We start from the raw sequence: 72,089 nt of genomic DNA, 5'->3' as shown, positions 1-72,089 counted from the left end.
GTTTAAGAAAACAGGGTTTCTATGCAAGTTTTCAGTTTTGATTTTCTTTTGAATACAATGGGTATATCTTAAATCCGTACCCCAATACTTCTGGATCACACGTCTAAAATTCCAACAGAATTTCCTGAATTCTGTAACCTTGATCCTTAGATCAGAATCAAGGGTCTTAACTTGATTTTAGATTCGGTGGGTGATTTGAGTGAATTTTCCTGAGTTGGCCACATCGTCTTTTCTTGAAATGGACGAAGAAGTTATGTCTTGGTCATAGTTTGATTCAGAGTTTGAGTCTAGAAAGGTTCTCCGTGAACTATCTTTATCGAAAGGGTAATATTTCAATTAGTACTTTACTGAGTTTCATTCATTGAGTATTTTGCTTAATTGAATTCAAAACTAACACGAATTCCTATGAGGAATAAATTGATCATTTATCTAAAATTCGGACTTCAATAGTTTTTCTGAATTTTCTCAGTACCATCCTAGAGAATATGAAACGGTGGAATTTTCTTTCAGAGAGTATTTACTTATTCATTTACCAATATTCATGGGATTTAAACAAGAATTAAAGAAAACTTTTGTTTTGATATAAAAATTCTGTATGCATCTATTTATGCATAATATCAAAAAGTAATACATTTATAATACAAAAAAATTCTTTTATGCATCATTTTATGCATAAAAATCAATATTGGTAAAAGTAACACTTTTACTATAAAAAAATTCTTTTATGCATAAAAATCAATATTGATGAAAGTAACACTTTTACTATTAAAAAAAATCTTTTATGCATAAAAATCAATATTGGTGAAAGTAACACTTTTACAATAAAAAAATTCTTTTATGCATCATTTTAAGCATAAAAATCAATTTAGATGAAAGTAACACTTTTAGAATTAAAACAATTCTTTTATGCATCTATTTATGCATAAAAATCAATATTGGTGAAAGTAACACTTTTACAATTAAAAAAAATCTTTTATGCACCATTTTATGCATAAAAATCAATATTGGTGAAAGTAACACTTTTACAATAAAAAAATTCTTTTATGCATACAAATCAATATTGGTGAAAGTAACACTTTTACAACAATAAAAAAAATTCTTTTATGCATCATTTTATGCATAAAAATCAATATTGATGAAAGTAACACTTTTACAATAAAAAATTTCTTTTATGCATAAAAATCAATATTGATGAAAGTAACACTTTTACAATTAAAAAAAAATTCTTTTATGCATAAAAATCAATATTGGTGAACATAACACTTTTACAATAAAAAAATTATTTTATGCATAAAAATCAATATTGGTGAAATTAACACTTTTACAATAAAAAAATTCTTTTATGCATCATTTTATGCATAAAAATCAATTTAGATGAAAGTCACACTTTTAGAATTAAAAAAATTCTTTTATGCATCTATTTATGCATAAAAATCAATATTGGTGAAAGTAACACTTTTAGAATAATTTTTTTTTCTCCAATATGCATCTTTCTATGCATAGAATTTAAATCTAATGAAAATCACACTTTTAATATAAAAAATATCCAATATGCATCTTTCTATGTATAGAAAGATCCAATATGCATCTTTCTATGCATAGAATTTAAATCTAATGAAAATCACTTTTTTATAATAAAAAGAAATTATCCAATATGCATCTTTCTTTGCATAGAATTTAATTTTAATGGAAATAACACTTTCATAATAAAAATATTTCTACTATGCATTTTTCTATGTATAGAATAAAAATAACACTTTTAGAATACACAAACGATGGGGATTACTCTTTTTGAATAATAAAAGATAATACTTATTTCATAAAATTTAAGAAAAATTTACCATAACCTTATTTGTATGGCTGACCATTTTTTAATTTTTCCTATCCTCAAGTTACTTAAAAATTATCCCAAATGGTTTAAAGCATTCTAAACTAATCAAATTCCACCTTTAAAAGAGAAACAATATGAAAAGTTTAATTCCAACAATTTGATTACTTATCTAGGATAAAGAAAGACTGAATTTAAGAATGAAGAGAGGGAGAAAGCCTTTCCAACAAGGCATAACATCATTTTTCATATTAAACAAAACAAGAATTAGAAAACCATTAAAAAGGAATAAAGAAAAAGTAGGATTTCTAGCTTACATGAATTTTTGTGAGCTTTCCTTTGGCTTGATGGTTTGAGGGATCTACTCTTGTTTGCAACAAGAGTGGCCACCAATTCTTTAGAAGAGGAAAAGGTCAAAAACTAATGAATTATTAATAAATTCACTGTTTTTGGCTCTCGGGTAGAGTAGAGTAACAGTGCATAAAACACTATTAAGCTTCTACAAAGGGGGAGGCTTCTATTTATAGGAAAAAGTGAGCTTCTAACCAAGCAAACTGATTCTAGAATCTTCCAGATCAGTTTGGTCAATTTTTGACCATTTTTGGGTCAGTTTAGCTTACTTTTTGGAACAAGACTTGAATTAGGAGAGAGGAGAGATGAAATATCTCAATATTTGAGAATTTAAAGCTCCACCATACATGTGAAATAGGCGCCTCCTTCATGAGGGGGAATCCCCACTCTGAGGTGTCAAAAATTCATTTTTTTAGTATTTCCTTTGGTCCTTAGTCCACTCTTTATCTTATGTGAGTATTTACTCATTTTTGGGGGGATTTTCTTTATTTCTTCCATTTATCTCCTCCCTACATTTGGATGATTCTGATTGGCCCCTCGGAACCTTAATTTAAAAACTTTAGAAAATTTGGACTCGTAGGATAAGGCCTTTTGAACAGATTATAATTGATTTCTAATGCACCTTCTGAAAATCTTTTTGAACTTCTGTTTCGGGGGAATTTATTTTAATAAGAAGAGATATTCAACTCTACATGGAAAGAACACTTGTGCTATTTGAGAAAAGTGCTAGAGAGATGCCATCTCTATAGGATTTCTCTTAACCCTCTGAAGTGCCGGTATGGAGTAATCCTACGACATATTATCTCTTAACATGGTATCTCCACTAATGATAGCAAGGTGAAACTCATTCTTGAGTTGTCAGCCCCTACCAACTTCAAAGGAGTCTAGCGATTCATGGGGCATGTCGACGGTTATTACCAACGTTTCATCTTAATATATGCTGATATAGCTTGTCTCTTCTTTTACGGACTCCTAGTGATTTTTGAATGGAAAGAGGAGTGCCAACAAGCATATGATACCCTAAAAAAAGCATTGGCAAGCCCTCCCATTTTGAGATCACCTAATCGGGGAATCATATTCCATGTCCACATAGACACCTCTGCCTTTGCAATTACTTGTGTGCTAGCTCAACCCAAAGAACACAATAGGGATTTCCCTATTGGCTTCGTGAGTTGCCAATTAAATGAGGCTGAGCAAAATTATACCACCATGGAAAGAGAAGTTTCCCATGTCTATACTATTAAATTTGTTTGTCATTACCTTTTGGTGACCAAATTTGTTTTCTTTGTTGACCATCAAGATCTTCTTTATCTCTAGTGAATAAACCTTGCACCACGGGTAGGTTCACTATGTGGCTTCTAATTTTACTCGAATTTGACTTTACCATCATGGTATGTAAAGGCTCCCAGCATGTATTGGCTGCGCGCATCCCTAATGGAGAGCCACCAGTGGGTGTTGATGATGTGCCAGGCGCCCCCTGGTCCAACTATGCTTAAATCCTGAATGGGGAGAGGAAGTTGCACACTTCCTATATAATGGCCTACCCACCAAAGCACCGATCAATAAGGATTAGGCAAGACACCTCATCAAGAAAGTTGCCCCCTTGCTGGGTAACTCTATAAATAAGAAAAGGATAGAATCATGAGATGCGGTGTCCCCATGAGGATGAATACGTCTCTACTTTGGAGCAAGCCCACTTTGGAATCGCAAGCGAAAACTTTGTAGCCTATGGTGGCTAACTTTGTTTGGAGACATCGTCAAATGCGTTAAACGATGCGATGAGTGCCAACAAATAGTGATTCCACACAATAAGGATATGATGCCCCTTTACCCTATCATGTCCCTTTACCACATAATAAGGATATGATGCCCCTTTACCCTATCATGTCCTTACAACCATTTGAAAAATAGGTCATCGATTTTGTGGGACCTAGTAGTCCAATTTCCCAACACACCCAAGTGCGATACATCATAGCGGCCACATACTACTGCACAAAATGGGTTGAAGCTAAATCCATAAGAAAAGCCGATATGCAAGGTCCATAGCTAGATTCCTTTATGATCACTCGCTTTGGGTGTCCCCTTGACAATGGCACCCACTTCATCAACAACGAAGTAATATAATTCTTGCTACAAGAATTTATGGTCATGCACCGTAAATCTTCACTTTATTACTCCCAAGCCAATGGCCAAGTGGAAAGACGAACAAGACGCTATATGCTATCTTGACCAAGACTGTAGAGGTGAGTGACAATGATTGGGAACAGAAGTTACCGGTTGGCACTCTGCGCTTATCACACCACGTGCAAAGGGCCTATTAACATGACACCTTCAGCTTAACATATGGAATTGAAGCGATTATGCCTGTGGATTTTTTGGTTCCAAGCTTAAGGGTCACCGTATAGGATGTTAAATTTGCAGCAATGTGATGAGCTATGGTGGATCAAATGCTAGAATCAACATCATTAGAAAAGAGATTAGAAGATAATTAAGATGTGATTAGTGAGTAATTAACTTATAGCTTAATGTAGGCATGGATAATAAAAAACCAGCAAGTTCTCATTAGACCAATGCCTCAATTTATAGAGTTTACATCCATGCATCTAATCTCACTGATCTCTCCTTGATTCACTCCACCTCTTTTGCCTCCACCTCTTCCCAAAATACCTCCACACCTCCTAAATCTTCTCATGCTACACTTTATTCTCTCCCAGTAGATACTTCTCACCTTTTCACAGCTTCTCTCACATTTACAGATTCTCTTTTACTACAGCCTCTTGCTAAGGGCTTGTTCCCGCACACACCCTATTCACTTGTATATTTCAACACCTCCCCTCAAGTGAATACTCCTAGCACACCTGGACCCTATACCAAGTTTCTATCTTACTTGGTAGTTCGCGACCAGTGCCTCAAATCCCTAAACTCATTGTCCTTGACACACACTCTCTCTCTCTATGTGTCCAAGGCTACTACAGGTGCCCGTGACCTTGACTAAAGTGCTCACACATACATCTACCACACATGGCCTACATCATTGTTGGTGGCTCAGAGGTGGTTTTACTCTGTTGGGGCAGGTTACATTGGGGTGTGGGGTTTCTCTCTCTCTCTCTCTCTCTCTCTCTCTCTCTCAGAAAAGATAATCTGACTCCACTTCCTTAGGAGCCTCCATGAAGTTTGCCGACGTTGTTCCTTCTCCACTAGGTTTGCTTGCCATGTGTCCTGGCTTTCTGTGGCAAGTGATGGTCCTTCATCATACTCTGCCTCTTCCTTGTCCTCGAGAGAATCCTCCTCAAGTGAAAAATGCTTTTTCTTCTCCAGCTATTGAGTATATCCATTTCTTCTCTTTGACTCTGGTCTCTTGCTCTAGTAGAGCTCCTTCTATCTCGTGCAACTTCAATTCAGGTACATTCTTTAAAGTTGCTACAATGTTTTTATATTCACCTTTGTCCACACTCTTCAGAAGCACTGCTAGTGCCTCATGATCTTTTACTACCTTTTTGCCAATAGCTGCCAGTTATTGCTTAATGCTTTTATATTTGTTCAAGTGTGTGATTAAAGGTTCACTTTCTTTCATATCCAGTTTGTATAATTGCATTAACAGATTTATCTTTGAATTTTTTGCTTGAGTGCCAAATAATTTATTGAGTTCATCCCATGCATCTTTTGCCCATTTATCCCTGTGATGTGATGAATGATTTTATCATTTAAACTGAGTGCGATAAGTCCTAATGCTTTCTCATTCCTACTCTTCCACTCATTTTCCCCTCTCACCTCTGGGCATTCATCTCTTCCCTCAACTAGCCCCCACACAGATTTTTCCTCATGAGCAAATACATGGTTTTTGTCTGCCATGTATAAAACTTCTTCCCATTAAATTTGACTATTTCTTGTGCCGTACTCATGATGTGAAGGGGGTCTTACCTCTTGATCCAATTTCAAGATTCAAGGGCAATGTATACCCTTTTACAACTCAATCTGGTGTTTAGGTGATGATTACAACAAATTTATCACAACAAATTTATCAGCATAAATTCACTAGAAATTACATTAAACCAAGGGTAACAAATCTATACTGAATGGTTGGAGTATCAAACCATCTTCGAATTGCAATATGAAGTTATAGGGATATGTATTAGATACCCAATGGTTAATTTGAACCCTCAATTGTACTAAAATATAGTGATAAGTACTAATTAATCACTGATTAGCAAATTAATCCTCTATTTTGTGTGGAAAAAACAGAGTATGCGAGGAGTCCAGATCTGGGGCCTTAGAGTCCAAATGAGCTCAAATCCTTTCAACGCCATCAATAGCAATGAGTCTAGTAGAGGATTAAGCCAAGAAATACAAGATTTGACCAAACATTGAATACTTAATCTCTATTTTACCAAAGTCACCTACAGATTTGATGAAGAGCTTGGATCTCACTATAGACTTGATGAAATCAAAAACTGTCTTCACCAGCTTGTAGAGCACCCTTGAAAACCTCTAGGGCCAAGAGGAATTAGAGCCATTGTATCTGGTGCAGACAAGATCTCAGATTTTCTTCAGAAAAGTGGTGCCTGCAAAATCGCAAAAAACAGCAGCTCTGCAGGGCGGTTTGACATTTTGTTTAGATGGGCTGAAGCACAATGGGTATGGCCATGCTTAGCTAAAAGGGTTTGGGCCAATTTTATGTGTGAAGGGAGAGAGAGCTCCTCCACCAGTTGGGGGTACAGAGGCTAATTGAAAAAGAGGTAAAAAAAACTTGATTATCTACTAATCTTGATTAGCTAGGTGATTAGCAAGATAATGGGCTCATTAATTTGATGGATTCTAGGCTAGGCTCTGATGCCATGTTAAATTTGCAGCAATGTGATGAGCTATGGTGGATCAAATGCTAGAATCAACATCATTAAAAAAGAGATTAGATAATAATTAAGACGTGATTAGTGAGCAATTAACTGATAGCTTAATGTAGGCATGGATAATCAAAAACCAGCAAATTCTCATTAGGCCAATGTCTCAATTTATAGAGTTTACATCCAAGCATCTAATCCCACTGATCTCTCCTTGATTCACTCCACCACTTTTGCTTGATTCTCTCCACCTCTTCCCAGAATATCTCCACACCTCCTAAATCTTCTCATACTACCCTTTATTCTCTCCCAGTAGATACTTCTCACCTTTTCACAGCTTCTCTCACATTTACAAATTCTCTTTTATAGCCTCTTGCTAAGGGCTTTTCCCGCACACACCCTAGTCACTTGTATATTTCAACATAGGAAGGCTCACTTGGCAATGTCCTGAGTGATCAGCTCTTTGAGCTTGAGAAACTTGATGAAACACATCTAAGGGCTGTGTATGGCATGATTATCGAAAAACAATGGTGCAAGTAATGGTTTTATGACCAGCTAAGGAAATAAACGAGGGGGATATGGTCCTTCTCTAAAGCACTAAAAATCACAAGAAAAAACTTAAATACAGAGGACTAGGGCCTTTCCTATTGCTCAAAATAATGCCACAAGGCATTGTGTGCATTGAAACTCTCGATGGTTTCAAGATGGATAGTTATTTCAATGGTAGCAAATTACGATGCTACTATGGACTCCTCACACAATAAACCTCAAAAAAGTAGGAGAAACATAAACACAGTGAGATGAAAAAAAATAGCATAATGAGAAGCCAAGGAACGACAAGCAAAAATGAGAGGCCAACAAATTATAGTAAACATGGCCCAGGTAGTTGACCTTGAGGGGAAGAGGACTGGAAAGTGAAACCTGCCCACTTGTTAGGAATGACTACTCTGACAAGTTTTACACAAAACCCATCACTTGTTAATCGTTATCAGCTACTGTACCTCCCAAGAGAGAACTCTACCCATTCACAATCGGAAGAAGCAATAGACAACAACCATCATTGGGTACTTACCAATGCTTCGAGCTCACGTCCCTTGAGGTTCCCCAGCTCCACTCCTCCAATATCCACCTCCCACATTATCACCGCAGAGTCTCTCACACCATAATGCAAGGCGATCTACCTCTCACTCTTCCACACACACATGCATAGAAAAGTAACATGCACTAGAGTACACTCTCTCTCTCTCTCTCTCTCTCTCTGTCTCACTCATAAGACAAAGCAAGAGCTCTCATAGCACAAAGGGGGATTGTGTCCTTTCATTATGAGAAATTTCCTTTTATACATATGGCCCTTATTCACACTTGGGCACCCAAAAATTACTAAAACTAAGGCCTTGGGTGGCTAGTATCTCATAATGTATAACTTTTATAGTGCCTTTACATAACACTTATTAATGTCCTCAAATCGAGGAGAATCTTTGTTAATGCAATATGGGATTAACATCCCCTCCTACTACCTGATGTAGGTTCTGTCCTCAAAACATGTTACCGAGGTAGAAAGACCTAGGTAACATGTTACCGAGGTCGAAAGACCTGGTCGCCGAACTCATGTCTGTAAAAGTTGTAGTATGATTAAAGATTTTTCAGGGTTCTTCGGAATGTGGAGTGTGAAGTCCAGAACTCGTTGTCGACTATGGCTTCAAATGTGACATGCATATATCCTGGAAGACACCTGAGGTGATGATAATAGAGCATCATGCCTCTCATTGGGGCCTTGGTTCATGTCAAAGAAAAGTTATTCTACTACAAAGCCATCGTACCTTTCCTTCGGTTGATCTATAAGCACCACGATCAACTTTAGAAATCTGACAGTATATCAGGATTTGGAATATGGTGTCATGCTCATATCCAAGTGAGCATTTACTATCTTTGGTTGGTGATATCTTGGAAGGTAGATGGAAAAAATTGCAGGAAGTTGTAGCAGACATGAGAATCTTTGCGCTTTGCCTCGTGGAATTGGAGTGGAGTTAACCTTCACTTGATTGGCATATAGAGCGGATCCAGTCTTTGGGGATAGCACTGGTACTGGTGGCTATATTCTAGAATTGTTAGGTACTCTTTTCGCCATTCTGGTTGGATACCAAAATCTTCTAGTCGGGGGTTGGTATCATCTATTGTGATAGTTGTATATTCGCCCCTGGTATGGAATGGGTGTGTCTTGTGCCACTTGCGAAAACAATAGCTTATCATGAAAGTTACCATCCTTATTTATAGCAAGTCTGCCAAGTGTGGGTTTGCCAGTTTCATGTGTCGAGCCATGTTCTTCCACAATGTACCTTCTCCCCCCATTGGTAACAGCTCCTCCAGATTGGGAATTGGTGCACGGAGAGGATAGGACACATAAGGTTGCCATCTTGGTTCCATTGCAAAACAAGCGTCTAGAAAGATTCTTCGAGTTGGTTCAAATGGTGTGATTTGCATCAGCACCTTGAACATTAGCTTTGGCTTCAATAGGGGGTTGCTTGCCCTGATAAATCCTTTTACTTTGCATATGACAAGGACTCAAGGATATTGATGTTAGTGAAAGGTTTAATGTCATCTTGTGTTGAATGGGATGTATCTCATGAAACGGTCGTGGTGGAGATGGATTGGTTGCCGTCATCTCTTCAGGGGCAAGAGTGTTAGTGGGAAAATTGAGAGAGATAGAATGTAGGTGAGAGAAAATACAGTTTGCCTGAATCTTATTAGGAGGAGTCACACTCAGAAAGGGGTTTAGTAATTTTCTTTGCAATAGAAGAGAACAATGGATATGTAGTTGGAATGGATTTGCCCGGTGTTTCTTCCTGACCTTCACTTGAACTTGGGGGTGAGTGGTTGGGCTTGATAATTTTCATGAATTCTTGGAGTTCAGTGAGATTGTATCTGGTAATGTTAGGATATTCGATATGTTCTTTATCAAAGTTATAAACCACACTAGTTCATCATAGACTCCAAATGTTTATGGATATTGCAGTAAAGTTTAATAATATCAAACGGATGATAAAGAGTGGACTCTGAAAGATTTAGATGGTGTGTATTATAAGCTTCTAACCATTCGTGGCTAATGATCCTCTGATAGCTACACGCAACCACTTCGTAGTTGGCCAGTGTTGTGGGTATATCATTTGGCATAAATAGGTCAAGTTTATCAACACTGTTATCCAAGATGTCAAATTGTTGTAGCACCCGACACCAACTACGGAGGTTAACCACGATGGAATGTAATGGATAGAAAAAGATATCAGCTGGATCATCAGTTATTAGTACTAAATCCCCCCGAAAGATACCCATAATAATAGTGGGATCGGCATCTCTTTCTATATTTTGGCGAGTGAGTGTTAAGTCTCCTAAACTAAGGTGTTCTATTAGGTTAATCTCATATTGAAGAAGAGAGAGGATTAGTGTAGATAAAAACAAAGTTAGTGTTTGAGGAGGGGGCCGAGGAGTTACTGGCAATGAACCTATCTCCGAGGCTCGTTCGATGAGTAGTTGTTTGCAATTCATCGGTTGGCTTCATTCTCATAGTCCTTTTCTTGATGTGGCCAGCTGGCATTCCACTTCTTGAATCCTTGAGTCTTTGGTTAACAAAGGTCAGAGATGGTAGCCTCATGTACCATTCTAGCATCATCCATCTTCTGGTCTTCTTTTGCCCTTCTTGTAGATGATTCCAATGCATTAGCATCTTCAATCTTCTTTAGTTTCTCATCTGCTAATATCTGGCTTCTTCTCAGCTACTGCTGCTGCTGATTGACATGGTTAAGCACTTGCTGGTGGTGGTCAGCATCTGATCCAATTCTAAAGATCTTGCACAGTGATTACCTCATTTAAAGCTTTAATCTTCTTTGCATGGGCTTTGTTTAATTGTTCCCTTTCAGTTTTAAGGTTAATCACTTTTTGTTCAGATCTGCAGGACGGCTTTAGTGAGGGTAGTGATGTGATTTATACACCCTTCTTCTTTGGCATGGAACATTACATGAGCTTCTTTAAGCTACTGTGTATGTTGCCCTTGTTTTTCTCTAGCATGTGCCACCTCTTTTTGAAGTTGCTCCTTGGCTTGTTTGACTTGTGCCTTCAGCTCCGTGTTCTCTTTGATCCTTTGAACTATTGTTTTAGTTAGCATTTGGTTGTGCCCTTCTTCTAACACTTGGTATCTTGCCTCTTGTTCTTCCACGGCCTTCAAGCTTTTGAGGATGACTTCTCTGTGTGTAGCATTGGCTGCAGCCATTTGCTCCTTAAGCATTTGCACTTGGTCTGTAGCTTCATGTACTTTCTTCCATAGGGTGGCATTGTTGTCATGGAGCATGTGAGTAGTGAGTAATTGACAACACCATACCCTTCGCTCTTGTTCCCAGATAGAAGTGTTGGTGGAGGGCCACGCCTTCTGATTCACGGTACAGTAATTACAGCATGCTATCAAGGTCCTCCATTGTCTCCTATAAGAAGCGATTGGCCTCTAAGTTATGTAAGAAAGAATCATCATCTAATGGGCCTTCATCTTCTAGCCGTTGTCGTTTCTTATGCTTGTAGGTTCTTCTGCTCTCTTTCTTTTCTCAGCTTCTTGTCCTTCTGCTTGCTGTGGCCTCTGGATGTGTGGATGTAGCCTCTTCATTCCTTTTGCTAACATCTTTTTGCCGCACTACTTTCTCTGGGGCCTTCTCTACACCAATCTCTGTTGAAGTTGGATGATATGAGAGAACAAAGTCATGGAATGGTGAGAGGTTCTTGAATTCCATGTGTCAGGTTGGGAGGGGGTGTGTGAAGAGGTAACTCTGATGATGTGCTTATTGGTATATCATCAGGAAGTTTCATTCCCCTTGCCTCTTGCTACTCCAGTGCCTGCTGATCTGATGCAATATCTTGGGCTACTTCTGCTTCCAAGCACTGAGATTCCTCAGATACTTCTAGAATTATGCCCCTCATCTTTTTGTCATTCTTTTTCTGCTTCCCCTTCTTTAGCTCCTGCAATATCTCCTTTGTCTCCTCTAATAGGGCTTTTCCTTCTTGCATCAGTTGGTGGCTCTAGAGACATTGTAGCCTCTTGTACCTATGCTTCTGGTGTGCTTTCAGGAACCGGAAGGTTAGCTACATGACTGAGAACCTCAATAAAGAGATAGAGATTTCACACCTTTGATTGGTGTGACTTTAGCTAATTCTCCATCTTTCTATGGATGTACCGCGCCTATTGTTCCTCTTTTTCTTCATGTACCTTGGCTATACGGTTTAGTGGGACCCTACTATACCTGTCAACTGGCTTCACATGCATCATCATAGACATTTCTCTATAAGCTTTCTCATTTACTTCATCCTGTATAGTGTCGTACTCTACCCCATTGGAGTTATAGGAAATCCTTTTTAGTATATATTCCATGGGCATCTTCTCAATATTGTGGATATGTGTCTGGATTGGTGGGGGAAACTACAGAGCATCGTGTATCAGTTCTTTTGAGAGGAGGATCTCTTCCATTCACTTGGTTGAACGGGCTTCTTTCTCCAGACAAAATTTTGTGCTTTCTTAATTTGTGTTTATGATCCTTTCTTGTTCTCCTAAAGGTGCATGTAGTATTGGATCTTGGGTTGAACTTGGGTACCCATACCGATGTATTGCTTTGATAATAGCCTTGTGAAACTAGTAAGTCCTTTTGAACCCACTGCCTTCTTTGAATACTTTGAGGATTAAGGCCTGCTTGGAATACTGCTTCTTGTCTTTGGTTGTCTTTCTTGGTCCCATGCCTGTAGCCTGACTTTTTTGCTTTAATCCCCCATGAGACCTTGTTTGTATCATAGTATCCTTGTGATTGAAGTTGTTCTTTGGGAACCCACTGTTGACATAAAGGATACTTTTGCTATTGTTTTTGTGGTTGTCATATGGAGGTGAGGTTGTGACGTGGATGCTTTCTCTGGTATGACCTCTACTTTTGGTGGCGTTGGTGGTTCCATGTCACCTATCATTGCCTGTTTTCCTTTGTTTAAGGGGCTCCATAATGGCACAATGATGGTATACTTGCCACCATCATTGGGTTGTGCTACCCTCTCTTCCCATTGGATATGACAATTACTGGCACGGATCCAGGATTTCCCAAGAATCATCTCTTCTTTCATGGATCCTGCAAGCATGACAAATACCTTTCCAACCAAGGGATTATTTCTAATAGAAATATTAACGTTTAAAAGTCCCATGTCTTTTGGTAAATACACTTTGGACTTGTGCATTTGTGGTTTCGAAGTGAGGTTTGTCTAGAGTTACCCATGTTTCAAAAGAGATCAAGTTATGAATTGATCCCATATCAATTAATGCAATGCTCTTGGCATGATTCTCTTTCATATAGAGACTTTTACACTCAGATGTGCTAGCTCAATGTCCAAGTCCTCCTCATCAACAAGGGTGATTGAAGCCATATTCACATGCAACATTTCCCCTAGAGTCTCTGTTTGGCCTTGGCTTCCCTTGCCTTGGCTTCTTCTTGAGCTTGTTTGATTTTTTCTTTGGCCAGTTCTGTCTTTTGTTTCAGTAGATGCTCTTGTGTAAGCATCTCCTGGATTAGTGGTCCGTAATACTTCTTGAGTTTGCTCCCATTGATGTATCCTTTCATTTGTACTCCCTTGATGGTTTCAATTCGGACCGACCCCTGAGGGGTGATTTTGGACACTCTAAAATGTCCTAACCCTCTGTATTTGAGTTTCTTTTCCTTGGTGTTTTTGACACCATACATGAGTACAAGGTCCCCCGTTTCTAGTTCCTTTTGTTTTAAGTTATGGTCAAACCAACATTTTCTTTGCAATTTCTCGACCATAAGCCCATGTGATGTAATTAGTCGGGTTTCATCAAGTTTTTCTAAATCAACCAATCTCTTAGCCAATGTATTTTCAGTAAGCCTCTCTTGTACTACAATTCGCAAGCTTGGAAGAACTAAGTACTCCATAGGCATTATCGCATCAATGCCATAAGCTAGATGGAAGGGAGAATATACCGTCTCTACCTTATACGATATAAGATATGCCCATAGAGCTACAGTTAGCTTATGTTCCAAATCCATGTGACTGGCTTCTAATGTTTTAGTCAAGATGGCACATAAAATCTTGTTTGTGCTCTCTGCTTGACCATTTTCTTGTGGATAATAAGGTGATTACTGTCGATGGACTACAAGGAATCTGGCAAGTAAGTGTTCAATCACCTCATTAATGAAATGCAAACCCCAATCACTGACCAATTCAAGCAGGCAACCAAATCTAGAAATGATCCGTTCATATAAGAACTTAGACATGGTGCGTGCATCAGCTCACTTAGAATATTTTGCCTCTGCCCACTTTATGAAATAATTTGTGGCCACGATTACATATCGGGCTTGCAAAATGGATGCATTACTAGACTAATAATGGGTCTAATAAAATCAATCCCCCACTTCTCAAAGGGTTGTCTTACAATCACAGGGGTGAGCGGAATCCTATCTCTTTGTTGTGGAATAGCAAATCTTTGACACTCCTCGCATCTTTTCACATACTCTATGGCGTCCTCGAATAATGTAGGCCACCATAGTCTTACTTGAAGCACTTTGCGAGCTGTAACTTCTCCAATGAAGTGTCCTCCGACTATTCGTGAGTGTGCTTCTTCTAGTATTGTGATAAGTACATCTTCTCCCGCACATCTTCTTAGGATATCATTCTGACCTAGCTTATATAATTCTCTTGTAATCAATTGATAAGGTGCGGCCAGCTTAATAAGCCGACGCATTTTATACTTGTTCAAGGGTCGTTCTTGTGGAAAACCATGAGCTAGATAGTCAGATATTTCCTCACTCCACTCAGGCACCATGTCAAATTTGAACAGACAAGCATCTAGTAGGTCATCAATACTAGTTGCCGGTTCTCCATTCAGAATTCTAGACATGTGGTCGGCCAACACATGTTGTGTCCCTTTTCTTACTATGACCATAAAGTCAAATTCCATGAGTAAAAGTAACCAGCGTGTGATTCTTCCTGTGGTGCAAGCCTTGTTCACCAAATATAATAGGGCCGATGGTCCACAAAGAATATAAATTTATTGGCCAATAAGTAATGTCGATATTTCTTTATGGCATAAAGCATGGCCAACCCTTCATGCTCCATGGTGGTGTAATTTATCTCTGCATCATTTAGTTGACACAACTGGCAAAGCAAGCTAGGTAATCCAACTTGAATTCCCTAGGCTATGCCAATACACAACCTATTACGAAGTTTGATGCATTGATGTGCACGTGGAACATAAGATCCTAGTTGGGTGGTCTCACGATAGGTGCACTGGCCAATGCTTTCTTCAACTTACCGTATGCTTCTTGGCATTCCTTAGTCCATTCAAAGACAATGAGTAGTCTATATAATGGTCTGGTGATTTCAACATAGAATATCATGAAGCAACGATAGTACCTAACGTGGCCCATAAACCTCTGTACACCTTTGTAATTGGTGGGTGGGGGTAATTCCAAGATCATTTTTACCTTTCTCTCATTCGTGGAAAGTAGCTCAAATTTCCATGGGTGAGGCGAAAATACGTAGAAACATCCAACTGGTTTTTTTCTTCTCCCGTCACATATATAACACCAAACGTCTTGAGATTTATACTCTAGGGAGCTTGGGGCATAGCCAAGTTGGCTAAAAGGGCTTTGCCCAATGTGTTGCATATAGATAGAGAAGAAGCGAAAAGACCAATCACGACGAATGCACCGATTTTGGGCAATTTAGAGCAAATTTGATCAAATCCTCTCGGTTGTGAGTTTGCCTAGGTTGAGCAACAACCTTCTAAAATGTCTTGGCTAATGGATGAGAGAATGAATAATGGCAAGAATTTGAAATCTGGACCACAAATGGAAAGACTTGATAAGATTGAGATAAGTGGATAAATAGATGATTAGTTAAGTAATTAAACTAATATGAGATAAGGCTAAGCTAATGGAGAGGGGTAGCTCTGACACCATGTCAGAAAAGATGAAGCCTCACCATGCATGGCTATGGTGTGCTTATCCTAATTACCATGATTAAGAAAAACTAATCTTATGATGGATACAACATAATTAATAACATAATGATGATGAAAAGTGTAAGATTCCTCCCTCCAGCTTTTGAGGTATAAAGGTGTAAGAATCTCCCCTTCTGTTCTTGTAATTATTCCCCTCTCTGAAATAGAAGAAAGATCTTGTTTTACCCTGTTTTGGCCCAGAGAGAGATAATCCAAAATTGAAATGTCTTTGGATATAAAAATCCTCCTAGTGTCTAAAATGGATTCCCCTGAAATAGAAGTTCAAAATCAACTTTCCAATGTGCATTAGGAATTAATTGAAAATGGTATAAGGGACCTTAGCCTAAGGGTTTACATTTTCATAAATTTTTGGATTATGGTCCAATTAAAGTTCCAATGGGCCAATTGGATTAATCCAAGTGTTGGGATGAGATAAATCCAAAGAATAAAAGAAAATACCCAAAAATGAGTAAATACTCACATAAGATGAAGAGTTGACTGAGTACAAGGTTTATTAGTTAAAAATTATGAGGTGTTACTAAAAAAATGAGATATTTTGGAATAATGATGCATTTTTGACACCTTCCTCTCCTCTCTCCTGGATCAAACCAAATCAAAAAAGGGAGCCAAACTGGTCCAAATCTTGTCCAAATTGAGTCAAACTCAACCTAGAAAATTCTAGAACCCAGTTGGACTTGGTTAGTGGCCTCCCTCACCTATAAACAGACCCTCAGTCATTTGTAAAAAAATATGGGAGCTATACCATGCCAGTATTATATTAAAATAATCATATTTTCTATTATCCCTTAAATTTTTCTCTCTTGGGAGCTTGGAGCTCTCTCTCTCTACGACAACTCTTGGAGTTGCTCTTCTCCTCTTGGTGGACCAATTGATTGGTCGGGGGCTTCATTGCAATTAGAGAATCAAGCCAAACTTGGAGAGGTAAAATCAATTTTTATGGTTTTTTCTAATTTTCTCAATGACTTTCTTCTTCTCAACCCCTCTCAAGCTTGAGAAGCTTTCAAAATGTTTGTTTTAATTCAAATCAAGCTTTCCCTAAAAATATTAATGTTTAACTAAGAAAAAGTTAACCTTTATGCTTAATTGTAATGCTTTCTTTAAGTAAATCTCTCTCTCTAAAAGAATAGCCATCTTTATGGCTAAATCCCTTGAAAAAGGATGCTTGATAGTCTCTTAGTTCAAAGCTAAACTCTAGGCTTGATAAGCTAGAGATTAAGAAAATGATATTTTCATGATTTTGTGCTATTAAAATAATGATAAATTCTTTTAGATTATTTATGAGTAGTTAAAAACTATTCTAATTCATTCTAAATGAGAAATGGATTATCCTAACAAATTGGGAAAAGAGGAATGTTGAAATGAGCTCAATCTAGTGGGATAATCATAGTTATGTTTAATTTTATGGTTTAAATTATGATTTAAATTCATTGTTTGATTTTAAGCATAAAAGAGAAACTACTATCATATTTTCATTACATGCTTTTATTCTTTAGAAAAAAATTTGAGAATTATCAGTAATAGCAGTGAAGCTATGGTAAAATTTTTAGAAAATAATACATATCTTATTTTTATACATAATGCTAAAAGAGGACTTCCTACCATATTCTAGGATTAGACATCCTATGCAAAAAGAATGATTTTCATCATTATCATGAGAAATAATTTTTTTGTAATTATGCATAATTAATTGATTATGAGAAAAGAGTAAATTTTGGTAAATTTATTTTTATGCAAAAAGAGGAATTCCCATGATATTGAGATCCAAGTAATTAAATTGTAAAAGAGGAATTTTTGGCATAATTCAAATTATGAGTATTTATCAAAAGTAAAATTTTGAGCATTATTAATTTTATTGGGAAATATGGGTAGAATTGATTTTTGTAAATCCCATGAATCATAGGTTCCATACAAATACATGGTGTATGTTCAAAAAGAGTCGACATATATGCTCACAAGTCACCACTCAAAAAGAACTAGGTGTTGACAATTTATGTAGTCCATGTTTAAAAAGCACCACTCATCATCGCATGTTTAAAAAGTATTGGCAAAGATATCACTCCTTGGGGGCATCATATGCAAAAAAACCCACTTAGCAATGGTAATTAAATAAAGTTATCTTTTTACAAAATGTGTAATTTGCTTATACCCCTTGTGTGAAATTTAAGATGATAAAAATACACCCTCTATGGATTTCCTTCCTCCTAAAAATATGTGATGTGGATGCAATGAGAGTGATGGGTGTGATGGGATGTGAATGGGAGTGATGAGATCTGAATGGGTGTGATGGATGTGAATGGGTGTGATGAGATATGAATAGATGTGATGAGATGTGATGAGATGTGAATGGATGCAATGAGATATGAATGGATGTGAATGTGATGTGATGATATCTGAATGAATGTGGTGACATGCGGTGAGATGTGAATGAGATGAGAATGGAAGTGACATTAGGGAAAAAGGGAGCTCATTTTGGGGCCTTTTACGGTTTGGAAAAATAAGCTCTCAACCAATGAACAGAGGGCCAACGTAACGTTGGAAATTCACAAAAATAAGAGAAAATAGATAAAAGAAACAATATTTTATGTAGGTACAAGCGTGCTACATTAATGTGGAGATTGGTTTTTTATTCTCACAAGATCTTTGGACATGAAGATAGAATCTAGTCTGACATTTTCTCTGACAAGGGCCTTCCCGCTTCCACCTTCCTTTGAACTTTGAAATGTTATGCTGCCTTTCCTTCGAAAGGTCTACCATTCTACACCACTGCCTCATTGTGCATGCCTCATTGTGCAGCAGCCTCTTCTTTTCCAAAACTGCTCTCTTGATCCTGTTTGGCTTAGAGTAAGATGTTTCTTGTCAACTATCTGTCTGCCCACTTTCTCTTTCTTGAAACTTCACTTTGTTATCTTGTTTACATTACTTTGCTGTGGTTACAGATTCACAAGGTCTCCATGGTGAATAAAAACTATGGCCGTTCTTGTGGAAGACGCTCTGTGGATGATAATGCTATGAAGGCAGAATTATACCACACATCCTTACCCTGTCGACCTGCTTCTTCTATTTCTTTGGTAGAGAATTCAAGTACAGTCAAAACGGAAGGAACTTGGAAAAGGTTTACTGTTTCGAAAGGAGCATGGGTGCTCATGCAACCTAGCAAAAGAAAGAGACCCTAGACAAAAAACATTTTCTTGGCATCATGGAAGGGAAGAGTACGAGATTTTAAAATCACCAGAGGGAAGATATCGGTGAAAGAAGTTTTGATTCAGCATGTGTACATGCATAAAGAACTTGTCTTGCAAGACTATCCAAATGATCTTCTGCAACACAGGCCTAATTGTATATTTTTCTATTGTGGTTTTGTTCTTTATGAGGTGTATGGATTTTTAAGACAAAGCTTTCTTTCTTTGCTTGTTGACATTCTTGTGTTATTTTATTTCAGATTTATACCCTTCATCGTATGAGACATGGCAAAACATCAATTGTATTCTGGGATTTATAGATGTTTTGCATGGATCAATAGGAGAACAACAATACCAAGGTTGATGTGCAACAGAGCTAGCTCAATCCGGTATATTTTTTACTGATCATTTTTATCAGTTGTTGCTGGACAATGCAAACACACATGGTGTGTTAAGAAAACAAGACCTTCCGGCATGGAATTCAGTGGATTGGCCTCTCCCACATTTTAGTGTTACAGAGGCATATAGGGCCAAGCTTTTCAAAGAAGTACAGAAAGCTCTGAGGCCCAATATTGCCATAAGGATAATAAAAATTTCTTTATGCATGCCTCTCACAGTTTTTGTAGACTTGTTTAATACCTTTCCAGTGAAGGTTTCAAAAACAATGTTCACAGTTAAAGCAACAAGTCTGGCATGCATGCCACAATTTTTGGATAAAGGTTGGGATAAGAAGACATGTAGTTCAGTGTTTTGTGAGGTTGTCCAACCTTCTATGCAACTGAAGTACATGGTTGCATCACAAAATTTCATTTTTTCTTTTTATTATAAGCGCAGTCGAATGCTAGGTACAAAACTAGTCCCAATGGATCAAGATGAAGATTCTCTTGGTGCAGAAAATAAACTTCTTGATATTGATGTTGTTGAGAATGGTGATGTGCTAGTCAATATCTCATTAAGACAATGTTGCTCCCTAGCTCAATTGCGCAATGACATTCTATTTGAGACAGAAGGTTCTATTTCAAAGGACTTTTTATTTATCTACAACAATAAGAAGGTATACCATGTGACTTATCCTAGTCTCATTAAGCACTGCTATTAGTTTACTTTACCCTATTAGTTTACTTTACCCTATTGTTTCATATTGCTTTTTTGCAGGTGCTCAAAAGAAGAGAGAGTTCAATAAAATGCAAAGACATTAAAAATTTAAAAATTGAGATAACACAGACTCCATAAACAAAGGTATTATATTCAATAAAGTAAAATTTTGTACATAAGTGTTTAATTATATATGTAGAACATATTCTTGACAACAATTTTCTATTTATCTATAGGCTGATCTAGAGGCTGCTCTACATGGTCCAAGCTCACCGTATCATCTTTATTTGGAGAATCTATTTTTTGCTGCTCCATCCTGTCATGTACAGTCTCTTGGTGTTGCTCCATTGTCTCCTCTACTGCCCCTGGAGCATTTGTTTGCTGCTGCTCCATCATCTCCTCAATAACATCAGCAGTAGCAGGTCCTTGTTCTTGTGGCTTCTCCTCATCAGCACTAGGTCCTTGTTCCTGTGGCACCACATCTGCATCATCTGTGTCATCAAGGTGTATGACACCTTCTCGGACTTTAGATCTCTCACCCAACTCGACAGTATAGCTGGTACAATAGGTTTGGGGGAGGCATACTTCAAAAACTTCCAAATTATATCAGCTCTGAAACTATACACATAGTTCGAGCTGAAGCTATCTTCTCTCATCTGCAATGAGATATGATGATTTAGAACACTTTGTACCAATATCAAATTTTTTGAAGCTAAATGAAAATTATTTTTTCTTACAAGCTCTGGCTGTCCTATCTCAAAATAGCTTGAAAGTATATATTTGGCACTAATCAGCACTCTCCAGCCACAGCTACTTGAATCATCTTGTTGTGGTGTCTGGATAGTTGAAAAGATATGTTAGAAACTGTTAATATCTGAACAAAATAAAATTATTCAATAAGTTCAAAGGCATAGCATGAAATAGACATCAGTAGAGGGAACAACTTTCTACCTCTAAATCTATTGGCTCTATTGAATCCAAAAGATTGACATTAGGAGGATAGTGATCCAATGCATCTAGAAGTCTTCTAATACAACTGCAATACATATAATTCAGTTAGTGTGCAATAAATCCAAATAATGAAGTTTAAAGTTAAAAATAGCACACAAACCACTTACAATTTCACCTCTCTGTGTGTGTTTCTAAGAGAGTTGAATAAAAAGCATTGCTTCTGCTGGATGTCAATAGAAGCAAAGCTCCAGTGGTCACTGCATAAGGAAAAAAGCATTAAGAAATCAAAGGCTACAAGAGTACTCAATCTTGAAGAAAAATCCCAAAAGAAGCAGCCACCCACATACTTGTTATGGTATGGAAGTAGCAAAATATCAACATGATCAAAATCACAGTGTCTGAACCAATTGGAAATATCCATGGGAGTTTCCTTTGGATCTCTTAACTTGAAGGAAATTGCAGGATCAATAATATGAACTGTATGCTGTACAGCATGGTTCAGCCAGCTTCTCATCATGCTACATTGGACAAAACAATAATTAGGGTAAGGTGTAAGGGAGAAGGTACAATAAGGATTGTTTTGCAAAAAAATGTAAAATAAAAGACACTTACTAGAGCATTGCAAGAATGATAGTATCTGAGCAATACTCATTCTTATGAGCCAATGCTACCAAGCATGCTTTTGTCAAGTCAAAATTATTCTCTGAAAAATCATCTTCAATATGGACAACTATGTTAGGGCCCAGCTCCTGCAACCTTCTCTGTATCTGCAGCTCCATCTGTATAGTCTCCAAATCTATAGCAGATTTGGATTCTTCTATTTGATGCTTCAGTGACTCCTCATAAGCAGCTTTTCCTCTGGTGCTCTTTGATGAGTGGGTCACTTCAACAACCTTCACCTTGTCTGCCTTCAATTTCCTTGTAGGTGGAATTAATAATATGTCTCTCATTTTTATGTCCTGCCATTCCATAGGATGGACCAGCTTGTCATACCTCCATCTCACTCTGGACAAAGTGTTGAAGTCCTTGGCCATCAGAGTTACCCTGTGAGCATGGGCTGCTACAAGCATTGCATCTTCAAAGTACTTCTCCAAGTAATCCTCTGCCATTTCCTGTAAGGAAAGAATGGCAGTCCTGTTCCACCTGAAACCAAGGTGCCAGCTATCACAAATTTCTCTCACTAGCCTCTGAAAAGGTGCCTTGGGGATTGCAAAGCCTATAGCTTTTTGTTGTTTCCTGATCTCCTTTAGCACACCTGCAGAATGTTTTAACCTCTTGGACTTTTGCTGCAGCATGCTCATTGGCTTCCCCTTCCTGCCATGTGCAACTCTTCCCTTTGGAGGCACACTAGATTCCTTGATATCAGCCCCAGCTGCTGCTGCTGCTGCAAGCCCTGGCCCCTTGCCAGACCTCCTTGCAGTTGCCTTGGTTCTTGCCATCACTCTGAAAAGCTGCATACAAAGCAATGGAAAAAGATCACAACCATGGAGAATATGGAATGATAAAAGAAGGTAATGACAAATTGTATAAAGCAAAATTGAACAATTTGTAACAAAACGCGATTATGATAATTTGAAATTTCTAACAGCTCATCATCGCGTTTTTCTGCAAATACTTGAAACAACATGCTATTGCATTCCTACAGTGAATTCTCTGTCTCTTCAACTATAAACAATATGTATTGAGTTTATGCAAGGAGTATACAGCCTTGAATAACCTAGAAAGATATAAAATCACAATGAAAGGTGTGGATGAAGAAGCATTTTCAAATTTGCAACAAAATGCGATTTGGGCTGTTTGAGATTTCTAAAGCCCTCTCCTCGCGTTTTACTGCAAATTCTTGAGGCTGCATACTTGAGCATGCCTTAGTTCATTTCAGTGTGTATACAGCTTGGTGCAACATGGATTGAGCCTATAGAAAGCAAGAAATGATCAAGCTCTCACTCAACAAGCCCAAATAAAAAGTCTTCCTGCTTCTATATGCAGTGGAAAAAATCTGAGAAATACATATAATATTTATCATAATATCTAACCTACATCACATCAATCAGTACCTTACCCTAATATACTATTAAACAAGAAGAGAAGGAAATAGATTGTCTTACTGACCTGGAAGCTATCTGTAGGTGTGCTGTGCTGATGATGAGTATCCTGTGTTGGGGATGAACCTCTGCCTGCTGGTTTGGATGCTGATGGTGTAGAGTAGGGAGGTAGAGATGCAAGAGAACTGAGTTAGGAGAGTAGATTATTGCAAAATACAAATAAAGGAGATATTAAATACCACACGTGTGAAATATAGTCGTTTTTTAACACGTGTGGGTCCCACCCAGATCTTTTGGAATTTGAAATTTGACACGTGTGAAAGTCACTTTTTGCCTTGGAAATTGTGCCAATCATGATTTCATAATCAGATCCATTAACACTCTTCCCTCCCCGTCTTCCATCCCTGCCAGCACCCTCCCATCATCCTTTTCCTTCCCACTCTGATCACTTCCTACCCAACACACTCCATCCACTCTGCAACCTTTTTGAAGACTACTACCACTGCCAGATCTCCAGGTTACCTGTGCTGCAGCTCAAGTTTGGAAGAGAGCAAGAGAATCACCAGGGTAATTCCAACAGTATGGAAGAGGAAAAGAAAGGTCAGAGATCTATACCCTTTCCATGTTTTCTGATATATATTTCTTCCATCTATAAAATTCTTGATTCTCAGTGCCTAGGAGTCTGGTAGATCAAACTAGGATTTGATTAGAGATGGATATGAATAGGACTTAGAATTTTGCAACAAAATGCGAGGAGACTGCTTTACATTTTCCAAATGCTCCAAATCGCGTTTTCCTACAAATTTTGATATTAGTTTCAATTTTTATTTCTTCCTCTTTGTTTTGCTCTCTTTTGCCCTAGGGAATTCCTCCTAGTGCCATTTACTGTCCAGAACATTGTGAGATGTCCCTAGCATTTGATTGGAGATGGGGATGTCAATAGAAATGTAGAATTTACAACAAAATGCGAGGAGAGCACTTGACATTTTTCAAATGGTTCTGCATCGCGTTTTGTTGCAAATTCTTGTGTCCCTTTTGGTTTTCAGTGTTTCCTCATTGTTTTGCTTTCTATGTCCCTGGGGATTTCTTTCTTGATGATGAGAAAAGGTTTTGCTTTGGAACAGTTGATTCTCAGGCCCCTCCTTTCAAGAGGAAGCTGGACTTTTCTGCTGCTATACTCAGACCACAGCAATCACCAGGTGATTCATGTGTGCTCATGAAGAGAGTTGTTTGGTGATATCCTATACATTACCTGATTGCATATGTCAGCATATAGAATTCATGGTATATAAATTTTTGTTCAGGCAAAAGCAAGAGACTAGAGCAGAAAGGTGAGTCTTCCCTTTCAAAAGAAAGGGAACCAGAAGAGGACAAATCTCCAGATTTGCTCCTATTTGACTTTCTTCACAAGTGCAAGGCTCAGAGGAACTTCCACATATACCACAATATTTTCAACATGGAGTTCACTATGAGCTCTGTTTTGGAGCATCACAGAGATTTTCTTTCAGACCATTGGGATACCTTCAAACAACTGCCAGAGGCAGGAAGGATTGTGGAAGGTGAAAAGGTTTTTGTGCATTTAAATCATATTGTCTCCATTGACAAGCTGAGGTACCATGTGAATAGAAGGTTTGACAGCCTGCCTGAGGAATACAAATTCAGCTGTAACTTGCACACCAGAAAGTGTAGAGTGCTTGAGGAAAACATGGCATTCCTTATGTACATTGTCTTCCAACAGCAATCTCTAGAAGAGCAAGGGCAGGAGGCTGAAGAAGAAGATATATCTGTAGCGGAGGTAAAAGAGGATATACCTGTGGCAAACAGATATGGCAGAGCAGGAAGAAGATATCAACCTCGAGGATGAGGGGCTGCAAGTGGCTGCTCTTGACCTTGTTCAACTGAGGACTGAAACTCTTAGGGCAGCACAGCCAGTTGAAGATTTTGATGTTCAGAGCAGGAACTATGCAGTGCCCATGCTTCCAGGTGTCTTGATTGGTGGTAAAGATTATGTTTTCCTCCATGATATAGAGTGTATGTTCAATTTGAGGGAGGACTATGCCATTTCCCTTATTGCCCAGGCTTCAAGGCTTGACAAGGAGGTTGGCATAGAGGATGACCATTCACTGCTAGCTTTGGAAACAACTTTTGATCCTGCAGAGGCCCTTACTATTTGTTTCAAAGAGGCTAAAAATTTCCAAGAGCCAGATGAAGCTGCCTTCCAGCTCACCCAGGAAGCTATGAATCTCTCAGCACTTCATAAGGAAAAGCTTAAAGAAGAGGCTGGACTGGAGGGGAGAGGAATAAATCTTTGGAAAGATGAACTTCTTGTTTTGCTGATGAAAATGAGAAGGTATGATATTATTACTTCAAATCAAATACTTTATCTTGTGTTTAAATGTTTTGTAGTTATGTATTATTGTCTCACTCCAATCTTTTGATACATGGCAGCTACAAATTGAGGATGACACATTCCTCTAGAGAACAAGTGGAAGCAGGCCGGCTGGGTTTGGCAAAATGTCAAGCCTAGCTCATTATATTCATGATCTAGGCAGTGCTAAGATCTTGATTTACCATAGGCAGTTGAGCAACAATGGAGAAGCCATTGTTTACTTCTTTAAATGTTTGTCTAGGGTTTTAGGTGGACATGATCTTCCATTGCAAAAGGAAAAGATCATTCTAATAGAGAGGTTGTCCGCCATAGATATATTTGGGGATTATGTGAATAAGCAGGCCTCTAGGGCCTCTTACTTTTTGTCTTACACTTCTTATGCATTAGCATGTGGTGTTAAGGAGCCCAAATGTCTGGAGGGCTATGGAAAACACAAGCTCATAAGGTTTCGAGAGCCACCCATGATTGCATCAGGCCACACAATCCAAGAAGAAGAACACATGGAGATAGCTGAAGACAAGGATACCCCTCTCAGACAAGCAACAGAGGCAAGCATTGATAAACAGAAAGTCGACATCAAGCCAACAAGGAAGAAAAAGAGTCCAATCAAGTTCAAAAAGAGAGTTCCGAGACTGGCAGGCCTTGGGAGTAATAGGATTTAGTCATCAAATATAGCACAAACATTATGTTGAAGTTGAACTGATTTGTATAAAGTCTTTGATCCTCATCAGTTCCTTATCTGTACGGACAATCAGTACCCTTTTGCATTTGTCCCATCACCGTACGACACTTCAGTACTCTTCCCACACTCAATAGCTTCTAAAAGCGTTTGACACTCAGTACCTTATTGGTAAGGATCAATAGTGTGTCTAGCATAATTAAGTAGTATTGATTGAATTTTTTGTGTGTAGCTCATGGATGTATTGATGCTTGTTAATATAGATCACATGTTTCACAGAAGAAATACTTTTGATGGAGTCTCAAAACATATAGGCATAACACCAAGAGTCACTTGTTCCACAGAATACAAATCTATTGATTGAGTTTGAAAACATGTGGACATAACACCAATAAGTTACAAACTGCTATTCATGTTTACTTGTCCATTTATGGTTTCTAAATTTCTTCGAATCCCTCCATTGTCTATGTCTCTCTGCTGCCATTGAATTATCCAAAGTTTGTCTTCGTCTTTGCTTTTGGGCTAGAATAAAAGCAAGCTTGACTTTGGAACTAGCAACTTTTCTTTTAGCATGCAGCCTTTGTAGAATGCCTCGATAAAACCATTGGAAGACTTCCTTCAGACTATTTGCCTTTTGACTCCCTCCATAGTGTTGTGTGTGTCTGAAAAATGCATTACGTGCCATGTAGTGAGACTTCTCCATGCCTTGGGTAGACCAAATTGCTGGGCATCCATACTTTTTGACAAAATAGGGAAGGTGGTTGTAGATGATATGCTGTTTTCACAGAGACATAAGAATGCATAGTAAGTTATAAAAGAAAAGAGGATCACACTTAAGTAAAAGAAGAAGACATCACTTTACCATGTAGTGAGTTATATTGCAGGCTATCCACGTGTCTTTCATTGACTTCCCAAAATGTTTAATTGCCTCTTCAAAGTTCTTGTAATCACTCTTTGTCCATGTTACATTGTCACAGAACATGAAGAGTTGATCAAGAGACCTCCACACCTTTGCCTTCACATTTCGTGCTTCCCCATCTGTCTCATGATCTTTCACGGCATTATGGACTTGCTTCCACAATCCATAACTAATCCTTGAAACTGTTCTACCTTGCCTTCCTTGCTTACTACTGTGTTTGGGTCGAGACAAGAATCTTCTTGCCTTAACACCACCAATAGAGGGCCTGATTGGTACCTCCTTGCCATTGGTAGACTTTTTAAAATCCTTTGTGATATGAACATCACCTCCATGCAGACCTATATCGGATAACACTTTTTCCAATGCATGAAGAGCATCCTTTCTATTTCTTTCGGGACGGAGTTTCCAAGCAAATCCAATATACAAAAATACCAACACAATATGCCTATATTATTCAACACTTCCAATCCTATTTTGCGTTAACACTAGTTTTGTAATTGGACACTAAAGTGTCCTGAGGACACTAAAGTGTCCTGAGGACACTAAAGTGTCCTGAGGACACTAAAGTGTCCTGAAAGTTAGCATTTTTCTTGAATTTTTGTGGGCAATCTATTAAGAGTTTTGAAATGCTTAACATCCACAGATGTTCCTCAAGACCCAAAAAAAATTTGAGATTTTTTAAATTGCACTTTTCTTAGCTTTTGCAAGGCAATATTTTAATTTTCTTAGACACATGCTGATAAAACACATGATTTTTGCTGTTTTCAAAATAGTAGTAATTTGTACATAACTTTTAGAAGGGACATAGTTTGATCATGAAACTTGGCTTGATGGAAAGCCCATGATGTAAACTAAATCTTGGAATCATCAAACGATAATTATTGGATAAATTTTTGACTCGCTAATATTGAAATGACGTTTTTTATACAGGTGGAGCATGAAATTTTCTCCTTCCATATGCAAGCTAATAATGTAAAACTTGAGGTGCACCCATGTTATATATAGGGTAAATACTACTTTGTTTTGAATTTCCCAAAACTTTATAGCCACTTTTTGGGCCTCTTCTCATACATGGCCTTTTGCGCAACCTGTTTTTAATACATAAAATGTCTAATTATGAGCCTAATTTTGATTTTCATCAAAGGGGAAAGCTGTGTAAGTGCATTATTTGTTGTAACTATAGGTGTAGACTACTTGTGCAAGCATTGTTATGATTAGTTTTTGAAAAAAGATGATCAAATTTTGTATTTTTGTTTTTTACAGTTTTTTTAGAACTAGGCGATAAGAACCTGCTTAAGCGGAGGCTAAGTTAGTGTCATACACATCAAATTATGGCTTATTTATCTCATCTCAAGCATGAAAACCAATAATCAACATTCTCATTGATAGGGCTACAATTTTTTTTAGTGGCGTGATTGAGTTTTGATAATACGCATTACTTTTGCTGATTTTATACAACTTTTTTGGAAAAAATTCTAGGAAAGGAAAATGATTTTTTTGGTGAACTTCTACCTCCTTGGACTGATGTATGCTATCAAAATATCTTGGGAAAAATGCTATTGATATCATTGGATTTTTTTTTTGAGAGAATGATGCTTGCATATTTGGAAAAATCCTGAAAAATGTTCATTTTCAAGACATGTGCTACTTTGTTGCTTATGTACTTCCAAATAAAAAGGCATTTTATATGTTTAGCATTTTTTACATAAGCATAGGGTTATGTTCTACATGCCCAATGAAGCATTTTGGTTTTTAAAGCCTACATTAGGAGTTTGATTTTTTTTCACAGCCCCCAAAAAAGGACACTCAAGTATCCTGTTTTGGTACCAAACTAGTGTTAATGGACAAAATAGTCATTTGAGAGCATTTTTGAGTATAAAAAATAAAAAATTACAAACTAACCTTGCTTCTTGAATTCTTCGCTTGCATCCACCAGTACCAGCCTTCAAATTTGCAATGTTTTTAATCTTCCTGCTTCGTTGTCTGTCTCCAAGCACGGTTCTCTTCCTTCTTGATCTTGTCAACTCTTTTTTACTCTTTGAATGCTCCTCAATTTCATTCTGCAACTGCTGCTCCAATTTTGCACGAATAGCTATCTCTTGAATCCTGGCCCCCTTTTCTTGTAGGTACATTGTTTTATATGTTTCTGCAAATGCAGACTGTGCTGAAATATAACCAAGAAGTCCATTTTGTCCATCGCCCGCAAACCTCAGTAGTGTGGTTGGATTGACAAATGGAGGTGTAGAGTTTTTTACTAGACATTTTGGATATATACTTCCATCACACCATAAGTCAATATGTTGGAGCCCTTCTCTTCTCATATTTTCCCGTTGTTGAGCATTCAGCACCGCATCCTTTCGTCTTTTTTGTGCTAGAGCATATTGTTGTTTTCATATTTTATTATTTTTGAGATCTTTTAGGAGAGAAATAAATCAAAAAATAGTGAATTTCTTACAGGGCCCCAAAATGAGCTCCCTTTTTCCCTAATGTGTGATGTGAATGGATGTGATGTGGATATGGGTAGATGTGAATGGATGTGATGTGGATCTGGGTAGATGTGAATGGATGTGATGTGATGTGAATGGATGTGATGTGATGTGAATATGATATGATGAGATGTAAATGGATGTGAATATGATGTGATGAGATGTGAATGGATGAGATGTGATGTGGATGGATGAGATGTGATGTGGATGGATGTGATGTGATGAGATGTGGATCTGAATGAATATAAATGGATGTGATGTAATGTGAATGGATGGATGAGATGTAAGGTGGATGAATGTGATGTGATGTGGATCTAGGTAGATGTGAATGGATGAGATGTGATATGAATGGATGTGATGTGGATCGGGGTAGATGTGAATGGATGAGATGTGATGTGAATGGATGTGATGCGATGTGATGTGGATATGGGTAGATGTGAATGGATGAGATGTGATGAGGATGGATGTAACGTGATGTGATGAGGATCTGAAAAGATGTAAATGGATGTGATGAGATGTGATGTGGATGAATGTGATGTGATGTGGATAGATGTGATGAGATGTAATATGATGAGATTGGATGAGAATGGATGAAGGATGATGGGAATAGATATGATGTTATTGGATAGATGTGATGTGATGTAATATGATGTGATTGGATGAGAATGGATGAAGGATGATGGGAATAGATATGACTAGATGTGGAATAAGCAATGTGAATTGATGTAGAAGAATGTGGAATAACAAGAAATGATGTGGAACAATGAGGAAAGATGAGATCTGTTGGTTGATCTTGTTGATATTCAATGGAGAGTCCATCTGGATTTTCTTATGTGATTATATTTCCAGGTACTATGAGCTAGGAACTATCGAAAAGGCCCCTGAGTGAACAGGTGGTGAGCGTTCTGGTTGCCCAATGATGTCATAGGTACACCGATGAAGGAATGATTGGAAATTAGAATTCAAGCTGGATATTTTTGAGGATTATGATCAGTGATACTATGGTTTCATTAAAAGATTGTTTTAAAGACAGCTGAATCTGTGAAAAAGGCAATTTCATATTGGTGTGACTATCTTGAACTTTGCTTGAAGTGCTGGCTAGGGAGCCTGGGAACTCTTTTCCCTAGTACCCGGGGCAAAACATAACCAAATTCCTAAATGGATCCTATCACTACAGTGGTTGGGCGGTTGGCTAACCCATAGGATTGGCGTTAGGCTAGACTAATGGATCCCTAAAATGAAATTCAATTCTGTTAAGTTTTACGATAGTTGAAGTAAATCTCGGATAACCCTTGTTCTATGAAAAAGAATCAACGGCTGTGCCTCTTGATGAGGAAAAAAGCATTGGACTCTATGATCCAAGTGCAAGTCTCTTCCTTGATCTGACCATGAGACTTTCGGGTTCGGTTGGATTAGTTTAGTTAGTGAAGACCTTGACTACATTAGAATAAAATATCCTGGAGGAATCACATGTCTGCTAGGCGAGGGAAGTTTTTTCGGGTTCGATTTTGGAAGAACCGAGGGATTAGTCTCTTGTCCAGATATCCGTGGTGGTGGGCGAGGCCCCGAGTGAGAGGCTCTGCCCGGCGCAAGAAGTTCTACTTCCACTGTTAGCACCCCAAAATTCGTTGCGCGGAGGGGGCAGGGATCTTTCAAAAAGATTAAGCTAACTAAGCTTAAGACTCAAGCACAATTAGGTTATAAGATTGAGACTTGTACTCATAAAGAGGCTTGAGAGCTTGCTTCATGTTTCATTGTTTGAAATGTTCCCCTTTTATATGAGGAGGTACACTCTTGTGCTTGTACATCAATGTGGGATAAAATTCTTAACCCTTCTGTAGCTCACATGTCACCTCAAATCTCAACAATGATAACAGATTCAAAATAGCAATGTCAGTTTTGTCTTTATTATTTGCCAAAGTATAAGTTATTACTACCTTTTGTTTTCCATAAAAGTATGATGCTCCCTATGGACTTTACTCTTTGCATGCTCTGTAAGAGCACTATGTTGGATATTAATTTAGCCAGATTTTCCAAATTCATTTTTGCACTTTTTATCTTGCATACAAAAAGTAAAAAAATATTTTGGCTGTATCCTTGTCAAAGTAAGCCTAATCAAAAACCATAGTCCAAGCATTATGGGAAATTCAGGCTCCAAATGGGCCCTTTAAGGGCTTTCTCTCTCCTCCTCGAAATCTCAAAAAAGTGCAAAATAATGTTATTATATTGGGTTTCTCTCTTCTTTTCAAATCTAAATTCACCTTTTTTCATATTTTCTAAAGAGATTCAATGCTTACTTTATTCTAATGTTCTTGAATTCTATGTAACTTCAACCAGTGCAAGTGGAAATTCATAAATGTGAAAAGCTAGTGCTCTATAAAGTAAGAAAACAAGTACGACGATATTTATGACAATATGTAATTAAACATTTGTCTTCATAATTTCTTACTTGGATATTTTTTCCTAGCACATTGTATATGCACATGGACCGTATTTTCTACAAAAATACAGGTCCTTGGATATGTTCAGCACCACCCAAGGCATGGAAAAATCACATAACGCAGCCAAAGGAGTGTACTTCAAGAATACTCGACATGGTGGAGGGAAGACACGTAGCAATTATCTTGTGGAGATGTTTAATTGGTTCTATCATGTTATTATACTGGGTTTCTCTCTTCTTTTCAAATCTAAATTCACCTTTTTTCATATTTTCTAAAGAGATTCAATGCTTATTTTATTCTAATGTTCTTGAATTCTATGTAACTTTAACCAGTGCAAGTGGAAATTCATAAATGTGAAAAGCTAGTACTCTATAAAGTAAGAAAACAAGTACGACGATATTTATGACAACATGGAATTAAACATTTGTCTTCATAATTTCTTACTTGGATATTTTTTCCTAGCACATTGTATATGCACATGGACTGTATTTTCTACAAAAATACGGGTCCTTGGATATGTTCAGTACCCAAGGCATGGAAAAATCACATAACGCAGCCAAAGGAGTGTACTTCAAGAATACTCGACATGGTGGAGGGAAGACACATAGCAATTATCTTGTGGAGATGTTTAATTGGTTCGATCACAATAATCTTGCAAGAAATGTTACTAGGGAAAAGGCTCAAATGTTAGCAATTGCTAAAGCCGCACGACTCAAAAGGAAGGAGGCAAACATAAGAAGTGGAATGGAAGTTCAAGAGCAAGCCATGACACATGGCATGCCACAATGGCAAGACATGGCAGACGTTGGGTTAAACATGTCTAATTTGGTGGTTTTGTAATTTTTGGCCGGTTTCAACACATTATAAATGACTTTATATAAAGGCATAATAGTCTCATTCATTCCCATTTCTATATTTTGACTTCACTTTTTGCCATGGCTCACACGAAAAACACTGCACGTAAGCATCCACCATCACCTCATCGTCCTCCACTGCCACCTCCACCTCCCTCTCCCCCTCATCCACACACCACTGACACCTCCACCTCCCTCTCCCCCTCATCCACCATCACCTCATCGTCCTCCACTGCCACCTCCACCTCCCTCTCCCCCTCATCCACACACCACTGACCCGGCCACCACCATTGACCTTGATCGAGAGATAGGGAGTGATGTTGACCCTGATCGAGTGCCATGGGGTGATATTCCTATCCCCCCAATACGTTCCACAACTAGTGGGAAGAGTTTACATCGAGGCATGGGTCCGTTGCCAACACGAGAAGACATGGCATCGGCAACAAGCGCAGCAACAATAGAAGCAACAACAGCTAGCAACAACAGCTAAAGGAGCTCCATCATCCTCTCGGCGTAAATGTGCACGAGATTGGAGTGCACGTGCACGTCCTCCTCAACTACCTGCAAGAAACCCTCCTCCTCGTGCCCCTGGAGGAAACAACGCAATGGCATGGCAGCTCTAAAGGAGATTCGGAGGTTCCAGAAGAGTGTCGACCTCCTCATCCCCAAGAGCTCCTATTGCACGTGTTGTAAAAGAGATACTATACGATTTTGGGGGCCAAGACAAGAGATACTATACGATTTTGGATATATACAGAGTGCCAGTTCACAATTTTACATGGTGTCCATGTACTCAAATCATAGATTTAGGCATGGAGTGAGCATGGGTGATTAGAGGTGTCTATGAAGGCAAAGTAGAGATATAGGCATGTGTTGAGCATGGATGATATATGGAGGATCATAAAGGCCACTTCATGATGTTCACTGCACCATTGTACAGCTACTCATTCATATTATTGATGAATCCATGTACACTTTGGTGATTTAAATCTTATAGAATTAAATTGTCAAAGTGAGCCCCATTTGTATCATACATTGCAAAATACATTGCAAGAATATAAAGTCTTTTCAAAACTATCTATATCATACATTGCAAGCATGTATCATTTGAAGGCCTTAAAAAGCAAAAAAAGCCCCAACTTGAACAGGGTGACTTTTTCCCAGACACAGGAAGCCTGTTTGGGCAAAAGTCACCCTATTCAAGTTGGGTCTTTTTTGCTTTTCTAGGCCTTCAAATGATATATGCTTGCAATGTGTGATATAGATAGTTCTCAAAATATGCTTCCAATGTCAGCATCAGGGACATTGCAACATTTTACCATTTTACTTTGAACTCTAAATAACTAGGTGATGTCACGGAGCCAGTGTGAAGGCACCACATTTTCCATTTTATCGGGTAGCTCATCATGGGAAAAATGTATTTATCTATGGTTCACATTAATCAAACTCTCTCCTTCCATGTGTAAGAACTCTCTCATCATGTAAAAGGGTATCTTTTATGATCTTAATACTACTTTGTAGGGCACTATATATCTTAATACTACTTTGTAGGGCACTATATATCTTTAATTTTAAGCACCTAGTTTATAGCAAGGCCTATATGAATGCTTATACATGACAGTTGAAGGCTAGAAAATTCAAAAGGAGCCCCAATCTGAACAGGGTGACTTTTGCCCAGACAACAAGCCTGTCTGGGCAAAAGTCGCCCTATTCAGGTTGGGGCTATTTTTGTATTTGGTGGCCTCCAATTGTCATGTACAAGAATTCACATTCATATACACATAGGCCTTGCTGTCAATTAGAGCTGGGTGTTGGCTAAATTAGACAGAACTACACACTCATTGTGGTTAGAGAAGACAGGGGGGACATCATGGGAAGTTGGCCCAAATTAATCAATACTGATACCACATAATAAACATGCATGCAATCTAGTGTTATCCACAATCTCTCTCTCTTTCTCTCTCTCTCTCTCTCATATCATGGCTAGATAGGACACAACTACACACCCATTGTGGTTAGAGAGGACAGGGGACATCATGGGAAGTTGGCCCAAATTAATCACTATTGATACCACAAACTAAACATGCATGCAATCCAGTGTTATCCACAATGGCTCTCTCTCTCTCTCATATCATGGAAACTTACACTATTCAAACTTCATGTAGACATCATGTATAGAAAAGCCCACTTGTATTAATAAAAAGGAGTTACATTGATTGTCTTTAACAAAGTAGTAGTGTCGAACTAAATATCTAAGATAATTTTCTAGGCTAACTCATAATGTTCTTGAGATGCCTAGCTACAGTCTTGTGCCTTTTCTTGCTAAGTGGAAGGGTCCCCGACAATATGGCATTGACGACACAATCTAGGTCCTTCTGACCAATACTCTCCGGCCGCAAAATGCAGTGTGTGCGAGCACTTTAGAAGCATAATCCCCTAGGAAGGCAGCATATGTTGTAGCCTTGTTGATGAGCACTATCTTGTCAGCGTTTCTTGAAATCGTTGACAAGCATAGGACCTTGCTAATTTCTTTGAGGGCTAACATGTAGAAGCTTGCCATGGGGGTGAATACATTGTACACCACAACAAGGTGTTGAAGTGCAATATGACCCATGTAATGGGCCAACGCAGCATCTCTTCCAAAACCCTCGCGTGTGCCACCTTTACATTGAGCCCAAGCATCTACCAGAGACTATATGCTGCACACAAGAAAGAGGATTAGTGGAATTCTAGTAGTATTATCAATTATGTTTATTAGATTCATACATAATTTATCTTACCGTGTGTTTGAAATCAGAGCCAACCACCTCAGGCTTACAAATGTCAATGGAGGACTTGTGTTCCTCCAACGACACTAATGTAGCATCCTCAGACTCTCTAGTCGGCACGGCAATTGTTCCTGAGCTTTTCTAAACTCCTCCTCAGTCACACAAGGCTTTGATCAGCCTCTGTAATTGTTGATTTCAGGATCATCTCACCGACTCATGCACACCACCCCCTACACCGGAACAAGCCCTTGTTGTAAAGCCTCCAAGCCCTTGTTGTCGATGGGAAATTCATCATTCACAGCTAACAAGGAGAGTCACTCGGCTTGGTTGAGCTTGTAGACCTTTTCTAGGTCATGTAAAAAGAGGAATTCCTCCCCTTCAATCACCACAGAGCTGAGCTTACTAAGCTCAAGCTCTGACATCTCATGTGTAGCCTCCTTTCCCTTGCCCACTATATCTGGTACATCTAGGGTACCCTCTATAGAACCCTCCCCACCTCTTCTCCACCCTCTATTGTGGCTGAGGCACTTGCCTCTCCAGAGTATGGCACCAATGCCTTTGATGAGGATGCTTCACCAGATTGAGGTGCCTCAATTTGGAGGAGGAGATCTTTGGCCATAACGGCCTCAACAAGCTTGTTGAGGACCTCAGGTTTAGGATCTTCCTCCTTGCCTTGTACCATGCCTCCAATTGAGACATCCTCCACCTCTACCTCTTCATTAGAGGCTTTCTCACCACAAAGGTATATGAAGGTGGCAACCCAAGAGAGGAAATCGAGGCCAATCTTCCCCCTCTGAAGTGCAAGCATCTCCTCCTTGGTGATCTGCTTATAGTGACCACCAAGGAGCACAATATCTTGGAACTTTTGCAACCTCCTGAGGGCATTCATGTCATTCTTGTTAATATATCATAGGAGATTGCATGGCACCCAATCACCGTCCTCCTGTGGGTAGCTTGACAGTCCATGGCCTCATGTACTCCTCCAATGGCCTCATGTACTCCTCCATGTAGTCAAGAGTACCTTTGTAGTCCTCTTCTGCTAAGAGGATGGTCGTTCCAAAGTCAATCTCGCGACGGGAGAAGATAAAGAAAAGTTCCTCTCTATCAAGCCACTTGGTCCTCTTCAAGAACTCAAGAAACCTCTTGTATGCCATGTTTGGGTCCATGCTGGAAGGGAGTGACAAATGCTATAAATGGAGTGATGAGTGCTGAAAGAGAGAGGAACTTCAAAACAAAGTGTTAGAAAATGAGAGAGGTCCTATATTTATAGACTACAAAATTAAACATTGGGCATTTCAGACTATAACCCAGTAAATAACCCCAAATTTATATAAAGATATAAATTAAATCGACAAGAAATAACACAAGTGGTCATTCACAAGGAACCATCATTTTATAATAGGTTTGATACAAAACCATACTAATAAACAAAAAAAAAGACAAATAGCCCCTCGACGACTTGTGACACTAATTTTGAAGTTGAAATTTGCATCCACCATTACTCTAGTCTTTGTAAACCTTTAAGCTCTTCTCCAAATGTCTTCCAATCTAAACAAGGAAACACAAGTGTAATAAATAAAACAACATATTCAAAAAACACAAAGCAACGCAAATTTACACATATCAAAGCTCACCTTTTGTCAGCCAATCTTGAAGCTTGCTTCTTGGACATCTTGAAATTCCAGAATGAGAAAATGCTCCCAAATATCTCCCAAGTTCCATTCATTTCTTGCATTCACCACCTCAATTGAACCATCAGGGAAGAGTCACAGATAAATCTATGGGTGTATCCACATGCTCACTTGATTGCAAGGGGACCCACTCCCCATTCTTCTTCATCCATCGTTCATCAAAGAATCGAATGGATAAGCTCTGACAAGTCTTCAAGTATCGAAAGGTCACACTTGAAGAAGGCACCACTTTACACAAGTAGATGTCACCTTTCTATAACCCCTCCACAATATTCCATCCAATACCCAAGACATTGTCAATTTGTTCAATTTGCAATTTCTTGCAAATGAACATTATTGGGGTGGGTTATGGAGAAAGCATAGAGAACATAAATACAAATAGATGGATTGGGGCAAACCATCCAAGCCCCACAGACTTAGAGGCCTTAGAGAATTTTAAGGAGGAGTGTATGTCAGAATACATCTTGTTTTTGAAAGCATTAACACTCCACCTATCCCGAATTGGCCACTCTACACTATGTAAAGAGTCCACAGAGGGATCTCCTCAAGGCTACCATATTCTCTGTAGGCCGAGAAGGGACTTTGTAAGAGTGTGTGTAAAAGAATATATTTTTGTTGAAGAGGGCTCTATGATTCTCACCTGGAAACATTAGCTCACCTATTGTACTATGAAAAGCACCAAACACATGAGTGAGGCTTCTCAAAGGTTGTTCTTCAATATAGCTTGATGGAAAAATGTCTGCAACCCTCATACCATAATTAGTAAAACAAAACAAGCCATTTCTAAATAAAATTACAACCACATACTTACAGTTGCAAGGGAGCCTATTCCTCTCCATGGAAGGAGGAAGATACATGTCTATAGCCATGTAGACATGTTGTATTATTGCCTTGATTTCTCCATTCTTATGCTTCTTAAAATAAAGAATCCTTCCCTTCTAATGGTGTTCCAAAACACCACAGTTAAGAACTCGATGTGGACCTGTGGCACTTGGTTGCATATAAACCCAATCTTTCATCCTAAATGGATGCCCGATCCACACACCTTCATCATCTATAGTGTTGTAGAGAAGGTATTCAAAGATGGAATCACTTGGTCTCTTACTAGAGGTAGGCATAATGAGATGTATGGGTGAAGAAGAGAGGAAAAGAGAGGGCACAACAACTTAAGAAATGTTTAAAGAAAAAGAAGATTATGAAGAAATAGAATATTAAAGTTTGGTATGGGTGAGCAAGAGAGAGCAAGATGAGATTAGGGAGGGTATAATAGCTTTAGAGATGATTATGCAATAGTAGAAGATTAAAGAAGCTTGTGAAAGAGGATTAGAGAGAGATTAAGAGCTTAGAGAGCTGAAATGAGCTTGAAAAAAGGGTTTCCCACCATAGAATATGATTAGGTACCTTTTTTGAGGTAAAAACACCTTTTTGGAGAGGGAAAACCAAAATTTCAAAGTTTTAGGTTTTGTTTTTTGGCCGAGCTACACTTTTTTATTTAAAAATGTTGGCCCATGTCGTTTCAAAAAGGAGATTTGACCCTTGAATTGAGCTTTGGTGTGACCTCTAGAGAGAGGTGGAAGATAGGGGGACAAGGCTAAGAAATGTAATAACTACCCTATATTTTATAGCTAAAGCTAGTGGATAGAATGTGCACTCCCCCCCCCCCATTGATGGATATCTTGATTAGCACTAATTTTTTTATTATTAAGGGCCCATTTTATAGTCCTTTTTCTCCCTAATGCATTCCCCTGATAGTTTATCTGTACTTCTTTCATACCCCTTTTATTACACTTTATTCTCTCTTTAATGAACATTACTCACATTCATGAGGCAGATATGAAAAGATTCTATCACATGGAGTGAACGGGCATGCCTTAAGATCATATAGTTGTACCTCTATGAAGTGAATGGCCGTTCACTTCTCAAAGAAGTCATACCTCTGTGAAGTGAATGGCCATTCACTTCTCAGACTGAACTGTGCCTATTTTTTTCTCAAGTTTTTCCTTGATTTCAAATCCTCAATGATCATTTTTTGTGTTTTTTTTTGTGCATGGCTTAGGCTAGTCCCAAGATATCCAATGATGCATACAATTCCTAATTAATCATAATATCCTAAGATTAATTATGGGATTAAGCTAGCATGCAGTTTTCAACTAGTTGAAGAAAAGAAAAAATCAATGGACTCAAGAGCAAGATTAGGGCACTTACTTGTAGCTCCCGCTTTTGGTGTAGCCTCCTAAGCTCCTCATGCTCCAATTTCTCCATTGAACTCCATTGTAGGAAGAAAAAAAAATTACACAAATCAAACATGTATCTCATAACCCACTCCTACATGTGGATTTGGATTCCATTCAAGAAAATCAAGACTCTAGCTAATGAATAGAATGTGGAGGGCCCTAATCTAAGTGTAATCCCCAGTAGGTGGTGCCAAAGATATTCACCAAAATGAGCATACTTCCTTGTATAAGAGCAGAAGAAGAGAAGAGACAAGAGACGATACAAGGGTCAGTTCGGGAACATGCACTTAGCCAACCCTATGAAGGTTAACTCCTAGATGTGAAGCCACTAATGACTCACTCCACCACCACTTGTATCACCCAAGTGGAGCTTTCCTCAAGCTAAGTGGAGAGAAATGAGAGAGGGAGCTATGGAGAGCTCAACTCCTAGTTAATGCCTTCATGTATGCAAGAGTCAAAGAGAGAGAGCAAGAAAAAGACGATGGAGAGACAAGCAAAGGGAGCATCACCTACACGCACACACATACAACCTAGCAAGAAAGCATGCATACACACAAGATCACCACCATTGCCACACGAGAGAGAGAGAGAGAGAGAGAGAGAGAGAGAGAGAGAGAGAGAGAGGGGGGGGGGGAGAGAGAGAGAGAGAGAGAGCAAAACTCAATTGTGATAATGGGACTATCCCTTTTCATATTTCATAAGTCACTTATATACATGAGCTCTCTATTTACAATGGCCAGCCGCCCCATTTAACGATTGGGGGACTCAAAATTGGTTCTTCTAGCTCTATGTACACCTAGGCTTATGCGGCCAACATTACACATGTCTGAAGCTCGATCATCCCATATATCTTTTACATGTAGCGCTTAGCATGATTTAAATAAAAATGAGCTACATGAAGCGTACCCATGCTTTAAAATAATGTTAACCATTGTGTTTAACAAGCTCAAACCCTGTCCTTTTTTTTCATTGGTTTTTTTTTTAAAGTTTATTTGTGACACTAGAAAACACCTAAAGGCCTATTCATGCCATCTACCAGGAGCCCCACCAAAGGCCCTCCAAACACTGCCACTGAAGGGGATTTAATTCCCACTAGGCTAAGTCCAAGTGAGTGGTAAGATTCGATTTAAGATAAAAAAAGGAAATCTTATTTTGAAATTAATAGTAGGCAACCATTGGCTGACCTAGAAAAGCTATCAAAAACCTAGAATGTCATAAGATTTGAAGTAGAAAATGAAGCACTGGGGAGATGGTAGATCTAATCAACCCTTTCTAGTGATGGTTACATATGCCATTGGAGGGTAGCCCAAGTTTTCTATCCTTATGGTGTGAAGTTTGAACTGCTTAGAGGGAAGCCAATTTCCCTCTAGCCGCCCACTAGCCCCCCTAGGGTGAACAACTCCTAACACATTATACAAAACCACCAATTGTGAACTCATGCATTAGGGTGAAGTTAGGACTAATAAAGAGATTAGAGTGACTCAAGGCCCACGGGCCACCAACAATGTGATCAAAGGGTAGGACTAAAAATTGCAGCCCTACCTTGACCCTTTTTTTTTTAAGGCCTTGAAGGTTGGCTGGCCTTCAATGGCATAGCCCAATTTTGTCAATCGTACGAGTCACAAGAAAACAAATAACAAATCTTAGCCTTCTACAATAATTCTTGCAACTAATTCTTTGTATAGCTAGTCTTCTTGAATCAGTATTGAATACATAAAAACTAAACAAGAACTCTAAATAAATCATATTTTGACACAATACAAAAAGAGATCTTGCTTGAAAGCTCAACAAAAAAGTGCCTAAATTCAAAAATCAGTCCCATTCTACTAGGCTTGTAAGTCTTCTTGTAGAAATCATCCACCAACAAAGTCTACTAAATTCTTAAAAAGGCTATAAATTACTCATATTGCCGATTCTTGAGGTCTGTAAGCTTTTATGGACACCCAAATATCAAAAAAAATCCCCATTCCACTTCATCTAGAGATTGTGGTACTGAGAGAGACAAAAACATGAGATTATCCAATGTAGAAAGCACATCAAATAACTTCTCTCATCATCCTTGATCTTGTTTTGTTTTGAAAAACTACGCTCACAACATGCTGTGCTAACAGAAATCACAAGTATTATTTGCCACAGTTTTCGAAGATTACAATAAGATTCAATCCATCCCTCCTCCCTGTGTTACATTGCTCCCAAGCTTTAAAAAAACTGTAGCTTGAAAACTCTTTTGTAGACAACTATAGAGAAATACTCCATTTCTCTTTCACACTGATTGGCATCCACAATGCTTTCAAACTTCTTGTGCATACGACTTAGTAATTTTGATTTGTATCATCTCTAATCTCTATATCTCTGTGATAATGTTTAGGAGAAAACACCTTAGCAACATTAAACAATGGCAAGTCCATACAATGCTCACAGTCAACCCTACAATTTCTTTTTCCACAAACTTAACTCCCAACAAAGCAAAGAATTCATGGCATGTCTTGCCACTTTTATTATTTCCCAAGCATGAGTAGTGCAAAGTCATGTCTATGGAATTTCCCATCATTATCAACATGACAAATCACAACATCTTTTGAGTTTGATAAAAAATCTCTCAAACTTTTAGACCCATTAACCAAAAGGATGTTGTAGATACCTTTTTTGAAAAAGCTCTATGATTACAACATCCAAAGATGTTGCTATCTCTGTGATTTCAATGTTCTCCTTCTGAAATTTTTGATTAATCACATTCATTTCATACAAAATGTCGATCAGCAACAAATGTAAGAAGAACTGCACCTAAAATGTATTATGGGCATGGTGTACAAAGAAGCATCACTTTGCTTGAATTCCAAAAGCAATGCTAGCATCATCATTCCCAACCTTCTCATAGTTTGTCCTCTTGACCAACCAATGTACATAATGATTTTTTACAACCTCCAAAGGTCTAAGATTAAAATCTTTCATAAGCTTCTCAATGGCTTTGTGCCTCTTTAAAGATTTCCAACCCATGCATGAACTTTATTTGTAAATGCATCCATTTGAGAAAATTCATAGAAGTGATCTAAAATTATAAGGGATTTTCTATGTGTCACACAATGGACCCCCACAATATGAACAACAACCTCTGAAAGTTGCATAAGAGCACCCTTGTTTTGTTGAGAAATGTGGTGCCAAAGAGTACAATGAAAAGATAGGGAGTGAGTTGAGTAAGCTACGCAAGAGAAAAATCTAGCAAGTTGCCACATCATCAAGGCTAACTTATCCCACATGAGCTCTCAAGAAACTTAGTAGACACCTCATATAAAAGGGGCACTTCCAAGCAATGTAAACACATCAACTCATCTCAAGCAATATCAAGTAAGTATATTTGGTTGCACATCTTGTTAATCTCTTTTAGTTATTCTCTACTCTTGTTCATTTTAATCATGTTTAGCATTTGCTTTAATCCACCTTAGCTTAATCGTAGCCTTAATCCATGTTTCTCAACATGGTATCAAAGCCAAGTTGGTTAGACTTAGCAAGGATAATAGGTTAGACTATGCATTAGGATTAGATATTCCTCTTTCTTTCACTCTTGAAAAGTGGTGCCACCAAATTGAAGCATTACTGCCCAAGATGGAAGAAGATTAGCATTGCATTAGCATCTCGATTAGGATTAGGTATTCCTCTTTCTTTCACTCTTGAAAAGTGGTGCCACCAAATTGGAGCATTGCAGCCCAAGATGGAAGAAGATTAGCATTGCATTAGCATCTCGATTAGGATAAGACAAAGTGCATTCTCTAGTAGTGCAATCTTGCTTCTAGTCGGAGAGCACAACATTGACAAGTCTCTCTAGCTCCATTTTTGGCATCACATCTATGTGCTTGTCAACTACAACTTGCCCAACTAATGGTTATAGCATTGCTCTCTTGACTACACGTAAATAGTACTTCTAGCTTCTTTTTATGAAAGTTGTAAACATTGTCAATTGCAATAAGTAGTAGCAAACTTAGTGCACAGCCATCGTGGGCACTACAACAGAATGAGGGTCTAGCAACAAAAATAGCAACGTTTTTATAACTAGAAGGGTAGCTAGGTGTCGGACCATTTTCGCTGCTAGAAACACTGTTATTACAATGAAGAGGTGTCTAATTGGAATCCTCATTGGATTTTGAGTGATCTTCATCATCTGATTCTTTATCCTCTTCACTTTCTTCACACTGATAATCTGGATCCTCCTCTTCTTCTTCCCCTTCATCCTACATATATGCCATCAAGCGTAAGGTAAGCAAGAGCATTAAAATATAATTAGATGTAGAAAAGAGAATGGTTTAGGCAACACATTACTCATTAGCTTGAGTCCCCAAAATAGACTCATCCAAGCGTACACCTTGCGTACGCATCCACACCCACAATTGCGGATGGGGGACTCTATACCCATAGCCATATTCCTCCTTTGTTGGGTCACACCCAATAACCTCCCTCTACAAAAAATAATTAAGAAAATATATAATTATTTCAAGAAAACAATATAGTACAAAATGAAATGTAAGGAGAGAAGAAATGATACTTACGAAATGAGCAAGAAAGGAATATTTCCCACCACCAGAGCCGAAGTGTGCAGCCCCTCTCTTCCATAGTCAAAGCACTCGCCGCTACTTGTTGTTGAAAAGCACCTAGGTGATTTCTCACGAAGCTGCGTGCGTGCCTCCAATCCTCACACTAGGCTTCTCTGAATTATTCTTTGCTGCTCTCTTGATATTTCCACACGCTCCCCACTATTAAAGCCAAAGGCAACTCCTCTTTTGCAAGAGAAGCATAGGCCGTATGCCATATGCATACAGCCTATACATAACGCCTATGCATACAGCCCATGCATACGGCCTATGCATAGGTCCTATGCATATGGCCTATGCATAGGCCGTATGCATAGGGCTTATGCATAGGGTATGCATAAGGCCTATGCATAGGCCTTATGCATACGGCCTATGGCCTATGCATATGCCCTATGCATACGGCATATGGTCTATGCGTAAGGCCTATAGGCTCTTGACCTAAACCTAATCCCCGGCACCCAAGGGTACAAAAACACAAAGAGAATAAGCATAAATAAAGAGGGCTTACCTCTACTAGCCGAATCCATATGAATCGTATGCGTGGCCTATACCCTTGGTGGTTGTTTGCTTTAATAGACCTACAAAAGATTATCATAATAAATCAAAACATTAGTTTTCTTTAATAGACCTACAAAAGATTATCAAAACATTAGTTCATTAGTTCATAAGCCCTATGTATAATATAAGAGGGCTATGCATAGGGCCTATTGCATAAGAGGGCTATGCATAGGGACTGTGCATAAGAGTATGCATAAGCCCTATGCATAAGGGTATGCATAAGGCCTATGCATAAGCTCTATGCATAAGGGTATGCATAAGGTCTATGCATTACGGCCTATGCATAAGCTCTATGCATAAGGGTATGCATACGGCCTATGCATAAGGCTATGCATAAGCCCTATTGCATAAGAGGGCTATGCATAAGCCCTATGTATAGCCTAGCCATATTGCATAAGAGGGCTATTGCATAAGCCCTATGTATAGCCTAGCCGTATTGCATAAGAGGGCTATGCATAGGGCTTATGCATACCCCTATGCATAAGGTTATGCATAAGCCCTCTGCATAAGGCTATACATAAGGCCTATACATAAGCCCTATTGCATAAGAGGGCTATGCAATAAGGCTATGCATAAGAGGTCTATTGCATAAGAGGGCTATTGCATAAGGCTATGCATAAGCCCTATGCATAAGGCCTATGCATAAGCCCTATTGCATAAGAGGGCTATGTATAAGCCCTATACATAGCCTAGACCTATTGCATAAGGGGGCTATGCATAGGGCTTATGCATACCCTATGCATAAGCCCTATGCATAGCCCTATGTATAAGAGGGCTATGCATAAGAGGACTATGCATAAAGAATCCTATTGACTATTGACCTAATCCTAATCCCTGGCACACCCAAGGGTGCAAAAACACAAAGACAAGAAGCACAAATGAAGAAAGAGGGCTTACCATATGAGAGGCTATGCCCAAAACCTTGCTCACTAGAATAATCCTACAAAAAAGAAACATAATAAATAAAAAAGTTAGTCCTCATTAACACGTTAGTAAGCAAGAAGAACAAGAGAAAAAAGAGGTGAGTACCCTAAACCCTACTCTTAATGAATAAGTGAATGGAAAAACTAGTTTATGTTAAGCCTAAACCCTAGCATAATGCATAGAATGCTTAATAGAAAGCTTTAATGGAGAGCTCTCCATCAAAGCTCTCCATCAAAGCTCTCCATAAGAGCTCTATGCACTAGGTTAGGGTTAGGGAAAGGGATAGGAAAGAGAGGGGAAGGGAGAAAAGGAGAGAGGGGAAAGGGATAGGAAAGAGCTCTCCATCAAAGCTCTCTATAAGAGCTCTATGCACTAGGTTAGGGTTAGGGAAAGGGATAGGAAAGAGAGGGGAAGGGAGAAAAGGAGAGAGGGGAAAGGAGAGAAACTCACATAAAACTATTTCCAAGCTTTCCATGAAAGCTTGGAAGAAGACATGAAACCATGAAAGAGGGAAGAAAGCAAGAAGTGCTTACCTTGGAGAGAGAGACTTGATTGATCCAACACCCTTAAGGGATGAGTTGAGGTGAGAGGAAAACTTGGGTTGTAGGAGTAGGTTGTGCATGTGCAGGATAGGGGAAGTAGGTAGGTATTGACACCCATCGATGGCGATTTAGGCAGAGTCACAGTTTCGTAGGTTGTTGCTAAGCAGCGAAATTTTATTGCTAGCTTCGCTGGTGAGCAATGAAATTTTACCGCTGAGCAGCGTATTGTCACTGCTCGACAGCGGATTTTCACTGCTGTGCAATGAAAAAATGCTACTGTGGTCGCTATTTAGCAGCGAAACCCTAGGTAATTTTCTATTTGCAGTACTGGATGTTGTTGTGTGTTTTGGATGAACCCTAAATCAGTTTTGCCTAGGTTAAAGATGTCTGACATTGATCATCAAGGGCCGGAAGTTGGATCCGAGGCATGGTTGAGAGAAAAAATTTGATGTATGTGTGATCGATGCAAGGGCCAGTATATATGACAATGTCATATAGCAATTGAGCATGTCCAAACATATGGTCTTCATGAGGCAGTGGCACAACCAAGTGCAGATGATGACATGGAGGAGAACCATAGGAGAGTTCTAGGTAACATGCCACACCATTTGGTGACATCAGGTAGAGTGCGGAAGGTGGCAAGGCTTCATATGGAAAGCATGGCTAAGACTCATCTTCCCCGACCAATGAATGAGGTGCCTCCACCATTGCCACATGAGGAGGAAGAGAATCTCATCATGGATGACATGGTGAATGACTTCTTTGGACAGGAAGTCATAGATGATAGTGAGCAAGCTCCAATGTCACAAGAGGAGGAAACCTTGCATAGAGAGGCAAGCACACCTTTGTATGAGGGATGTTCATACTCCACACTACGAGAAAACTTGGAGCTATTGAACTTGCAAACAACTTATGGATGGAGTGATGCAAGTGTCACAAGTCTTCTTCGGTAAGACTGCCTCATTCTATTGAAAATATTTCATGTTCTATATACTCTCCTTGCTAATATTTTGACATATGATTTCTTACCCTATGTTGTAGGCTTATCAAGAATATTCTTTCCCCTCAAAATCTCTTACCGAACTCACGAGATGGGTGTTGTAAAATGCTCTCTATGCTAGGTATGGATTATACAAAAATACATGCATGTCCCAATGATTGCATGCTATTTAGAGGGGTTAATAAAGATGCAACACAATGTCTACAATGTGGGGAGAGCCTCTATAGGGATGATTTGCAAGGAGATAAAGTTTCCTGAAAGGTTTTGATACACTTCCCTATCATTCCTCGCATCTAAAACATGTTTAAATGTAAGGGGATTGCTGAACTCATGACATGGCATGCTACTCATCACTCGACTGATGGCATCATGAGGATGGTTAACTGATTCACCGGCATGGCAACATGTGGAGCATCAATGGCCAGAGTTTAAAGATGAGCCTCATCACTTACGTCTTGGCTTGGGCTTGGATGGTGTTAATCCATTTGGCTTCAAGTCCGTATCATGGTCTACTTGGCCTATTGTATTGGTGAATTACAACCTCCCTCCATGGGTGGCAATCAAGAAAGGTCATATCATACTTGCTCTCCTTATACCACGCAAGTATAAGGTGGCAAACATGGATGTATACCTTGAGCCTTTGATTGAGGAGCTTGAGACACTATGGCAAGGTATCAAAGTACATGATGTTTCAAGGCCAATAAATAGGCGTGAGGCGGAGGTGAAAGGAGTTTTGCTTTAGATGATGCATGACTATCCCAGGTTCTCAGAGTGCTTAGGTACCTACTTGAACCTTATATCCATAAGAGTTTAGTCTTTAAACTTTAAGTTTATATCTCTACCTCAATCATCTCAATTTTAAAACATTAGGGAAAATTTGGACTTACTTTTGGGCCTTTTAAGCTCTTTGAGATTCTAGGGAATATTCCATAAGGAGGACCAATCAGGGTGAGGCTTCTGTATGGAACTTTTGAGGTTATTTTTTGGTGGGGAGGCCATAACTTGAGCATAAAAACTCCAAATTTATCGGAGGTTGGTGCGCTAGAATCCTCTCATCAAGATCTTTCCAATGATATGTTACATGATACAGTTTTGAGGTACTATGGATAGAGTTATCCACGATCCCTCTTTTCGTAATAGAATGATGACTTGGTATTTCTTAGAGGGCCCAAAAATGAGTCCAAATTTTCCCTAATGTAGGTTTGGCAACCTCCAGACATCATGCATGTCCGATTTGCGGACCATCACTTGTTTCGAAAAGACCCTCTACACTTGAGAAGATGGTGTATGACAAACATCATTGATTTCTCCCTCCTTCACATCCCAAGTATGTGCCACATGATGTCTCACCCACTTGTGATGAGAGGTAGAGATTCGTTTGAGGCATGGAGAAGCACTCCCAATCCACCACCAAATGGGATGTCTAGACACTCAATCTTCTTTTCGACTTCCATATTGGTGTGACATGAAGATCAATCATCTCTTAGATCACATGCATATCTTCAAGAATGTGGCAACAAATATTTGGTACCATTTAATTAATAAAAGAGATACAAAGGGTGCAAGGGATGACTTACAAAACATTGGATGCCTTCAAAGTGCATGACCAATTAAAAGTGAGAGTGGCAAAATAGTCCTACCAAAGGCACCATGGGTATCTAAGAGGGAGCACAATAAGGTGAAAAGTGTGATCGCCTCTTTTTGTACACCAACGGGAGTAATGCATTCATTGAAGGATGCCTTCACGAAGACCAAAAAGAAAGGAGAGGAACAATTATATGGCCTCAAGACACATGATTGGCACAAGATATTACAAGTATATAAATATTTGCTTTTCCATTTTCTCTTTGTGATACATAATTTGTAAGCTCATATATTAAATTCTATTTTTTTATGCATAGTTTATTCTTCCAATTGCTATAGTTGGTTGTGGAGACAAGAAGGTGAGAGAGGATATTTACAAAATGGGAAGCTAGTGAGGTATGAATCTTCTCTTCAATTCACTAACTTTTATATTGCTTATTTGGAATTCTCATGCGCTCACAAGTTATGTATTGGTAAATAGTACACATAATTGTTATGTATATAGGTACATATTCTTAAAGGATATAGATACTACATCTATTGAGATGGCTCATCTCAATGCTATTAAGGCAGTGTGTATGATCGAGGACAACTTTCCTACAACAATTCTCACTATCCAGTTGTATCTTGTGGTGCATTTGGTTGATGAAGTGGCATTGTGTAGATGTTCATGTTCGATGGATGTTTTTTCTTGAAAGGTTCATGAAAACCTTAAAGGACTTTGTGAGACAAAGAGCAAGGCCAAAAGCAAGCATGGCAAAGGGATGGCTGATGCAAGAGTCTCTCGTGTATATCTCAAAACATCTATCTCACATAGATCCTTCCATGCCACGATTGTGGAGCAATGAGGAGGATGACCGACTAATCACTAATGTGCCTCAGGGAAAAGGAAGGCAATGAAGACTACATGAAGCATTACGCCACAAGGTGAATACATTCTACATTCTAAATAGTCCCATCATGGAGAAGTGGATTGGGAGATACAAGGATGCAATCAATAGACGAAAGGATGAGAGAAGAGCTTTCAAAAGAGCAAATAGACGCTTGTTGCCATTCCCGCGCCTAGCTTGGAACCTCTACCAAATGTGATCAATATAGAATGGCTTTGTATGGCAATATCGATGGCATCGCAAAATGGAGAGATGATCACAAAAGAAGAGCATGAGTATGCAAGAGGATGTGACCCTCAAGTAAGTACATTCTTCATCTCTATCTCACGTATATACCTTGTTTAATGCACTATACTAAATGCCATGCTTTTGTTTAATGTTAGTACAAACTATATAATGCAATATGGTCAGAGGGAAGGCACTTTTGCATGGAGCATGTGGATTCTAAAAGAAACACATTTGATTGTGGTGTGATGGCAACTTTTGAGAAAGAAAGTCGAGCCAGTAGACATGATACCAATGATATAGAGGACAATCTTGAGTATTGTGGAACTATTTAGGATATTCTTGAGGTTGGATTTAGAGCATTTAGTCTATTCATCTTTGATGTCAAATGGTTCAAAGTGATATATAGAGGTGCTCAAGCAACCGTGAAATGGTTCTTCCAAATTGATTCCACCAAGTAGTGGAATGATGAGAAAGATACCTTCGTACTACCTCAACACTGTCAACAGGTTAGTAATCCAACCAATTCCAAATTAAATCTTGATGTAGTATAATAAAAGTGTAATCCCTTTGCTTTGTAATATTAGGTTGTGTTTCACGCCAATCGAATTGATCCAAAGTGGTGCTATGTTATACAAGTTTTTCCTCATTCAAAACATATCTTTCAAGATCAAGATGTGGAGGCCGAATCTCTCGATAAGGTGCAAGTACTACCTCAATCGGCTCATTGGAAGAAGACGATGAAGAAAACATTTTGAATGGGGCCGATGAAGAGCATGAGGAACATCAATCGAAAGAAGATGATGAGCCACCTATCAATCATGACAATGCTTCATTGGATCATGATAGTGATATTAATATTGATATAGAACCCTATCTTTTCATTGAGCTTCCATTAGGTATAGACATTGATGAAGCAACAAATATAGATTTATTACAAGATGGGATAGATTCATGATCTTGACATTGTTTTGGTTCCCAAAAGTTTTCAACTATCTTTTTTTTTTCCTCAAAACATGGCTCCAAGGATTTTAATGGATGTTTTTTTAAAACTATATATCATTTTCTGTGTATATGTGACATGTATTTTTAGAATTCAGCATCCAACAACTCTCTGGAATTTCATGCAACGAAAATAGCAGCGTAATTTCACTATTATCTTCGTTGTTCATCAGGAGCAGCGAAATCACAATATAGCAACGAAATTTCGCTGTTAAAGGCACTGCCCACCAGCAGTGAAATTTCATTGCTATAAACATTGTGGAGCAGTGAAATTTCATTGTTAGGAGTGTTGCTCAGCAACAATGAACTTTCGCCTGCTGGGCAGCGAAATTACGGAGCAGCGAACAGAATCCCCGGCATCCCGAAAAAAAAAGCGCTGCTGAAAACACTATTGTGCCCCCGATGTATTGTAGTGGGAGATGATTTGTAGTTACTAAAATGAAGAAATACTGGGGTCCAATGCATCCACAAGGTGGCCACCACGAAGATAACAACCTGCTCTGCATCGACAGTCATGACCACACAGTCGAGATAAAAAGATAAGGTGTTATATATATATATATATATATATATATATTGTCAAAGGTTTAAACCTTATTCCCTTAAGAGTTGTTCACATGTGCTTTATATTCTAAGTATCTTAAGATTGATGGGTATTGCCAAACTTTTCGGCATCGACATGGACTGCACTATCGTAGTATTTTCACTAATATGATTCTCATCATCATTTTTTATGCAATTCTTGTAAGTGGCCAAATGAGCACACTAATATGTATTTGTGTGAAAGAGAAGAGTGCAACTCCTGTAAAAATGTGCCAACCAAATGAGTATGCAAGCATATGTGTGCATAATCAAAGAAAAGGTGTATATGGCTAGATCACAAGTGCATGAGATGATCGCATTCCAAAGCACGAGATCCACACATAATGCATCAAAGACACACAAGAAGATCAAGTACAAAGAATTATACAATGAAGAGAATCTAGTCCACATCAAAGGACCTATCAAAGAGCCAAGAGTCGATCCAAAGAGAAAAGACTAAGAGCCAAGAAGCAACAAGGGATTTTCATCAACCAAAAGCAAGGAAATCGCAAGCCAGCATGTAGCACTAAACAACAAAGAAGCTACCACTACCCATTTCTTAAACAAAACAAAAAAATTGTTGTAAAGAAAATCCTACTTCCTATAAAAAGTTCTTGTAAAAAGCCTCTGGGACCAATGATGTACCCCCAAGCTAGAAATTCATCTCCCACCTATAGCCAAAGTAGCATTAAGGAAAGGAAGTGCCAAAGTAGCACATGGGCCAAAGTTTCTTATAGCACACAGGGGAATGTAGAAAGTGTAAAATTCAAAATCATTTTGTAACCCTACTCTTAGAAGAGACCTCTAAACCTCAAAGATAGGTCAAGTCTCTATCAAGGGGGGGACCTCACTCTTAGAGATGACCTCTAGGCCTCAAAGATAGGTCAAGTCACCATCAAGGGAAAGTGAAAATATGTTGTAACTCATATCTAACCACCTTGAGTAGCCCAAAAATTTGGCACCAAGGAGGGGGGAGTGTTGAGAAATGTGGTGCCAAAGAGTACAAGGAAAAGATAGGGAGTGAGTTGAGTAAGCCAACCAAGAGCAAAATCTAGCAAGTTGTTGCATCATCAAGGCTAACTTATCCCACATGAGCTCTCAAAGCCACCTCATATAAAAGGGGCACTTCCAAGCAATGTAAACACATCAACTCATCTAAAGCAATATAAGTAAGTCCATTTGGTTGCATATCTTATTCATCTCTTTTAGTTATTCTCTACTCTTGTTCATTTTAATTATGTTTAGCATTTGCTTTAATCCACCTTAGTTTAAGCCTAGCCTTGATCCATGTTTCTTAACATGTTTGCTCGTCTCATGGTAGAAACACCATCATCTCATGGTAGAAGCACCATCAGAAACAAATCCAACTAATCGTGAAAATTGCAGCCCTACCTTGTGTAAAACAACAAAAAATATTCACATCACTATAACAAAGAGAGAGATATATATATATATAGACAATAATCTGTAGGCTGCAGGCTGTGATGGTAAAGCAATGAGACGTGCGTTATTGCTAAGTGCCGAGGCATACTCCAGATCGCTAAGGAGTGCTGGTGCCTTTCTTTAAATAGTGCTTTTCCCACTACTTTGGTGAAGGCAAAATTTAAAAACTGGTTTTTATTTGCCACCTTAATTTTTCCTAGTACTTCATACAAGGCGGCCTGAAGGGTGAGAGCCTTAGAAGGCCGTTGCAGCCTTCAATTTTCAGGCCTGTCAAAGGGTAGAAATGAAGACTTAATAATAAGAATAAAGACAATATAGTAATAGACCGAGTCTTAACTCTTGAGACACACACCGTGACACGGAACACCACGCAACGCAGCTGGCTGCTGGACCGTGCAGTGTGTAGCTACTACTAAGTTACTAACTAGCCACTTAGCTGCAAGTTGACTGGCAAGCGTTAACTGCAGCAGCTTCTTGGTTAGTATAGAACATAATAGAAGCGTAACTTGTCGCACTGCGCAGTAGTATGTATATTATACAGCTTGTCGCACCACGACTCCATTGCTTGGTTGCTTCGTGTAGCCTAGGTGAGACTGCCCAGGGCTGTTTAGATCACCATGGCAAGCAGTTCCGTAATAATTCCTGCTGCTCCACCTCCTAGGGGAGAGATAGCCGAGGAGGAGGACTATATTGAGTTCCGAAAGAGGAGCCTTAATTTGCACACCATATACGCTAGCGACGAAGCATACAACAAGCACAGAGCGATGCTCGAGCACTGGAACAAGCTCTTTGAAGCGAGCGAGCGGAGTCTGGGGAGGAAACAGGCCAGCCGCAGCAGCTCGAGCTTCGATCTGTATCAGATACTGGGCCTTTTCTTTGTTTTCCAAGGTGTCATACTCACGGCCGTGGCTCAAGCCAGTCTCCTGAGGTGCAACAACTGGTACTTTCCATTCTGCTTGTCTCTCCTCGTCTCGCTTGCCGCCTTTGGAGCCTGTGTTCATAAGCTGAAGGAGATTGCAGAGTTCACAGAGCAGCACCGTTTGGAAAGAGCTTGTCATAGGGCACTGAACAAGTGCATAGAGACACTCAAGGAGACAGGCGTTGACTACGACATAGAAGAAGGGCAGCCCGAGCTTATAGGTCCTTATACCATGTCGGAACTCAAAGGCTATGGCACCTTCGACAGATTATACACCGCGCTCTCCCAATTTGGGAGCGTGTGGATTTGGAGCTACTCCGGTGCGGTGCTGCTCCTGCTCTTCCTCTTCTCTGCCCTCACTCTCTTTGCAGTCCGCCAGATCCTGTGCGATCCAGGAGAAGCGTGATTCTTTCTCCTGCTCTTATCTTCATCTTTTCCTTAAATCCGATTTCCTAGACGCTACTTAGCTGTCTTCCTTCTAAATTTCACTTGAATGGAATCTTGTTGTCTTCCTTGTAAATTTCACTTGAATGGAATCTTGTTGTTGTGTAAACATGCATTCTTTAAGTTGCCCTTCACTTTTTTCGTGGGTACTTATATTAATTAATGCCCGTGATACATTATCATGAGCATTAATTAATTAATGCCATGCACTACTCCATCCAGACCTTACCTCCTCTTTCGCTGGCAGCTAATCGTGTCATTGTCTCCTCGCCTTCGTTACAGCGTCATCGCCTGTGCGTGCTTCTCCTACATGCCTCTTCTTAAGGATAGCAAGCTCCTCCTACATGCCTCTCTTCCTCCTGAGAGAAGGAGCTCTCCCCCTAATAAGCAAAGCAAGAGTTGCGGTTCCATGAGAGAAAGAGAGAGCTTGTCATAGGGCACTGAACAAGTGCATAGAGACACTCAAGGAGACAGGCGTTGATTACGACATAGAAGAAGGGCAGCCCGAGCTCATAGGTCCTTATACCATGTCGGAGCTCAAAGGCTATGGCACCTTCGACAGATTATACACCGCGCTCTCCCAATTTGGGAGCGTATGGATTTGGAGCTACTCCGGTGCGGTGCTGCTCCTCCTCTTCCTCTTCTCTGCCCTCACTCTCTTTGCAGTCCGCCAGATCCTGTGCGATCCAGGAGAAACGTGATTCTTTCTCCTCCTCTTATCTTCATCTTTTCCTTAAATCCGATTTCCTAGACGCTACTTAGCCGTCTTCCTTGTAAATTTCACTTGAATGGAATCTTGTTGTTGTGTAAACATGCATTCTTTAAGTTGCCCTTCACTTTTTTCGTGGGTACTTATATTAATTAATGCCCGTGATACATTATCATGGGCATTAATTAATTAATGCCATGCACCTTAAGATTGCCCAAGGTTCTCGACGTTTACTCCATCCAGACCTTACCTCCTCTTTCGCTGGCAGCTAATCGTGTCATTGTCTCCTCGCCTTCGTTACAGCGTCATCGCCTGTGCGTGCTTCTCCTACATGCCTCTTCTTAAGGATAGCAAGCTCCTCCTACATGCCTCTCTTCCTCCTGAGAGAAGGAGCTCTCCCCCTAATAAGCAAAGCAAGAGTTGCGGTTCCATGAGAGAAAGAGAGAGTTGCACTGCTTGTAGCCCCCAAGCAAGCGAGAGAGGGAGAGCGAGGTCTCTAGCCCCTCCAACATGAAAAGGGTGCACCCACCTTAACACGTGTAGAACACGTGGAGAATCAAGAGCGAGAGAGAAAGATCACCCACCAAAGAACATGCGTACATTGTATATGTCGAGAATTAAGGCCCGTTACTCATACCCCACCGCCCATGTATGGGCGGGGAGATTGCTTGCCCATGAATTATGGGCGAGGATACCCCCACCGCATCAGCATGCGCAGGTAGGGGTATGGCAATGTGTAATGGGCCTATGATTCTTGATTTTGTTGTTAAAATAAAAAACTTGCAAACCTTTGAGATCGTAATTACTTAATGCAGGGTTAAAAAACGTTTTGGGTGCTTTTTAGGTTACATATATATTCACAAAGTTTATCCAGGTTCAATCCTTTTCGGAAAGGGAAGGCTATCTCTCTCCATTCTGCATCCTCTGCCTCATCTGTCATCTCACTCTCCCCCCTTTTGCATCTTCATCCTATGCTTTGTCCTTTCTCTTATCCAATCCCCATCCCTGGTGTCCCCCCCCCCCATTCTATGAGAGAGAGAGAGAGGGGGGGGGAAAAATGTATGGTTGTTTGTCGATTCTTTCTTGAATTGATACTTAAATAAATCTGTAGGATTTTGATGGAAGCTATTGTAGGATTCTTTCGTGGGGAGAGAGGCATCTACGTGCATGGAAGGAGAGAGTGAGAGAGGCATTTGCTTCGGTGTGGTGGAGAGAGAGATGTCTAGGTGGAGGAGAAAGAGGCATATGTGTGCATGCAAGGAGAGAGGCATTTGCTTCGGTGTGGTGGAGAGAGAGATGTCTAGGTGGAGGAGAAAGAGGAATAACGCTAAGAGTGTGATGACAGAGGGCAGATTGAGAAATGCGTGGGACTTATCATCATGCATGGGTCCCATGCCAATAAAGGAGATTGTGCTTCATTTTTTCTAAAAAGAATGTATAGGCACAACCATAGGTTGAAATCCAATCTTACATGTGTGAAAATGTGTGCTTGTAAAATAGGCCTCCTTCATATAGATTAAGAGAGAGAGTTTCATGTATATGCAGTTGAAAAAAGGCATAAAACATCGGTGCACAATGCCTTACACAACTTAGCAAGATGGTGTGGCTGCAAGGAAGAGTAAATCTCTCATGGAGATGGCATGTCGCATGGTTAAAGGCCAAGATTGTTCATAATCTTTGGTTAGAGGGAGTTATGTGTACCATTGCTAAACAAATGCCCCACCAAGGCCTCATAGATAATTACCACCTCATAAAATCTAGAATGGTAGGAAGCCCTCTATGGCTCATTTGCATATTTTTTATTATCTTGCTATGCTCTTGTGCTTGAGCAACAGCGATGCCATCATAGTTGTGGCTTTATTTCCTAGAAAGAAACCTAGAACACTTCTCTCTAGGTCTAAGCTTCCATTGCCTTCATTGACTAGTATAGAGAGTGGCCAATCTGAGATAAATGAAGTGTAGAAGCTTTCAAATACCGGTCAAACTAATTGAATTGAAATATAATAGTGATGTTTAAGTGTTTAACTTATGATGAGATGACTACAATTCTCATAAACAAAGACCACTCACAAAGAGCAATCTAAGATGTCCTTTGAGTCAAATGGGGCCATGTTTACAAATGGAAACGACAAGGAGCAAGATAAGGTGCATGCAAACCTAGTGCAAAAAGATGAAGAAGAAGCCTAAGAAGTAGGAGCATCCTCCTTTTTCACAAGTGTTTTACCATCACTCAAAACAAGTGGCTCTATTTTTTAGTCCAACGATCAAAATAAGTGGCTCTATTTTATAGTCTGAATGTTCAAAAATGAGCATGGCGCTCGTCAAAAAGAAACCTTGAAGGCACCCAAATGTTCAAAAATAGGCATGATGCCTGTCAAAAAAGCAACCTTGAAGGCACCCGATTTTAAAAAGTCCGATGCCTCTTCAACTTCTTGTTAAGGTCCTTAGCAAAGCTTGGAGCTTCTTTAAGCCTTTTTTGATATCATCTTCAGGTGATTGAACCACAACATGGCGCATTGAACATTAAAATTTTCCTTGAGCCCTTCATTACCTCCTTGATCTTCCTTTACACCCATTAAATTTATTAAAGTGTGAATAGCCATTTGTATAAACAAAAGCTTTTTTGGGTGCCTTAAGCTTCCTTGTAGTGCCCCCACCACGTAGATTTATCTCCTTTTAGCTCCTCATGACATCCATAACCCCGACAACCTTTGCAATTACTCTTTACCCTCTTAAAACATTATTTGGTTTCTATTGGGTTACCTCTTGGAGCTCAAGGGGAGTCAAATGCTCTTTCCAAAAATATCACCAAGCTCACATTCTCGAGGTTGTGATACTTCTCCCAAATGTCTTCCTAGTCATATAAGACACTCTGCAACATTGCACAAGGCGAGAAAATTGTTTCCTTGCTTGATGATATTAGGAAATGACTTCATTTAAAAAAGATCAAATAATATCAAGACAAGAATTAATGACATAATAAATGAACATTTTACAAGATTCATTTTGTTTCCATTCAACCAACATGATTGGTGGTGCATCGAGATGTAATATATCAAACAAATGGCATTAAAAAATGCACTTAGTGATCATGATTACAAGGCCATAGGACACTCAAAGTAAGCTTGAGATCCATCCTCATGGAGGGAAAGAATGCTCTTAAAATTCAATGGGACATGCGGGTCCGCTATTAGTAGAAGTGTCTCTATTCCACCTAAGATACAATGGCTCAATTGTAAGGGACATTTGATAAAAGCCTTTGAGCTTCCAATGGACCAAGTGCCTCCCATATGTTGACTTAAAAGGAAATTTTTAAAATTTTCACAAACTGAAATAAACCAAAAATAACAGAGAGACCAAAAGGTGCTAGTACACAAGCAAACCATAGTAAAGATTAGATTACAAAGAAAGAAACACAATACCCTTGGAAAACATCAAAAATGTCATAAACGATAGATGGTTTTGGAAATTCACAATTTTTGTCGGCCTCAAGTCACCATATGCATCAACATTAAGGTGGAAAATAAATCTCATATAAGACTATCACCACTCGCACCACATCCAAGGAGCTGGATGTGAGGTGATGTTAACCCACCCAACGCTCTATCACCACTCGCACATCCAAGGAGCTGGATGTGAGGTGATGTTAACCCACCCAACGCTCTAAAGGTCAATAGTCAAAGGTAATGCATTATACCACAGCTTTGGATCAAAACATTTACTACCTAAAACTAGCAAGTTTGTGGTTGAAAATGGCTAGACAATGGTCTAGGAGGCAGTAACAATTCGTCTATTCACCCACAAAATTTGATTGGATTTGGATAACTTGCCAACAATAACTTTTTCATAGATAGTAAGTGGGTCCAAAGCGGTCACACAGAGGTGTCCCAGATGCTAAGGGTAGTGCATGGTCAAAGTTTGGGCCAATTCGAAAGGTGAATGTGAGTAATTTAACCGTGTGGGCATCATCACACCATGGCACTAGCACCTGATGTACACTATAGACCTCCTCAAGGATAAGGATGATAAGCTAAAAGAACTATCATGTGACAATAATAGTGGGTTTAGGGATCTTCACATAGTATGGAGTTCTTCATTTAGACGTATCTTCATGATGGTGAGGGGTGTGGTGCCATCAATATATGGAAGTTATAGGCGGGCCCTTTTCCTTCCATGTAAAGGAACTTGTGCCAAGACCACCTTCTTTTTATTGGCATAAACTTTGGGTCAATGTTGACTTCTCTGGGTGTGGTTGAATTGACATATGGTGACAATGGTAGGGTAATGGAGCTTAGCATAGTAAAAGGTCATTGAAGCTACATGTCCATGGTGGTGAGGGATGTGGGGCCATCAATGTATTGAAAGTTATAGGGGAACCCTTTTCCTTCCATGTATAGAAACATGTGCCAAGATCACCTTTTGTTATAGCCCATCTTCTACCCCTTCAAGAACTATCATTCTGTGTTGCCTTGCTAAAACATCATATGCATTACTTCAAAACATCTCATGAGTACAAGGTCACAAAAACTCAAGTGCAAGGAAACAAAATGTTCCAACGAAATCTTCAAACTCATGATCATTTCTAGAATTTGAAAAGTGGAGTCCTGTTCTCAAGGGGTCAAAATTTTCAGAAGAGGGGTGGCAAGAAAAGTGCCCTTCAAAAGAAGGAAAGGGTTTTGGAAAAAAAAACAAGTTAATCTACCCTTCCAATTTCTTCATGAAAAACAAACTAGTTCAAGTCTCTAGGGCCCTTTGAGAGAAAAGAAGCTAGTTTAAGTAGACTGCATTGAAACAAAAATTAAAGGTTCCCTTCAAATTCTAGCAAGGCTCGTGATGGAGCTCACAAAGAGAAAACTTTTACACTTTTAAGTCAAAACATACATCATAAGACAGAAAAAAACGTCCACATAAATACTTGTAGGCGTAAGCTTAGGATTGAGCTCATAAATACTTGTAGGCTTAAGCTTAGGATTGAGCTCATAAATACTTGTAGACTTAAGCTTAGGATTGAGCCTAGATTGAGCTCAAGGACACAAAATTCACACATAAAAAATCCGTTGAACTCAAGCCACGTGTCAAATACAAAGAAGGGTATTATCAATAGAAGGTCATGCTCTAAAGTAAGAATTCAAAATTCCCTTCAAATTTGAAATCGGCTCTCAAATCCGCTCCACCTGTGCGACTCTACTACACCTAACATGTATCATTTGTTTCTCTTGGTTGGCTAGGCTTCTACACCTCTGCTTGCAATTTGTGCCTAGCCATCTTCTGCACCTCTGCTTGTTGCAATTCATGCCTAGCTACCTTCACATAGAGTTGGCTTCTTTGCAAGGAAAACTTAGCTCCACCTTGTATCTAGACCATGGCTACAAGCTTTGCTTTTTCTATGCACAAACTGGCTTGTCATGCCCCTACCCTCCAAGCCTACAAATGCTCACCTTCAAATTGTTTCAGCTCGTCAAATATCCCCATCCGCTTCTTGACACACTATTTGGCTTCTCTCGAAGCCCTTGCACTCAACCTTCACACAAGATTCAACTGCTCTCCAATCCCTTGTGCAACTATCCTCTGTGCTGTCAGCCTTCCATGGATCTTGCTGACATATTCTTTCTCCTTGCTACCAGACCATAGCCTAAGAGACCCACCTTTAAAATGATGCATAGCTCCCTAGAGTGCTGGAAAGGTCTGTGTGACCTTGCCAAAGCTGTCAAATCTTTTTAATCATGGAGATCTTTAAAGACACAGAGAGAGAGAGAGAGAGAGAGAGAGAGATAAGGAGAGAGAGAGAGAGAGAGAGAGAGAGATTTGTGTGGCTTTGTGAGAAATGGAGAGACAGAGGTGCAACATATGTGTGTGTGTGTGTGTGTGTGTTTGTGTGTGTGAGAGAGAGAGAGAGAGAGAGAGAGAGAGTTTCCATGTGAGCAAGTGTTGGCAATAAATGGATGGAAGCTAAAAGCAACACACTCTCAATCCTCTCATTATCGGATACATATTATTATCAATTTAATCCTCTAAACTTTAGTTCTATATAATTGCTTTAGATGAGTATTTTAAGCCAACCTTGGTTTGTTTTTTTAGAACTACTCATAGCTAGTGGTAAACCTTAAACTTCGACTTAACCCTAGGCTCAAACTTAAGTTTGAGCCTAAACCTTAGTTTGAGACTTGGACTTACCTTAGGCTCAAACTTAAGCTTGATCCTATGCTTTAGTTTTCAAAGTTAAATTTATGTTAAGGCCTCTCAAAACTTTCTCAAGATATTTTAGGCTGCAAGTACCTAGGCCTAGATCATTTCGCCCTTTAAAAAATCATATTTGAGTCTCAGCATAGGGACATAGCAAGGCTCAACCTAAAGTTTAAGCCTAGGTATTGGTGCTCAAACACAAGTTTTTAGTAGTAAGGCCCCTTGAATCTCTCTCAAGAGATTGTGGCTCAAACTTAAGTGTGAGCTTGGGTTTGGGACTCAACCCTAAGCTTAAAATCAAGTTTGAGCAATGATATCTCAAGGTGTTGCCATGATGTTGAGGCTCTAACTCAAGCCTTTCTACTCAAGCTAGATTTAGGCATGGCATGTTTCATAGGATTGGACATAAAAAATGTACACAACCTTGCCTTTTGTTAAAAGCAAAAGTGTGCAAGCCTATAGATTTATTGTGTGAAAAAATGTGGTTTGGCATAATGTAAACAAGGGAGCTTGGAAAAATCTTATACTTTTAGCAAGTGACTTCCAGTTTCTTTAATTCAAACTCTAAAAGTTCAATGCATTTGAAACAAATGTTTCAAAAAATACTACAATAAGTCTTAGAACTCACATAATTTTATCAAATCACACAATATAAGGCTAAAAGTTTATATGATGTAACTAGATATGGATCTAGGTTTTCTAAAAGAAACTAGCTAGATTTTTGGGTGTCTTGACAAAATGGCACTTGAATAAGTGCCCATGTGAATACGAGATACAAACATAAGCTAGTTGGTGCTGCCTAGATAATACAATATGAGGGTGGAGAATCAAGATCAAACACCCCCCCTCAATGTCCACCTGAATGTGAACTTTTGGTTCAATGTTGAGTGTCGATGAAGATACCACTCTATCTAATCTGTGCTAAGATCCTTTGTGAAGATGTCTACACAATTCTCTTTCATCATCGTCGCCTAGTAGACCATCTTAACTTCTCTGAACATGATGAACTCCTCATGAACTCATGCATAAAGTGTTGTGTGCAAGCATGAAATACATAATTCTGAGCACATGAAGCAGTCTTGTTAAGGAGAATCTTGGGGGGCTCAAGAGCATCCAAATGAGTTGTTTTGTGATAATGAAAGCTACATGAAAATTGTCAATCTATGAAACACATTGAGATACAATATCACTTTATGTATGAGCCTGATCTTGGATGGAGAGGTTGAGGTGGTCCCAACAATAGAGAATTATGCATATATCTTTAGAAAGGCTCTTGGGAGAGAACTTTTTGAGCATTATATTTATCGACTCTATGTTGGTGGACCAAAGAGGTAGCTCACCTATGGGTAAACATTAAAGGTGGGTGTTGGAAATAAATGCTCCACCCTCATCATTATAACTATCGGGGTGACGGGTTGCTCTATTTTATAATGCCTTGATGTATGAGGAGAGCCATCATTATCACTATATGGGTTATGCATTGCTCTATTTTGTAATTCCCCAACATTGAGGAGAGACATTATGTTGAGTAAATGGGCACTCGATACAGTTCCTAATTTAGACACTACCCAATCTACTCCATTGTGTATGGTCCAGGCCCTAGATGTGGATGGGTCGCTCATCTCATGGACAGTAGAGGGGGAAGGAGATTCTGAACCGAATGCATGTACTCGTGAACCTAGAGTTTTAAAAGATGGAAAGCGAAAGATGAATTATCAAAATAGTATGTTATTGATGTACTTAAAACTAAGTTTTCAATTCCACATCTAAGTCTCAGCTTCTTGGATGACTGGATGAAGAAGAGGATGAAGTTTACGCTCTCTAATAGGAGAGCAAACATTATGAGAGAAGCCAAGTCTAACTTGAATAAGCCTAGTGTTTGCTCACTAGAGGAGTGGAGGCACACATGGATCAACAACAAGCATCAGCAAGTGCTTCAAGACTATAGAAGTGGGGAACTTCTCACTTTGGGTTGGGAGGGAAATCCTCCTTTATTGCATGCTTTGTAAGTGTATATTTTACTCTTCTCTTTAATTTAATCTATTTTTATCTTTATCTTTACTCTTCTCTTAAATCTCATTTAATCATTTATGCCGCTATTTTTTTAGAGGGAGGTTGTTAGGCATGCATGACCTAATAAAAGAAGAATATGATTATGGGTATCTAGAGCCTCCCGAAAACAATTATGGGCCTGGATGTGTGTGCGAGGTATTCTCTTGAGCAAGTCCATTTTGGGAACTAAATCTGATGAAGTAAGTAATGCATAAGCCCTTTTCTTGTCAATATGTTCTCTTTTATTATTTTATAGTTATCATAGTCATGCATGCATGTATGTAGGATAAAGAAGAAGATGAATATCCAGACTATGTATAAGACAAAAGCGAAGCAAGTGAAGATCAAGATGAGCCAAAGGATGACATGAGGATGATGATTAGTCATCCTTTTGCTTTATGCTTTATTTTGTATATGGCCAAATGCCTTACCATTGGCCTTATGTATAAATCTTTCAATTTAACGATGAATAAAAACCATTTTATATCTTTTATATTTTTAAGTTTTACTATGTTACTATCTTTTTTGTATTCTTAAAAAAAAGTTGGGGCAGACTCGGGAGTCATCACAGGATTCCCCAATCTGCCCTAGCTTTTTTTTTACAGGTTTCTTGTCATCTCAATAGCATTTCTATCACCAAAATATCACTGCCCAACAATGAAATATCGTGAGTCTTTGCTCTAATAAATGATTGGTTGACCTCCTCAAGACGATAAGTTTGTGCAAGGACATATTCTAATTTGTTGTTGCTAACTATTCGTTGTGAGAAGAAGAGAGAGTGTTGTTTGGTTCACGCATGAGTGAGTATAAGTGTGATGTTCTTTTTGTAACAAGTTATTCTTGATGTGGCTATGTTTGTATTGAAACTCTCTGCACGTGATTGGTTCTTCAATGGAGAATACATTTCACTTGGGTTTTATAGGGTAGATCTTCATAGGGTTATAAGGCTTTGGAGTCCAAACTATATCACTGTGTCGTACTTAAGCTAGTGAGAGCCTATAAACTGGAAAGCTATTGGGCATGGTCATCTATGTATAACTTTATGAGCCCCACCCATATGCATGTCCATGAAAGTATGTTGTCTATTGACTAGGATATGTTAAATATTATGATTGTATAATTGTAAAGTTCTTTTATCTGAAACATCAAAAGTTTTTAATAGTTTTTTATGTATTACCTAGGTACAACTCAATTTGAGAGTAGAGTTGACCGGTTTGAGTGTATAGGCATCATCACAGCACATGTAGGATAACACATAGAAGTCGTCTTTTTGACGAGAGAAGCTAGCTCTACAGCACACCAAGATTCTGTGGCACATCTCATTCTACTTAAATGTATTATATCTTTTTGTATATTCTAGTTTAGGATCTTCGTAGATGTGAATATCTTTTTGTGTATTCTAGTTTTTTGGTGGTCCTTATATAGGTGATGACCTTCATATGTGAAATATTTTGATTACCACATTTTAGTATAGTCCATCATATATGAGATTTTTGGTGGCCACTATATAGCTTATGTAGGTGATGACTTTCCTATGTGAAACATTTTGATTATCACATTTTAGTATAGTCCATCATAAATGAGATTTTTTGGCCACTATATAGCTTATGTAGGTGATGACCTTCCTATGTGAAACATTTTGATTATCACATTTTAGTATAGTCCATCATAAATGAGATTTTTTGGTGACCACTATATAGCTTATGCGGACTTTTGTATGTAAAGCATATAAGAGATTTTTTGGTGACCACTATATGGCTTGTAAAGCATTTCGAGTACCATATTTTCATGTATTTTGCAAATGTATTATTTTTTGTGCATACTGTTCATTTAGGTTTCTAATTATCACTTTGATCATTGTAAAATTTCAAGTGTTGAGAGAGAGAGAGAGAGAGAGAGAGAGAGAGAGAGAGAGAGAGAGAGAGAGAGAGTGGGAGATGGTGAAATTTTATGAGAAAGAGTGGATTTGTGCCTATGTCCAACCCATCATCTTGGGATGACCCCAACAAGTTAGTAATTCCACTACACTAGAGTGAACACACTGCATAATTTATCAAGTTGCAACCATTGATGTTCTAATACCCATCATTCGCATCCCAAAGTGTAAGCTTTGGCAAGACGTTGGCATTGGATGTTAAGGTTGTTTGTAAGATTGATGAGAAGAAGGTAGGGAGCTGCATAGGTCAATATAAAAAGGGCCATAAAAATGTGGTGGATAAAATCCACTTTCAACTTCGTGGAGTTGTGTTTGAGTGGAATTGTGCCTAGTCTTTACCCGTAGTACCTATTGAAGACAGGTGAGGCTACTTCTTTAAGCGAAATAGGGGTCCAACGTTTGTAGAAAATGGATATTTGTTAGTAGTTGATGATTTTTTGGGTTACATTTGATATTGAGATTTTTGTGAACTTTAATAAGGAAAAGTATAAATCCTAACTCAAATGTTTGTAGAAAATGGATATTCCTTACATTAGTTAATGATTTTTTGGGCTACTCGGGCTTTGATATTTAGGTTTTCATTAACTTTAATTAGGAAAAAGTCCCCATCACTGCTTCCCCTAATATCCGTCTTTCATCCCACCGAAAATAGATGAATCTCCTCGGCCGTTCTGTATGAGTGTTGGATACTGAAACCCGGACGCCCTTCAAATCGTATATGCAATTGCCTTCAGATGCGAATCGCTCTTGTCAGAGGAGCTAGTGCCCTCGTCCTCCAGAGTCGAGTGCCCGAGCTTTGCCGAAGACACTTGAAGGTTTTGTATCCTTTGCTCTAAAGCTTGAAACTTTTCTTCAAGCATCTCATGTGCAGACATATAATTCCTAACTCAAATGTTTGTAGAAAATGGATATTCATCACATTAGTTGATTTTTTGGGTTACCTTTTATATTAAGGTCTTTGTTAGCTTCAATTATGGAAAGTATAATTCCTAACTCAAATGTTGCAACCGTGGCAAATTAAAAAAATAAAAGCACCCTTAGTCTCTTTCTCTCTCATTGCTAGCGGAGAATGGGGGCCTTACAAATCTTGTCAAATAAGGAAAGGTAGTTCTACGAAATTAGAGTTGGTTTTGAGTAAGGCCTTTGTGGCCTTCTTCTTACCAAATGAGGAGATGAAGAGCAATGCCACAATTAGTAGTAGAGGGGCTTTAAATGTAATGAAACGACATTGCATCTCTCTCTCTCTCTCTATCTATCTCTCTCCCTCATGGTAGTAGAGGCACCAATAGAGGCTTCGAGGCACTGCTCGAAAAAAATGTTTTTTTTTACCCTTAAAATTAAAGGCAATGTGTAGGCTCAACCAGGATTTAGACTTGAAAATCACCAGAAATCGTACAAGTGCCGAGATTTCTAACTAAAATGTGCAAATTTCAACCCTTAAAATTAAAGGTAATGTAGAATTTCAACCAAGATTTCTAAGTTTCATCCGAGAAAATTATACTACGAACCGAGTTATGTGAGCACTGCTTCGTCTACGTGTTCGAGTTTCAAAACAAACTTGTTCGTTTTTTGACTGCAGCTCGAAAAACAAAAACCTTATGTCTACGATACAGGCAACAACCTTTCCCTTATTCTCCAACCTTTCCCTTATTCTCCGTCACACAAATAAAGATCAAATTTCTAAGGCTCTTCAGACACAAAAAAAATCTATTCCATCAAATCTCGAGTAAATGATTCCATCGGATTTTTAGTTGACGAAAAATCATTTTTTTTGTAATTCAATTTAAATTTGGTGTGAGTGAATAAGCATTGACATTGTCTTACCCCCCCCCCCCCCCCCCCCAAAAAAAACCCTTTCCATCAACCTATCTGACGTGGCCAAATGCCACCTAAACTCTCTACTACTAGCCCCACCGAGACCACCCCTCTTTTGCACCCTTGTCACTGTGTTGTGCGACAAGAAAGAAGCAAAAAGAGAGGCTTCGATCTCTCACAGAGAGATTAAGAGCAAAGAGAAGGTCTACTACTCAGCAGCCCCTCCCAAAGAGAGAGTGCCTTAATCATATGAGAGAGAAATCATCCTACTGCCTTCATTGATTGTGCCTCAAAGATGCATCATGTCGGCCTTGTGTAGACGCATAAAGAAATAGAGGGGTAAGCATCCCACATTGTGCTGAAATGAGGCGCAGAGAGAGGGGAGACATGCATGTGTGTGCAACATGTCGTAATTGGAAGACATATACATGCATGTGCGAGGTCTCATACATTTCTCAGGAGGTAACTACAGAGAATTATTCACAGCATGCAGAAACCTTAGAAAATAAGCACCACAAATAGTTAGTTTTATTAATTAATTTTGACATTTGGGGTGCTTATTCAATCTGAAATAGAGGCGTGGCACATGTGAATCATGAACGAGAGTAAGCAGTTCAAACATATGGGCCATATCTCAACATTGCTCATGGTACGAAGATGAGGCAGGGGAAAAAAACATACAATAAGTGTTACAAATTAGTGTGAAAATTAAAAGCAACACGTGTTCTAGCTAGGGGTGTCTCAAAAATCTGAGAAGGATGAGGCTGAGAGAACGAAGGAAAGAAAGAATCATCCTTTGTATGGATCGCACAGGATCTGGCGGACGGCACAGAGGATGAGGACAGAGAAGAGGAGGAGGAGGAGGAGCACGGCACCGGCGTAGCTCCACACCCACACGCTCCAAAATCGGATGAGGCCGGCGTATAATCTGTCGAAGGCCCCTCTGCCGGTGAGCTCCCGCTCGGTATATCTGCCTCTGAGCTCAGGCTGCCCTTCTACTAGGTCGTAGTTAATGCCGTCTTCCTTGAGTGCCTCTAAGCTCCTGTTCAATGCCCCGTAATAAGCTCTCCCCAGCCGGCCCTGCTCTGTGAAGGCTGACTCTGCAATCTCCTTCAGCTTCTGCACACAGGCGCCTAAGGCGGCAACCGAGGCAAGGATAGACAGGCAGAATGGTAGGTACCAGTTGTGGCACCTCAGGAGATTGGCTTGAGCCACTGCTGTGAGTATGACCCCCTGGAAAACAAAGAAAAGGCCCAGTATCTGATTCAGATCGGACCTCGAGCTGCTGCGGTTGGCCTGTTCCCTCCACTGAGTCTGCTCGATCGCTTCAGACTGCTTGTTCAATTCCTCGTACATCACTCTGTGCTCATTGTATTTTGTCTCGGCAGCGTATATGGTGTACAAATTATACCTCCTCTTTGGGAAATCAATATTGTCCTCGTCTTCGTCTTGAATAGTAGTAAAGGGAAGCTCTATCTCTCCCCTAGGAGAAGAAGAGGTCTCTATCTCTCCCTGAGGAGGAGCAGCAGAAGGAGCAGGACCTATTCCAGCACAGCATGCCATGGTGATCTAAACAGCCCCTGGCACTCTCACCTAGGCTACACGAAGCAACCAAGCAATGGAGAACAAAAGTGAGCAGTGCGACAAGCTGTATCTACCAACAACGTGCTGCAGATAACTAATGGCTTGCTAGTCAACTTGCAGTTACAATAGTACAATGGCTGGTAATACTCGGAAGCTCTACCTCTCCTCTTGAAGGCAGGAGCCTTTATCTCTCCCCGGGAAGAGGAGGAAGAGGCGCCTCTATAGCTACCCTTGAAGGAGGAGGAGGAGGAGGAGAAGGAGCAGCAACAGGAGCTACTCCAGAACAGTATTCTCTCCCCGAGGGGGAGGGCCGAAGGGGAGGAAGAGCCTCTATATATACCCTTGAAGGAGGAGGAGGAGGAGCTCTTCCAGAACAGCAAGCCGTGGTGATCTAAAAAGCCCTGGGCGCAGTGCAACTGTGCAGTGTGCAACAAGCTCTTAGCTGTATTTACCAACAACGTGCTGTAGATAACTAATGGCTTGCTAGTCAACTTGCAGTTATAACAGCATGCCGTGTTGATCTAAACAGGTCTGGACTGACTCTCACCTAGAGGCTAGGCTACACGAAGCAACCAAGTAATGGAGCCTGTAGCCTAGCAACCAAGTAATGGAGCCTGGTAATGGAGGACAAAAGTGGGCAGTACAACTTTTTTGTTTTTAGAGCCGGGGTCAGAGACGAGCATGCTCTCTGAGCTTAAATAATGGCTTGCTAGACAACTTACAGTTATAAATAGCATGCCACATTGCCATGTTGATCTAAACAGCCCTGCTGTCTGAGGCTGCCGAGCAATGGAGCCTTTATTTATTTTTCAAGGTTGCTAAGCCCTTCTACAGCGATTTTGGCATGCCAAAGAAGGGGGTGAAAAATATAATCTTGCTAATGCAGGCCACTTTTAAAAAATTGCCTTTCACATTGAAAGGGGTAATAGAAGCAAACCCTCACAAAAAAAAGAGCACTTGTATGACTAATAAAAAATATTATATATATATATATATAGCATGATTTGAGTCATTTTTTAAGGTACATATTCTTATTCAAATCTTTAAAAAGAAATGTATTTATGTTTATTGGAAAAAATATAAAATATCATTGAAAGGCAACATTTGTATCAGCCCATATATTGAAGGGAAAATTAAAAACTTTACACCTTCCTACAAAACAATAGGCCTCCCTTACAAAAATAAACATTGAATATGGACAAAAGTGGGCAATGCAACAAGTTGTATCTACCAACCAGTGTGTGATACATGATCCACTGTCCACATAATCTACTCTTCACCATTCTCTCTACATTTTAGTTATATGTATGTATTGTATTATAGCATTGGCTCACTTGTACTTGCACTTTAGATTTGTTTAGTCTTTCTTTGACCTATCATCTAGTGCCCATTGTAGTATACATTATTAAATTTATGTCCATTCAAGTGTAAGCGTGCCCATTGCACTATATACATTATTAAATTTATGTCCATTCAAGTGTAAGGGTGCCATTGCAGTATACATTATTAAATTTATGTCATTCAAGTGTAAGGGTGCACATTGTGGTATATACATTATTGAATTTATGTCCATTCAATTATAAAAGCAATGCCATAACTATAAGACAACCCTTCCACATGCTTCATATTCAAGCAGGGGAGAACCTAGAGTATTGTGCATCATGCTTGTCTCAAGAAGTAGGGCACTCCAGAGTGGACACGCTTTTATAAAGTGTGGACACATAGGCTTGTATGTAAGTGACTTTTTCTTTCTCATAATGAAGGACACTCTCCCATTAGTGAATGAAGCTCTCATGTTCTTACTACTAAACTCTCTTCTTATCCTTTACTATGCGTGTGTTCTAGTGTGTGTGCGTGTGTGTGGGTGGGTGGTGTGATTTAGAGAGGAGAAGAGAGTGTGTGCTAGTGTGTGTGCGTGTGTGTGGGTGGGTGTGATTTAGAGAGGAGAAGAGAGTGTGAGTCTTCATTATGGAAGTGGCCTTCCATGATGGAACTGTGATCCCTATAATTAAGGAGGAGTCTGGCAAGCTACTACCCCCAAGCGGTGGTTGCAAACTATGACTGTGAGGCTAAACCCTATGATGATATTAACAAAAGGAGGTGAGCGAAAAAACCCCTTTACATGGGGTTGCTACCGGGGAATAGCCCCATAGCTTTGCTTAGCTATCTCTATGATCCTAATGGAGGCCTTTCTCTCAAGCACGAGGAGTAAGGGTTATGCCTCGAAACCATCATAAGTGGCTTAATCCACTTACAGAGGAGAAGAGTGAAAGAGAGAAAGAAGGAATTGATTTGTTAATAGATTTGGTTTTTTGAGTCATTTTCATTGCATTGTATAAGTATTGAAATTAGAGTGTGTTGGACTAGGGCTAATACAAAGAAAATCTCAAAAAATTGATGTATTAAGTAGAAGTTTAGATTCTTTTTTGGTGTAAAGAAGGTTTGCATAGGCTAAGAAAGTGGAAAATTTTCTTGTTGTTTATGTTTTTCCATGCATTGATGATTGGAGTAGATTAGAGTCTTAGCATGTAATGTAGGTACCCTAATCCTTTCAAAAATCATGTAACGTAGGTACCTAATCCTTAGCAAAAGTAATGTAGGTACCCTAATCCTTTCCATGCATTAAAGTAGATTAGAGTCTTAGCATGGAATGTATGTACTCTAATCCTTTCAAAAATCATCAAAAACATGAGATAATCTCTTGTTTTTTGCTAATTAGTCTTAATTTAGTAGTTTTTTAATTAAGGAGCTAATTAGAAAATTCAAGAATTGAAAAAAGTTCAAAAAAGGGGGGCTTAGATCTTGCATAATGTATCAATTGGAGTGATGTTGATTGGTAATTGGGTCATTGTAATCATATTTTATGTTGAAATCTATGGTACCTTCACTAATGCAAGTAGATTAAGCTAATCACATGCTACTGAGATAAATGATTACACTAAGCTAAGGTGGATGGTGTCTAATTACACCGATGATGATGTGTGTGTGCAATAGACTCAAATCAATCAGGTTCCAAGATAGACTAGGTTGGACTCATGGAGAGACTTGAGATGTGTGCAAGTGCTTGTGCTTCCATTGCTTGAAAATGACCCCTTTTATATGGGTAGAGTATATATTTGCTTGTTCCATGAATGTGGGATAATCCAATTTTGCCATATGGCTTCATGCTCACCTACTCACTCCCTGCCTCTATGGCACCACACTTCTCAACACCCCCCTTGGTGCCATATCTATGGGATACTCAAGGTGGGTGGATGTGAGTTACAACAAACATTACCCCCCCTGGTGGGTGCTCAACTACTCTCAGGTGGTCAGGTAGA

The 72,089-nt window shown here is 39.1% G+C and overlaps 2 protein-coding genes across 2 annotated transcripts; one reads left to right on the top strand and one right to left on the bottom strand.

The window, feature by feature from the left end:
• The first annotated feature begins 53,671 nt into the window (after positions 1-53,671).
• Positions 53,672-54,566, top strand: LOC147625101 (uncharacterized). The gene has a single exon (XM_086818936.1). It carries the CDS (start codon positions 53,745-53,747, stop codon positions 54,450-54,452), a length of 708 nt encoding a protein of 235 aa, XP_086675062.1. The 5' UTR covers positions 53,672-53,744; the 3' UTR covers positions 54,453-54,566.
• A 13,290-nt stretch (positions 54,567-67,856) lies between these two features.
• Positions 67,857-69,348, bottom strand: LOC147625100 (uncharacterized). Its single transcript, XM_086818935.1, has one exon. It carries the CDS (start codon positions 68,746-68,748, stop codon positions 67,975-67,977), a length of 774 nt encoding a protein of 257 aa, XP_086675061.1. The 5' UTR covers positions 68,749-69,348; the 3' UTR covers positions 67,857-67,974.
• Between the last annotated feature and the right edge of the window lie 2,741 nt (positions 69,349-72,089).

Source organism: Cibotium barometz, chromosome 24 (assembly GCF_041138505.1).
Source record: "Cibotium barometz isolate CiBa-2024 chromosome 24, ASM4113850v1, whole genome shotgun sequence".
In the NCBI taxonomy this organism is placed as follows: Eukaryota; Viridiplantae; Streptophyta; class Polypodiopsida; order Cyatheales; family Cibotiaceae; genus Cibotium; species Cibotium barometz.
Note: the sequence above shows the minus strand (reverse complement) of the source record. Positions and strands in the feature narration are given on the sequence as shown.

Excerpts from the sequence above, each read along its gene's own strand:
- LOC147625101 (XM_086818936.1), top strand. The coding sequence starts at position 53,745 with ATGGCAAGCAGTTCCGTAATAATTCCTGCTGCTCCACCTCCTAGGGGA.
- LOC147625100 (XM_086818935.1), bottom strand. The coding sequence starts at position 68,748 with ATGGCATGCTGTGCTGGAATAGGTCCTGCTCCTTCTGCTGCTCCTCCT.